General features: G+C 38.7%; 1 long non-coding RNA gene across 2 annotated transcripts; it reads right to left on the reverse strand.

Moving 5' to 3' along the window:
* Positions 1–22033: 22033 nt before the first annotated feature.
* On the reverse strand, positions 22034–57137 carry LOC119866903. Of its 2 annotated transcripts, XR_005381721.1 has the most exons (5): positions 56806–57137; positions 41675–41766; positions 33042–33162; positions 28462–28533; positions 22034–23403 (listed from the first exon to the last, which is right to left on the reverse strand). It is a non-coding gene; the product is annotated as an uncharacterized LOC119866903 (long non-coding RNA). The 2 variants fall into 2 exon arrangements; XR_005381722.1 differs by lacking the exons at positions 22034–23403; positions 28462–28533; positions 33042–33162 and adding an exon at positions 40678–41103.
* Between the last annotated feature and the right edge of the window lie 14952 nt (positions 57138–72089).

Raw genomic sequence — 72089 nt, forward strand, 5'->3', positions numbered from 1 at the left:
ATAACTAGAACATTAAAAAAGAGAAGAGTCTGGGAGAAGATACCAAATTTCACAATCTTCACATATGGTTCTGATTTTAGTATATGTGCTGAAGTGAGCACCAATCTTCACATAAGGCAATTACAGTTGGCTGCTACGAAAATAAAGCAAAATGAAAATAAACACTAGGAGCCACTTAAAGCAAACACAGTGAAGGTGGTAAGTTTCCTCTCAACAGCTAAGAAAGAATTAAAGAAATTAGTTATGTTAAATTAGAATTAGACATTCAAAAAAATTTCTCAAACGATTTTTAACAGGATTTGAGCTTGTAACTTTGGTCAGTTATAAGATGCCTTAAATTCTTTACCACACACACATAAATCATTTTTAGATGGAGAGATAGTAAAATTACTTGTTATGGAAATTTTGTTAGAAAATTATGAAGAAAAGACTAAAAGAAATTTTACAACAGTGAAACATTTCAATTAAGCCTCCCAGCAAGTACCTACAGATTGTAAAACCTTTCCAACAATGCCTATAAATTGATTCCAATTTTGAAAAATTGCATGCACTTTTTTTTCATCTTTAGATAGGTTACATGATGTAAGAGACACTACCCAGCTAAAACTTTGGGTACACTTGTCTCATAGAATTTTCAAATTTACTTAGAATTTGTCTATTCATGACCTAAAATAAATCATACTTAGTGTGTATGTAATTTTGGATATTTTATAAATGTCAAAGAAGAGTTTTAGCTAGTATGAAGAAATTAGTTTCTACCAAGACATATGATAAGCCAGCTATGTCAGGTCAAAAACTTAGATTTACTGGATTGTGTGATACACATACTGAAGATATTTGGAGTTTTCCTATGAAAAGTGTCAGAAGTACAGTTGTTAAAATCATTCAACATATATATACTATAAATTACTAATTCATGGAATTATTGAAATAGATAATGAATTAAATGACTGTGTGCTCTTTACCTATAGTCATTACTTGAGTTGTGAATGGGTTCTAAATAGAGTTAGAGTACTGGTAACTATAGTTCAAGATGTGTTTTTGAAACAAAAAGAATGCTTGCCACATTCAATAATTAAAGAAAAATATGGCAGTTTAATTTATGTATTTTCAAATGTATCATATAGCACATGAATAACCTTCATTCTTCAATTCAATAGAAAGCAAAAAGAATTTGCTGAAACTTCTCAAAAAGCAAATTAATGTTTTTGTACATTTTTAAAAACATGAATCATGATGCCTGCTTTAATTGTAATCACACTGTTAGGTAAATTGGCTGCAAAAACTGTAAAATAATGTGAACATTGCTTTGTTAATATTGATAAATTTAGAATTGCTTTTCAATTTATGCAATATTCCTTTGAATTCAATGTTAATACTAAGTTGATTAAGAGTTAGTGAATTTACTTAACTTAGATGGATATAGTTTTAAAATTGATAAGGTTTTGCTTCAAAGTCAAATCAATTCTTTGAAGCAAAAAGATGAACCGTTTCATAAATATGAATGTGAACATTAAAGGAAAGTAATTTTTTGGTACTCAACTGAGTTATTGGAAAATTTTCAAGTATGTTTGGGACAACTTGGGTATGTGAATCTATTTTTTCAACCGTAAATTTTAGAAACTCTAAACACAACTCATTTATTTCTGATACAAATTTAGTATCTGAATTAAGATATATCTAAGTATAAAATACACTGGATTTTAAAGACCTTGAAAAAAAAGAATGAAAATACCTCATAATAACTTTTATATTTATCATAAGGTCATAATAGAATATATTGGGTTAAACAAAACACATTATTAAAATTAATTTTTTGGGGGGGCGCCTCGGTGGCTTAGTAGGTTGAGCATCTGCCTTTGGCTCAGGTCATGATCCCAGGGTCCTTCCTGGGATCAAGCCCCACCACATCTGGCTCCCTGCTAAGTGGAGAGCTGCTTCTCCTTTTCCCTCTGCCGCTCTCTGGGTTTGTGCTGTTATATAAATAAAATCTTTTTAAAAAATTAATTTGGGGGAATCTGGGTGGCTCAGTGGTTGAGCATGTGCCTTTAGCTCAGGGCGTGATCCCGGGGTCCTAGAGTTGAGTCCCACATCAGGCTCCCCACAGGGAGCCTGCTTCTCCCTCTGCCTATGTCTCTGCCTCTCTTTCTGTCTCTCATAAATAAATAAATAAATAAAATCTTAGAAAAATTAACTTTGGGGCACCTGGGTGGCACAGTCAGTTAAGCATCTGACTCTTGGTTTCAGCTAAGGTAGCTGGGACCTCTCAGGGTCATGGGATCAAGCCCTCCTCCTTACTCAGCATGGAGTCTGCTTGAGATTTTCTTTCCCCCTGCCCCCACTCCCACTCACTCTCTCTCTAAAATAAAAAATAAATCTTAAATATTTAAAAATTTAAAAAAGATTTTATTTGACAGAGAGAGAGAGAGAGAGAGAGCATAAGCAGGGGAAGCAGCAGGCAGAGTGAGAGGGAGAAGCAGTCTCCCCACTGAGCAGAGAACCCAAAGTGGGGTTCGATCCCAGGACACTGAGATCACGACCTGAGCAAAGGCAGGTACTTAACTGACTGAGCCATCCAGGTGCCCCAATAAAGTTAATTTTATTATTTTCTTTTTACTGATTTTAGTGTGGCTTCCAAAAATTTAAATTACATATGTAGCTTGCATTAGATTTAAATTAGGCAATGGTAATCCTAGGTATAAAGGCTATGCCACATGTAGGATTAATTCCCCCACCCAAAGTCTCTTAGATTTCTCCATTACAGTGTTCTGAGTCCGCAACCCCTGTGTAAATTGGACAGGTCCTGTCTGCTCCATTCCCTATTTTCCCACCTGCTTTTTAAAAATGGGTATACCATAATTCTTTTGTCTCCAAATTTTGTTTTTATTTTCATCAAAATTAGATTTATACATAATTTGTAAATAACAAAATCTATAAAACTTACTGTAAAAAACCCTAGCACTCTTTTTTACTTCCACACCTCCACATCCTCTCTTCCTCAAAAGCAAACACTTTCAATTTTCGCTGTTTCTTTTGTTGTTCATCTCCATATATCTAAATAACATGCTTATATTTCCTACTTCTAGAACTTTCAAGTTTTCGTACCGTCTATAAAAGATGAGGATATAACTCTTACCATTTCTCATTTCTTCACCAAACATATACTACCACCCACATGCAGAAACTCTATGTCTGTGATCCTGTCAATATAATTAGAACATACTTTTGTTTAGATCAGTATCTGCATTACGATGACAATGGCAGGCTATTCACAGCTGAGCCACATACATATATATAGTATACTAGCCTTAATTTTCTCCATTCTTGCATAACTTTTTATTTTCCCTAAAATAATGGCTTTTCTTTTGCTTAGTTTTCTTTCTACTTATTACTAATTCAGCCCAATTTCTCCTTCAATAGTCTAAATCTTTTCTCTATAAATGGTTCTTTTTCCTTTAGTTGGATTGATCTTTCCAAGCATTTTCTTTTATCTTTTTATTTAATTGAGAGAGAGATGGAGACAAAAAGAGCAATCAGGAGAGCACGAGTCGGGGGCAGGGGATGGGAGGCAGAGGGTGAGGGAGAAGCAGACTGTCTGCTGAGCAGGGAGCGGGATGTAAGGTTTGATCCCAGGATTCCAGGGTCATGACCTGAGCTGAAGGCAGACCCTTAAGCGACTGAGCCACCCAGGCGTCCCTGTCCTGGCATTTTCTGATCTGCTCCATACTCTTCTTAGGATCTCATTTCATCAAACTCCAACAAAAACTCCTTTTACCTCTCTTTGTGGATCCTATATCTTTATGACCTTATTCTTGTGTAGAACACATTATCCAGTAGCTTCCTAAGAAAGGGTGCATTGGATGTAATTTTTTGAGCCCCTGAAAGGTCTGAAAATGTCCTTGGTTTACCTTCTTTATTGACAGTTTGGTTAGGTATAGAAATCTAGGAGCAAAAGTATGGACTCAATTCTGAAGATACCATTCTGTTCTCTTCCAGCTTTTGTTGGTGGTGTGAAGTCTGGTTCTTGATTTTTCACATGTCACTTGTTTCTATTTCTCTTTCTCTCTGAAAGCTTGTAGGATTTCTTTCTTTACCATTAATATTCTGAAATTTCATGTTATGCCACATTTTGGCCATTCTTTTCTGGAATTCCTGTTATTCCTATTCTTCATTATTATCTAATGGGGAAAGTCTCCTAGTTTTCTTAAAAGTTCATTTATTTCATAAACATTTTTTTGTTTTTGTTTTTTTCTTGGCTTATTTTAAGATTTATTTATTCATGAGGGACATAGAGAGAGGCATAGACACAGGCAGAGGGAGAAGCAGGCTCCTCACAGGAAGCCTGATATGGAACTCAATCCTGGATCCTGGGATCAGGCCCTGAGCTGAAGGCAGGTGCTCAACACTGAGCCACCCAGGAGTCCCTTTCTTGGTTTATTTTTTAAGAGATTTTTCTCAGCTTTATCTTCTAACTTTGTATTGAGTTTACACTTATATACTATACTTTTAGCTTCCAAGAGGTATTTTTTGTCCTCTAATCATTTTTAAAAATAACATAGTTTTCTTGTTTCATGAATCTTCTTATACCTCACAGGACAATAGGGTTTTTTTCATTTAGCTTTGGAACAGAAAAGGAAACCATCAAAAACGACAAAAAGCCAACCAACTAAATGGGAAAAGATATCTGCAAATGATATGTCTAATAAAGGGTCAATGTCTAAAATATATAAAGAACTTATACAACTCAACACCAAAAAAATAATCCACCTTAAAAATGGACAGAGGACCCGAATAGACATTTTCCCAAAGATAATATGCAGATGGCCAACAGACACATGAAAAGATGCTCAACATCACCAATCCAGGGAAATGCAAATCAAAACCACAATGAGATATTGACTAATATCTCTCACAATGGCTAAAATAAAAAAGACAAAAAATAGCAAATTCTGGCAAGGATGTGAAGAAAAAAGAACCCCTGTGCACTGTTGGTATAAATGTAAATTGGTAATAGTCACTCTAGAAAACAGCATGGAGGTTCTGCAAAAAAATAAAAACAGAAATGTCATCTGATCCAATAACTCTACTACTGGGTAGCTACTAAAAAATGCTAATTTGAAAAGATACACACACTCCTCTGTTTACTGCAGCATTATTTACAATAGCCAAGATATGTAACCAACTAAGTGTCCACCAACAGAAGAATGGAAGACATAGTATATGTGATTCCATACATACAATGGAATATTACACAGCCATAAAAAAGATGAGATCTTGCCATTTGACAACATGGGTGGGCATAGAAGATATTATGCTAAGTAAGCCTGAGAAAGACAAATATCATATGATTTCACTCATATGTGGAATCTAAAAAACAAGTGAATAAACAAACCAAAAAGCAGAATCAAACCTAGATGCAGAGAACAAACTGATGGTTGTTAGAGGGAAGGGGATTTGAGGGATGGGAAAAATGGGTGAAGGGAGTAGGAGATACAAGCTTCCAGTTACGATATGATTAAGTCATGTGAATAAAAGGTATAGCCTAGAGAATATGGTCAATGATATTGTAATAGCATTGTATGGTGATGGATCATGTGCTGAATCACTGTGCTATATACCTGTAACTAATGTAAAATTATGTATCAGCTATACTAAAAAAAATTAATCGTTTTTTTAAAGTTTTCATCTTCGCTGGCTGTGGTTTTTACTGCAAGAAAAATAATGGTATTCTGAATACCATAAATGGTATTCTGACTGGGCCATTTCTTTGGTGAAATCCTTGATACCAGTATCTTTAGGACTTTTCACTTAGGCTAGGTGGATCTATTAGAGCAGAATCTTCTAAACTCTTTTGTAAAGAATCTAAAGCTGGCTGACAGCATTCTAGATTAGTGAAAAGTGTTGAAGAGGGAGAAGAGAGGTTTTAAAATTCACCACATACATTTTCACCAAATCTCTACTCTCAGTTATGCCCAATTTCCCATAGTCCACAGTCCTCTTGCTACAAAGACCAAACCTCAAAACTTCTGCTGGGATAGCATTCTAATACAAGGAGTTGGTGAGATCTCAAATGTAACTGCTTTTTCAACAAACTTTCAGTAAGTCTTCCTGTTTTTAATCCTATCTTCATTCCCAGAGCAACTGAATGCATCAGTTTCTGAGCTCTTTACAGACTAGGCAAGTTGCCTTCTATTTCTAGTTTTAAGAACGTTTTGGGGTACCTGGGTGGCTCAGTTGGTTAAGTGGCTGCCTTCAGCTCAGGTCATAATCTTAGGGTCCTGAGATGGGGTCATGTTAGGCTCCCTGCTCAGCAGGGAGTCTGCTTCTCCCTCTGCCCCTCCCCCTGCCCATGCATAAATAAATTTTTTTTTTTTTTAAATAATGTTTTGTCATGAAGGAGTGAATTTTATCAGATTTTTTTCCTGCCTCTCTGGAGATCATGTATTTCTCCCTCATTGTGTTAACATCATAAATAACATTGATGGATTTTGAATCTTAAACCAACTTTTCATTACTGGGATAAACCCCAACTGGTCATGATATATTATTTCTAATATGCGGACAGATCTAATTTGTGAATTGTCACTTAGGGATGCCTGGGGTTGGCTCAGTCAATTAAATGTCCAACTTTTGATTTTGGGTCAGGTCCTGATCTCTGAGTTGTGAGATTGCACCTCTGGTAAGAGTTCCAGGATCAGCAAGGAGTCTCTTTGAGGATTCTCTCCCTCTCCTTCTAACCCTCCCTACTGCATTCTCTCTCTCTCTCTCTCTCTCTCTCTCTCTCTCGTTCTCTCAAATAAATAAATAAATCTTGAAAAAAAATTTAGTCACTTAGCCGACTGAGCCACCCAGGCACCCCACTTAAAAATAAAATCTGAAGTTAATAGAATTTTCCAGTGAGGTTATGTGGGCCAGGAATTTTCTTTGTGGGAGACATTTTGATTATGAATTCAATTATTAAATTGATATAGGGTTTTTTGTACTTTTTTATTCTATCAATTTTAGTAAACTGAATTTTCAAACAGAAATTTCCATTTCATCTAAGTTACTAAATTCACTGGCATAAAGTTGTGTAAAATAACTTTTATCATTTCAATGTCGGCAGGATCTATATATGTCCTTTTATGCTCAGTATTTGCACTGAATATCTTTTTCAACTCTTTTACTTCCACCTTCCTATATCTGCATTTTAACAGATTTTCTTTTTGTATAAATCAACTGTACTTTGGTCTTTGCTTTTTTTTTTTAAATCTATTTCTAAATTATTATCTTGGCTTTTTAATTAGAGTGTTTATCCCATTTTAATGCCATGTAATTGTTAATTTGATGGGGTTAAGTCTACCATGTTAATATTCATTTTCCATTTGTCTTCATTTTTGTTCTTTTTCCTCTCTCTTTTCCAGGTGTCTACTGGGTGAATTGTGAATTTTTAGCATAATTTTATCTCTTCTCTTTATTTATTTATTTTTATTATTATTATTTTTTTTAATCTCTTCTCTTTATAATAGATCTCTTTCAGGTTTTGTTTGGGGTTTTGTTGTTGTTGCTTTTGTTCCTGTTTTGTTTTTGTGATTAGTGTAGAAATTACAATATGTATCTTTAACTTATTACAGTTTTCCTTTAAATCATATTATACTACTTCATGAAAAATATTATCTTATAAAAGTTTCATTTTTCCTCTCTACTGTCTTTGTGCTCTTATGTATTTCACTTCTACTTATATAATAAAACCCTCTTTACATTGTTATTAAAAACACTCCATGTATATATTAATAAAGTTATTTTACATTTACCTACACATTCATTTCTTCCTGCAAAATTGGGCTTCCATCTGGTATTCTCTTCAATGTGAATAACTGCTTTTGGTATTTCTTTTAGTGAAGGTCTGCTAGAGATGAATTCTCTCTTCTTTTGTCTGCCTAAAATGTTTTTATTTTGCTTTCATTTTTGAAGCATGTTTTCACTGGTATATAATTCCAGATTCTGAAAAATAATTTTCAATTTTTTTGCCTACAACATTTAAAAAATGAATTTCCACTGTCTTTTGGCCCCAGTATTCCTATAAAATCACTTGTAACTTGTATAGTTCATTTCCTGTACATAATGTATCTTTTATATTTTTCTGGCTGCATTTAAGATTTTTTCTCTATCTTCAGTTTTCATCAGAATTTGACTTAGATATCTCTAGGTTTAGATTTTGTTGTATTTAACCTGTTTGGACTTTTTCTTGAAACCGTAGGTTGATGTCTTCCATAAATTTTGGAACAATCACTAAAACTATTTCTTCTGCTTCATTCTTTTCCTTCTTTTGGGACACAAATATGTGTCTGATAGACAATTTTATATGGCCCTATAGATCTTAGAGCCTCCTTTTATTTTCTTTATACTTTTTAAAAATTTTTTTATTTTCTTTCTACTTGAATTTGAATTACTATTTACCTATCTTCTGTTTACTGTGTCCAGTTTGCTGTTAAACACATTGACTAAATGCTTCATTTCCGTTATCTTTATGGTTTCATTTGTAAGATTTTTATTTGGTTGTTTCCAGCCTTCTGCTGATATTCTCCACCTATCCATGGAGATATCTACTTTCCCCATGCAATCCTTTAACATATTTTGTCCTGCTTGTTCTAAAGTCCCTTTCTAGTAATTCCAACATCTGGAGAATCTCTGAGTTTGCTTCTATCGACCTCTCTTAACCATACTTTGTATTTTCTTCCTTCTGCAAGTATCTCTTCAAGTTTTATTGTATGCTAGTAATTGGAGGCCAAGGTGAGTGAATGAAGCTAAAGCTGCAACAAAGTCCAGCTACAGATTAAATTGATTCAGCCCCCCCACCCCAATTTATGAATTGACACAAGAAGTGATATACCTTTTATTGCAGGTAAATATCAGCATATTATTATCGATTGTTCTTAACACACAATTTTGTTGCAATCATTTCCCTCCCCATAATTTCTTCCCTCGTAGTTTATTCTTTAAAATATACATTTTAATATCATTTTAAACGGGTTTTTAGAAGGAATACAATTAAATATGTATGTTCAATTCATTCTCTTTAGTCCAACATCTTTCTGTTTGCTTTTCTGAGTCTTCAGTTGCTCTTACTATTATTGTTAAGCTTTTGCATGTTTATTTATAATTTACCTTATTCCAAGGTATTTTACCTTATTCCAATTCTAATTCTTATCAATTCAGCTGTACAAAAATAAACCCAAACCTTTAGAGTAATTCCGTCAATGCAACTGAAATTTTATACCCATTTAAAAGAATATAGCTATTAAGTGCTCACCTTTTTTTTTAAAGATTTTATTTATTTATTCATAAGGGATAGAGAGAGAGAGAGAGAGAGAGGCAGAGATATAGGCAGAGGGAGAAGCAGGCTCCATATAGGGAGCCCAATGCAGGACTCGATCCTGGGACTCCAGGATCACTCTCTGAGCCGAAGGCTCAACTGCTGAGCCACCCAAGCGTCCCAAGTACTCTGCTCACCTTCAACAAAATATCCTGTTGACTGGAAAGATGGATGCATGCCTGTATTTAAGTCATCTCCTCAAGCAACAAGTTTATATTTCTCATCTTCCCTCTATTCCAACTTTATGTTTTTTAGAATTTCTTGTTCTTTTTTTTGAAGTAATCTCTATGCCTCACATGGGGCTTGACTCACAATCCCAAGATCAAGAGCTGCATGCTCTACCAACTGAATCTGCCAGGCAACCTCCCTCTATCCCAATTTTAAAACAAAAACACAAAACTACTTACAGTTGAGAAGAAACATGTGCATTATCAACTGTTTTTTTCTTTTTTTGGTAAAAACAAACAGACAAAACCAGACGAGCCCTCTTCTTAAGCAAATGGTAAGATCTAAGTGTCTTACCAAAGTCCAACAGTGAGTTGATCTGCTACTTATCCTGCAGCTAGCAAACACCATGGCAGGTTAGAGGTAAGGCCACTGGGAGGCTTATTTTGGATTTTAAGCCTCTATTCACAATTCTTAGGAGATAAGACTCCTTTCTGACCAGCTAATTAATAAAGCAATGTTCAGGTATACTTTCATTTATATCACTGAATATATTTCTCCCCATCTTTACTATACCCTGAACTTAGCATCCTGTATTTTATATATCAGGGTCTCCTGGTTCACTTATAAAATATGATCTGCGTGACAATCTACTTTTTGTCCCTTAGATGCCCCATCCTCATTCTCCCTCACTCCAATTCCACGTCAGCCTTAGACACTGAGGCCTCTTGGAGTGCTGAAAACTCAGAAGTAAGAGTGACAGACCAAGAGTATCTACACTCAATTTGTTAACAGAGACATACTTGGTTGACCCATTTTCCAAATGAAATTTGGTTCCACTTTAAAAGTCAAGGCTGTCATAAAAATGCCACAGAAACTGAGAATTTAGCTTAGATAGTAGAAACCCTTCTTTAAAGTTAGAATTTGGCTATGTGCAGCTTAAAAAGTAAAATAGGCCAAGGCACATCAAAGAGGTTACCCATGATTATCTTCTCCTACAATACATGGTGTTAACTCAGACTACATCCCATATTCAGCCAAGTCCAAAAAAGCAGCAGTCCATGTCTCACTATATTAAGTGTAGCATTTTAAACACATCCTTCATCTTGGCACAGCGCAGTGGAAGGCTTCAGTTACATTTTACAGTGTTCAATCAGATCTGTGAGTTGTTTGGTTGTAACAAATTATATAGCATTACTTATCTTCCCTCAAAATGTATCTCCCAAACCATGGCTCCAGGAAACTCCCTGAATCTTTTTAAGATTTTTTGTATTTATTCACGAGACACACACAGAGAGGGGCAGAGACATATGCAGAGGGAGAAGTAGGTACCCCACGGGAAGCCCAATTCAGGACTGGATTCCAGGACCCTGAGATCAAGTCCTAAGCCAAAAGCAGACGCTCACCACTGAGCCACCCAAGTCAAGTGCCCCCCTCAATCTTTTGATAAAGGATTCTACACCAATGTGGCAGCAGATGCCAAAGGGCTTATTATTCCTCTTTCTAGAGGATGAATATTGTGCCTTTTGCTGGGGCTTGCTAGAGATTTGATGCTTCAAATAGTGGCAGGTTATCAGTGGGGAAGAGATGGGTGTTAATCAGGCAAGCGTCTTTGTGACCCCTCATGTACCATGACAATCTTCTCAACTCAAACAATTCCAGCTAGTCCTTTGCCTCCTGCATTCAACAGAAAAGCAGAGTCAAAGAAACTATGGTGATTTTCTGGGGTTTTATGGGGTTCTTTGAGGGTTTCTCATGAGCTAAACATGAGATGCAGTCATTGAAAAGCTTGATTGGAGCTGAAGGATTTGCTTCCAAGATGATGCATTCACACTCCTGGCTTGGTGCTAGCTGTTGGCAGAAGGCCTCAGTTCTTTGCTTTGTGAACCTCTCACATGGCTGCCTGAGGGTCTTCAATGATTAGGCAGTTGCTTCCCCCCAAAAAGTGATCCAGAAGCTGAAATGTATAATTTGACTCAGAAGTCACACTCCAATTCTGCATGTCCTACTGGTTACACTGGTCAGCCCTATGTAATGTGGAAGTGAAGGGATTATACAAGAGTGTGAATACCAGGAGGTGAGGATCACTGCGGTCCATCTTAGAGGCTGCCTACCACAAATACATATAATTGATTCTTGAACAAGGTAGGGGTTAGGGATACTGACCCATGCATAGTAGCAAATCCATGTATAACTTTTGGGTCTCTAAAAACCTAACTGTTAAATAAATAATATTTATAAAATTTTAAAAAATTAAGAAATAAAAACATAGAAATCTGACTATTAATAGCCTATTATTGACTAGAAACCATAATAACATAAAATATATTTTAAAATATATCTTAAAATATATTTTAAGAATATACTGTATTCTTAAAGCTAAAATGTTAAGAAAATCATAAGGAAGAGAACATAAATTTACAGTATCCTATTTTATTAAGAAAAACCCACGTACCAAGTGGGCCTGGGCACTTCAAATCCATGTTGTTCAGGGTCAACTGTTATAAAACATTATACAATATTACGCATGCTGCTGGTAACAGTTTTTTTTTTTTAAAGATTTTATTTATTTATTCATGAGACAGAGAGAGAGAGAGGCAGAGACACAGGCAGAGGGAGAAGCGGGCTCCATGCAGGGAACCCGACATGGGACTTGATACCGGGTCTCCAGGATCACCCCCTAGGCTGAAGGCGGCGCTAAACCATTGAGCCACCCAGGCTGCCCTACTGGCAACAGTTTTTTTTTTTTTTTCACTGATTAGTTCATCATTGTCCCATGTCAGTATTGATTTATAGCATCATTTTTAGTGGCTTCTAATAGTCTGTCAAATAGGCACACTAAAATGTATTTAATTCCATAATTAAAATCACTCTCAGGGCTGATCCTGGGGGTCCTGGGATCGAATCCCACATCCGGCTCCCCACAGGGGGCCTGCTTCTCCCTCTGCTTGTGTCTCTGCCTCTCTCTCTGTGTCTCTCATGAATAAATAAATAAAATCTTTTAAAAAATGACTGCATATCTAGACACTTGGCCTTTATAAGAGTAGCATTTTATAAAAGCTCAAAGTAGGTTTTTTTTTTTTTTTTCCCAAACATCAGCTTCTGTGAGAGGTTTCAAATTAATTTTGGAATGTTAACAAGATCTTACAGCAGACTAACCTAAACATACAAAGCCTCTCATTTTCTGTTTAGGTGGGACAATTAATGAACAACGTTTTGTTAACTATTTATTTGGAGAAATTTCTACATCTAATTTGAAACTTTTTATTTTTATTTCAAATATACATCTGAGGGATTTTTCCAATGGTTTAGCTGGTGGCTATGACATTCTAATTCCTCATATACTGATTGAGAATATCCAAATAGAGAGATCAGTGTTCAAAGAAGGACTCCTTAGGGTGATTATCAGTTTATCTTACTGATCAGATGGCTAAGAGTAAGAGCTTTTGATTTAGATAAACTTCGAATTTATTATAAGCTGGTGAACTTATCTTCTTTCAATTCAAAGAAAGTATGTATACATATACAAGATCTCTAAACTTCAATCATCAAATACATTCTCAAAGAGATTTCTGTCACATGAGATCAGAAGAGAGCTTAAGCTTCCATCACTCTGCTACCATATTTACTCATGTATTTAACATTTGCCAAGTGGATGTGGGTCAATTTAAGAAACTGTAAATAAATATTGATACATCATAACAGAAGCTATTACTCACATTCTAAGTAAACCACTGATTCTAATTTATTCACAATTTTGCAGTGGCATCATTCCATGGAGAAAATTAGATTTTTACATATCAGAGCAAATCACAAAGCCAAAATGTCAACTTCATACATCAGGCAATTACTTGTTCTGTTTATTTTGGGGGAAATTTTCTACATATATTTACTTAGAAAGCTGCACGGGTCCTCCAAAATAAATAGGGGCTATAATTCTTGCCAAAATAGCCACAGTTCCAGAGAGCTACTCATCAATTTTCAGCAGCATTAATGAGGAAAGGCGCTGAGACAGTCATTCATACTGTCTTTATGATAAGAGTAACCTACAGGGCAAATCAAGATTAAGGACAAGGACAAGACAAATGGTTTGGAAGACTCCTCTTTTTTTGAATCAATCGTTTAAAATCTGCATTTACTACCTGAAGTGCCCATGGAGCACTAGAACCCTCAGAGAAGAGTGAGAACTGGTACTGAAGACATCACTGAAGTCCTTTTTAGGTGAGAATGGCCTCTTTATGGGTACAGAAGGACCTTACGTTCCCACCACTGGGGGGGTAAGACTCTCTTTGAGCTGGATAATTGTCTGTTGTAGGCACTGTTCTGTGCATTGTAGGACATTTAGCAGCATCCCTAGCAAAAAATGTCTTCAGATATTGCCAAATGTTCCCTGGAAGGTGGAAAAATTGCCCCTAGTTGAAAAACTAGATAGAAGGATATCTGCCGTGATAGAAGGATAATCTTCCCTCTTAAAGATACATTTCACTCTTAAGGGCTTTGCCAGGTATTCCATCTTTCAAATGGCATCAAGGCAAGGGTTATCCTTAAGTTGGAAAACATGCAAAGGACCCACCAGAGGAGTCTAGAATACTTTGATGCGATTTCCCTAGGGCATGCAGTTTTCAGTTTGGTGCTACCAAGTTCCACAGGTAGAGGATTTTAATATAGCCAGGTGGTAGGATTCTGCTTAGGCAAGGTGGATTCATTTGGATGGGTCCCTCTCAATTAGCCACATATTACGTGGCTATACCTCTTAGCTAATTTTTTTTCCTATGATCAGGCTTCATCTGAAAAACGTACATTTCAAAATGATAAACTAAGGGAGATAAAATTAACCTTAAGTAAAAAGAACTTCTGCTTTTCCAGTATGCAAGAAATGGCATTTACCTAGTCAGAATCTTTCAACGTGGCCACTAGTCATGACCTTGCGCAAGAGGAGTTAAAAGAATGTTAGCCAAAGGACCAAAGATCAGTTTTCTTCCTAAACAACAAAAACCAAAATTGAACTGAGGGGGGCACTTGATGGGATGAGCACTGGGTATTATACTATATGTTGGCAAATTGAACTCCAATAAAAAAAATATGCAAAAAAAATGAAAAGAGGCCAAGAAGCTTATTAAATTTCCTTTCTTGCGATATGGATTTCTGCCTCATTTACTTAGACTGTTCTCTCCCCTTTTCCTATCTGCAAGCACAGGAAAGATTCCTAAAAGATTAGGAAAAAAATTGGCACTAGGTCATCAAATGTAGCATTAAACCTTTTAGTTTCTGTTGACCTAGTCAGTAGGCCTACTATGCGTTTGACTCAACTGATATAACAATGATTTTAAAAGAGGGAAGTGAATTTAACAGGATTTAACTGGAATCCTCATGTCTCCTCACCCCTGATGTCTGAGATCAGATGTCTGAGAAGCCACATCTGTGCCACTGTGGCAGAGTATCTGAGATACTGCCTTGCAACAAACCGGTTTGGCAAAGCAGCAGATTGCCTGGACACATAAGCATCCCAAGTACAGACCTTCGTAACTGTCTGTTAACTATGCAAGTTGCCTTTGGGTGCTCACCTGCCACCTCACGGAAGGGCTGATTTCCTTCTACTGGATCTAGAGATTTTCATCCAGCCTCTGGCTTATTCCATCCTTCTGCCAGACTCTCATTAGCCAAAAGAAGAAGAAAAAATTTCCTTCCAGACTTCATCTTCTGATCTAGCCAGATGGTGGATAAATAAATAACAGAGCAAAAGAGGAAAAACATACTTGCTTTTGCTTAATGAAATACCGATAGTATATACTGTTGTCACAGGAAATATTCAAATGTCAACAGGACGAGTATTCACAGTAGGTGGAAGGAAGGCCTAGAGGGAGGCACTTTCACTCAGCCTCGGGTTTTCATGGCACAGAAGACTGGAGGCAGTTCTGAGAGTTTTGAGAACTCATGAGAAGTCAAGAAAATTCAAGGCATTAAACCAAAGCAGAAGTTCCATCGGCTTGAGAGGACATTGGTTTGGTATTCTCTAGAGAAGGGACCGCCTGCAAACAAAATTCAAAATGTGTAAAAGCTTTGCTTGAATGTAATGGCATCCTAACCCCTGCTGAAAGAAATTGTAAGCCACTGCTCAGAAATTTCTGCTTGGGTCTGTGCCAGGAAAATTTATATTTGCTGATGAATCTGAATGGTTTTCTTGGTCAGAAAGAGAAAACTGTGTGACAATACATGTTTCTCCTTCTGCCTGAGCTCTCAGGAAACATTAAGACCAAATCAGTACCCAACTGTTTAATATCATTATCCTACATGCCCAGGGGGAAAATTGCTGCGTATACCTCCTATAGATAAATCTCTGTTTTGATATTGTTCTTACAAGTATGAACAATAAGACTCATAAATTCCTGAAATAATTTTAGAAGAAACCAGGGCTAGAAATTCAACCTAAATTATAACAGGCAATGCTGTATCACCTCTCAGATGTCACTTACATATAGAGAAGCTCCATGATAGTCACAAATTGTTTTCACTGATTCATCCAGGCAAACCATCTGAGCTCTGCTTGGCAGTATCTTGTTACTCTAGTTCAAGTTATTGAAAACATTTGTATTTTGATTCCTCTCTTTATTCTTTCTCTGTTTTCTTCAATAAATATAGTATATCTTGTGTGCCCACAAAAGTGCCAGGCATTGTGCTGCATACTAGGGATATAGGAATTAACAAAATAAAGGTGGGCCTTGTCTAATGGAGCTTAGAGCCTAATTGGGTGAGAGATGATAATCAAATAATCTTACAAGTCAAACAGGAAAAGTACAATGCTATTACATTCTACAAGTAAGAGATATATGTTGCTATTAGAGTACATAACTGAAGATTTGTCATCAAGTAGGCAATCGAGGAAGGCCTCCCTGAGGAAGTGATGCTGAGCTATGCTGAAATGAAGAGAAGTTTGATGATAATAAAAAATACTTAGATAGCATTTATAGACCACAAAACATTCTACATGTATTATTTTACTTAATCCTCACTTGTTATTTAATATATCCGAGCTTTAATTACATGCCAGAGGAGGGGGCGGGTAGCCTTTGGATCTCCCTTTGAAAGAGAGACTAGTAGCACCGAAGGGTATGGTACCTGGCTGAGAATCACAGTAATTAGCAATTAGTAAGGACCTGAATTTTGAGATTTTTACAAATGTGTTAGTGGCACGCTAACTCTATACATTATGTCACAAATATGAAAAAATCAACCTTTCAGACATTTATCAATTTCTTCCACTCTTTTAGGGTACTTTGGGACAATGTTCATTCATTTATATTATATTCTCAGGACCACTGAGGATTACTACTAGGAGAATCATTCCAACTTCTTTACCTTACACTTCAGGAAACAAAATCTCTGCATCACTTTTTAAATATGCTACAATTTAGATTCATCATTAAGTCAGGCCTTTCTCCTAGTGTGTCTAAGTTTGACTTCTCATTGCATGTACCATGGATCAAAGTTCAAAGATCATCTTTAAGCAGATCTTAAAGGTAAAATTTAACAATATGATTAGTTTATGAAAAAAGTGGAACTTCTCTTCATCAAATCACCATCTTAAAGGAACTTGGCTGTGCTACTTTGCTATATAAGCAGAAGACTCCAAAGCAAAAAACATCTGGTTCTGTGGCTCCCCCTCTGGGATAAACAGGAACTGGTACTTGCATGGCAAGTAGACCAGATTCTTCTCTAACATAATCCCAACACATAGCGAGAAATACCTTGGCGTCAAAGAATTTAGAGAGGAGGTCGATTTTTCTCATTACTAATGGTGATCTCACTGATCACACTGCCTATTTGATCACACTACACTTGATCCCTAGATTATGTCCTGTCTTCCTCTCAACTTTTTCTGGCAGGCACCTGCATTCCTCTAGCTCACCTATCTGAGTCTGAGCTTAAGCATGCCATGCCAAGGAGGAATCATTCATATTTGGGGCACAGTTTTTGTTTTTCTGAATTTAAAAGGTTATCTTCTTCAGGCTAGGCCTCAAATGCAATCATGTAAAAAGATAAAAGATAATGCACGAAGGTAATCTAATCCCTGACAAGTGAGATTAATACCAGTTTCAGAATCAGTGCCTTGATTCCTTTTTTATGTGACCATATATGATCTAAAATTAAAAGCAATGTAAATGAATTCAAATTTATGATTAATTTTAGAAAAAAAGGAACACACAACAGGGTCACTTTTGAACGAAGAAAAAATAGAACCATCAAGGAATTAATTTAATTTAAGGCCCTCAAGAAATAAGGAAAAGGGAAGAAGAGGAAACTAACTATTGGAATATCTACAGTTCGATGAAAGAGTTACCACTCTCATTTTCAGTTGAAGAAACTGAAGTTCAGAGAAATTAAGTAATACAGTTATTAGACTCTGAATTTCTTAAGTGCAAGGGATTATATCCTATTTAACTATTTATCCATCATCCAGCACAATGTCTACCACATAGTAGTTGCTCATTAAATGTTTCATGATTGGCAGAATAAATCAGGAGATCTTAGATTTGGGCACAGATCTATCAGACTCAAAATCCCAGATTCTTGCAGGTCACCATGCCTCTTCCATTGCCATAGCAATGAGAAAACACTGTTGAATTTCAGGTAGACAAAACACTATTTCCAGATTTTCTCAATTGATTTTTAAAAGCATTTATTCAGCATCACTGTGCACTTAACCACACATGATGGAAAGCACAAAAAACACAGAAGGTATAGTGTTTATGTTGGAAGACTTTGCATTATAGCTGACAGAAAAGAAATCCAGATGGTTCATAGACAAGCAAGAGAAGCATTTGAAGGAAATGTCTGAGCATATATAAGGCAGCTAAACTATTTAAAGGAATGTTGGATTGAGTGAAAAAAAGGAAAAAAACTTGTGGAATTAGGTATGGGACAAGTATTGAAGAAGGAGGCAATGTCTTGAACCTGGACCTCCTGGGAAGTATAGGTTATAGAGAGGGTATGGAGGTATTGAGCAATGGTATATGAAGGAGATGGGGAGACTCTGGTCTAATGAGGTCAGATTCTTTTTTGGGACTAGAAATCCAAGAATAGAAAGGTTGAGAACACAAGAATTGCTGCCTTGATACAAGGCTTGAGATGTTTGAGTTCAATCTGGTAAACCCTTGTCCATTCTCAAGGGAGCATGCAGGCATTATTTTAACATGACTATGGCAGCACCACACCAGTAAGAAATTTGGAATACAGTTTTTGTTTTTTTAAAGACTTTTAAGTAATCTCTACACCCAATGTGGGGCCCAAATTTACAACCCCAAAATCAAGTCACAGGCTCCACCGACTGAGCCAGCCAGGTGCCACAGAAATAGAGTTTTAAATAACTAAAAGACAAAGGAAAACCATTTCAATGGTTGCCAGGGGAGAATCCATCAATAACAAATTCCTTCAGAGAATTTTGGCTATTGCCACTCACACAGATTAGTCTTATGGATATTTTTTATTGATTCTTAAGTCTTACAACTTGGAGAAAGTATTATAATTTGTTATGTCAGAAATGTGAGGGAAGCATCCTTCCCAGGCAATTAGTAAATTTCTTCTGTGTTTGGGAGTTCTTGGGAATACTGTTTAGCTAGTTCACATTCCTATAATTACAAAATATTAGTACTGGAAAGCACAGAAAACTTAGAAAGTATAGTCCATTTCCCTTATTTGAGAGATGACCTTGACCCAGAAAGGTCATGTATTTCTCCAAGATCACACAGCTAATTAGTAGCCATTAAGTTTTATTCCCTGGGGCCAGGGTAACAATTGCTTCATGTTCTTCTATAAACTGAGGTCAGTTTAGTAAAGAACATTTACCCTTAAACACATATAGAAGCCACTACACAGTAATTCTGTTGTCAGAGACTTTCTTCCTCCCCTTAAGTTTGATCTCCGTTTTCTCTTTTTATTTAATGGTTGAGGATTACATCTTACTTATTTCTGTGCACTTGGCACTTAGCATCATGGCTGGCACGTTAACAGGCACTCAGTATGTTTTTGTTGAGATGAGCCAAATTTAAATCACTGATTTTCATTCCCTTTCTTTTGGAGACTTTTGTGACATATTTTGTTTTTTAAGATAAAAGAATCATCAGATAATCAAACTGGAAGCAACCAGAGAGATTGATCGTTGTTCTACAAGTAAAGACACTAAAGACCATAAAAGGTAAATGATGAATCCCAAAGATAGCCCTCAAGGTGGGTCCCAAACCTATTTCTCCAGATTACATAATTTGCTCTTGGGTGAAAAATATTATAGTTCCTAATATTTCTTTATGAGACAGATTCCAGATTATCAACTCTTAAAGTGGGACAAAAGTATTCACAGTACTTTTGTGCTTCCACACAAAACTCAGGGCTAGCAGGCAGGATGATAAAAGCCTTTGATGGTGAAATGATTAAGTGACAATTTCTGGGAAGAATTTCCCACTGAGCATGAACTTGGGCTCATTTTGGAAAAATTTCACTAACAGGAAACACTGACCCTGAGAGAGGCAATAGAATCAAAGTTGGAAAAAAGGCAAAACAATTGGGCCACAGGCTTAGATACTTATACAAATCAACTGTTCTACTCTTTGCTTCAGCCAACAGAAACACTCTTACCCCTAACCTCCTGCCCATGCCTTACTAACTCACAACCTAGAAGAACCAAACATGAGCATGGGACTGCCTTAGTCTAACCTGTCACTGGGACTGGGAAACAGCACTCCCTCATGTCAGGCTGAGCGTGGTTGGAGCATCCTCTCCTAACACAAAGGGCTGGCTGTTAATCCTTCATGAGTGGGAGGTCAAACAGGGGCCGCCCCCGCAAGGCTCTGCTGCTTTCATTCAAGTTCTTGATGGCTATGGTCCTTAAACTCTCTTCACATTGACAATGTCTATTGGAGGAGCCACGAGCTCAGGTAGTCCTAGAAGCCAACTGATCAATGATAGAGCACTCACAGAAAGTTTGGCTCTTCATCCTTAAATGGGAGAGTATATTAGTTTACTCAGCTGCCATAACAAGATATTACAGACTGGGAGGCGTAAGCAACATAAATTAATTTCTGTACAGTTCTTGAGGCTAGAAATAAAAGACCAAGGGGTCAACAGGCTTGCTTTCTCCTGAGTCCTCTCTCCTTAGTTTGCAGATGGTTGCCTTCCTTTTGTGTCCCTGAATAGCCTTTTCTGTGTGTGTGAACCCCTGGTATTTCTTCATCTTCTTATAGGACACCAGTCCTATTACATTAGGGCCCTACCTTGCTGACCTAATTAATCTTAATTACCTCTTTAGAAGTCCTATTTCCAATATCATCACATTGGGGGTGAGCTTCAACATATGAATTTGAAGGCACATGATCTACTCCATGACAGAGGAAAACCAGCCTCTCTTCTTGCCAGCCATCACTGCACCTCCTCTGAATACTACTTACTCTTGGTGTCTTCTCAAAAAGACATTGGTGATTGATATAGAAACCAATGAGGAAAATCACCTGCTAATTGAGACATTAAGAAAAGTTCTGAAATTTGTGATTAAAAGGGGAGAAAATGCAAAGAAAATCACATTGCCAACAGGAGTGAAAGAGTATTTGTGCAACACTCTGCAAGGCAGGAGGTAAAAAACAAAAACAAACACACTAAGGAGAAGCAGCAAGGCTCAGCTCTCTCAACAGAAGAGAGCAACTTCGCTGGCAGGCTGTTGAGAGCGCGCCTTGTCTATCTGATTTACACAGGTAGAAAGAGAATGGTTTGGAGGCTGTAGGCCTGCTCAGCCAAACGCCCATGTGTGCATGAAATTAGAATGTCAACATTTGATTCATGCTGCCACGCTGTGACTGTGAAACAAATTATGTCAGTGGGTGGCAACTGCAATATTAGTCTAAGCAGATAACATTTAACTATAAAGAGGGGCCCCGTCTTAAAGAGGGGCCCCGTCTTCCAGCTTTCTCTCTATTATTATTTTAATATCAACATTGTCAGACCTAAATTTTTGAGGAAAAGGAGGATATTTTATGTGGAGGCATGGGTCCTTTAGGAAGAGACTCAACCATTCAAGTGAGGTTTGCTCCTAACTCTAAATTTTGAAATTTAGGCGTCAGGTGCCCAATGATGAATTTTACAAACCACCACCACCCACTCAACTGAGTTCAAAGTGCTGTGCCATTTGTAGGGTAATCTAAACCACAATTAAATAATCTCTTATAAAGGAAGCCTTTGATTCCTGGGCAGAAACACAGAACTTTATCCTTAAATGCATTTCAATGTAAAGGAAGCAGCAAGTACCTTGAAGAAGATGGAGAGCAAATTCTTCCAACATACTTCCTAGGTTCCATACGGAGTGATTCTGCTAAGGTGAGGTCTACGGGGATGGTGGAGTTAAAACCTGTCCCTTTCTATTCAATTGATTTACGCTTTGTGCATATTTAAAATCAATTTTAAATGAAACGTGATTAGAAATTTACTGAGGAATCTCACATAAAAAGTAGGGGTCTTGTTGGTGTACTTTTTCTTTAAGACTTTGTCAGTGAAGCTACAGCCATCTACATCTTAAACTTGGCCCATGAGATAACAATTTTCCCATGAAATGAGGCGCACATCTATCTCCATTTGAGGCCCACTTCTTTAACTACCAATATGGCAAAACATCAATTTGAAGTTTTATTCCATTACAAACACCCATGTAGTTAAAGTTAATGCTGTGAAAAATCCAACTTGTAGCAGTGAAATGTTTATAGAAGCAGCATTCACTTAGCAGTTGAACCAGGCCAAGATGGCTAGCCACAAGATTAACACACGGAGAATACTGAAAGACTTTGCGGGAAAGGGGTACAGGAGAATATGAGTGTCACTTAGAAGCTTATACATTAGTTTAAAATATTTTTTACTTCTAATCATGAGAATATCCTTGCATCTCCTCACAGTTAAACATGCATACCTGTGAGAGTCTCCATATTTTCCTGCTAGAGTTCTCATCTCCCGCTCATGTATATCTATGTCCCAAACTATAGGTTTGCATTTTCCTTTCTACCAAGGTATAAAGGCCTGAGGTCTTTATCAAAAGGGAAACATTAATAGAATTGATTCTTTAAGTAGATAGAGTTCCTATCTGATGAAGAGGGCTGTGGAGAATAAACTTTAAAATTTATCAAAGAACTTTTTTGGCACTATCATTTACATTACAGCTCTTTTACACACCAGACTGAAAGTAACACTAAGGCAATGTGGTTAGTAGGTTGACTTTGAAATTGCTTTGCTGTCCTGGCATATTTCTCATAGCATACTGATTGAACGGTCTCTTATTCTAGCTGGATATGGTACAAATATAAACTCACAAAGGAGCAAAACAGATTTCTTAAAACTAGAAGTTGTAGACCAGGTAACCACAAAATTTCTATTTTGTCTCTATCACATGGTTTGGTGGAAGGGAGTACTAAGCCCACCAATCTGGTCTTTGCCTACATGTAAAATTCCTCGCTGAAATGCTCTCATTGTCTGAGACATTTGTGAAAAGGCTGCCTGAGTGGAAGGTCTCTGAAACTGATCATTGTAAGAGGGAGAGGTCTGAGGTAAAATGCCTGTTTGACCCACCAGCCCGTTCTATTGCTTCAGCCATGGCTATTGACACAGAAATGTGTTCTACCCTTGCATCTCAAGGAAGAATTTCCACTTTGAAATTTCATTCATTCTGAAAACACCCATTGGGTAGGCCATATTTCCTCTTCATTCAGGTGATGTCAGAGCCCGCTATCCATTTGAAAGCCTTAACATCTTCAACAGCCATATATCATATCCTGCAGTTTATTTCAAAACCATTCACAGACCAAAGGGAATATTTTCTCTTCATGGAGGCAACTGCAGGCTTGTAACTTCTTCATCCTCTGAAAACCACAGAATAAAGTTGGCATTATCGTCTGCAGTTAGCTGTCAAATTCATCTAATGCTTTATCAGGAGAATTAGGGACAAAATTACTCTCAACACTCCATGTCAGGAAAGTAGATTTGGGTTCTCCACCATGTAAGGCATTAAAAGTAGTCCTTCTGTCAGAAATGTAAAAATCAGGAGACCAAAGAATGGAATAAACAATATTTTGACGTAAACAGATTACCAAAATGAGTGGAATGACCGTCTGGTCACCCAGGGGAGGGGGGTGGTTTATTCGGTTAACACTTCCACCCCTTAAAGACAATGGTGTGCAATCAATGCATATAGGGCCTTTCAGGCGCGTTGCTAGGTGACACGTACTATCAACAGAAAAATGCCGGATGTACAGAGGACAGCTCCAGGCCCAAGAAGGATCAACACCCTCTGATGATATTTTAAACTTAATTCAGTGCCCGATGAAGATTGTGACAGGTTCTGTGGCCAGAGCAGAAAAGATGTTTGCATTTCAAAATCCGACTTCGTAAAGTTGCTCTGCTGTGTGCAAAGAGTGTTTAATTTGGTAACAAGTGAATCATGGCCCAAAGAGTAGTTGGTTCAAATAGGAAAAGGCACCCAGCAGGGGCATCCTGAATATTCATTTCTTGCGAGGCACAGCAGTCATTTTACAATCTCCACATCAGTATCAGAGCTGATCATTTGTCTCAGATTGTCTATGCATTCTCTCATTTTTTCATCTCTAAAATCTATTTTAGGAACAGCCCTCGAAGCCATTTGCAACAGCTTCTTCAGAAATTCTAAAGAAAGGAAAGAAACTTGAATAGGATCACATCACCCCATACAACCATGAAAACCTATTTTGCGGGGCATTCTTGAAACCAGCCCAGAAGCTCTTAAGAGTTTTTGTATTTATTTACCCATTTCTTTCTCTCCCTTCTCCCTCCCCTTAATGGATTTTTATATTCAAATGCAAAAGATTTCCATGTGCACTAAAGATCCATTTATGTATTGGTTTAGAAGATCATGCCATGATGCTGAGAAATGCAACTTTTTCATAAACAGATGTTTACAAATTCAGTCTTTATACCAGGAAAAACACACTCATCACAAAGGGCCTATTTTCCATATTTGGAGGCAAAACCCTTTTGAAAAAACCTCATGTCTCGAAAGTCTAGGAAGTCAGATAAGATATATCAGTCCTCAAAGCCACCAAACCTGTAAAATGTTTTCCTAACTAGACGCTGGTGGATCCTGCATGCATGCCCTGGGTTGCTGCTGACAACAAACCCTTGCTTGCACAGGCCCTGAAAGTTGTGTAGATGAGAGAGTGGTGAGGGACACAATCAATGTATTCAGTTCAGGACTCTTTATTCACCTAGTGGAACACAAGCTTTTTAAGAGCCCGAGTCACATAATTTTCAGTGGGCAGGTTTGTCCTCTTTTGTCCTCAAGAGTTTGGTCTGTTTATTAAACCAATAAGAGCCCCAGAGCATTTTGTCTAGTGGGCTAAAAACTCCAAAGCAGAGTATATTAACACAGATTGAGAAGAGGATGGGGGAGGGGCTGGGGTCTTGACATTCTTTTTCCTGTCTCATCCACAAAGCTAATTTTATAGGGTTGTTCCTGTCATGTTTAAGCTACAGGTAGTAAGGGGGAGATGGAAGGCAGATAAAACCACACAATAGCATTCCCAGGCCTTGTTTCCTCGCCTCACTGAGGGTGGTTCTCTCTCACAGAGGCATAAAAGCATTGTGAAGTAATGAAGAAAGAGCATAGAAAAAAACCTAACAAGTTCCGACAATAATTACATTGAGACCACTTGGCCACCATCCTCCCACTATAGGTGACTCCTGATGCCGGGATTCTGCAATGAAATCCTGGCAGAATTTTCAGTAGTTTTAAAAGATGGAAAGATAGTCTTTTGAGCCCTGGGTTAGTAATGTGAAGGGACATCTTATGAGAGGGTTATATACAGGCCACAGATATTTTTGGATTAATGATCAGGCTAAACTCATGATTGAGTCTCTTTCTCATCATTGGAGCAAGAACAAGTGAATGCTAAGTGCTAGGCAAAAGGAACTGCATTCATCAGAATTAGCTGTGGGGCCACAAATACTTATTGAAAGGCATGACATGTTTAGGTATTAACTGAAATTGTTAACAAAAGAGTATCACAATTTCTCTACAAATATGAAAAAGTATAAAATGGAAAGGCATAAAATGTTCCTTAAACTCCTAAGAAAATTAGTTAGGGCCTCACTCTTTAAATTTATTCCAATAAGCAAATTGCTTTTCAGACTCTTCTGAACTTATCCAAACCATCACACACAAATCAATGACAATGCTTCAATTGTGTCTGGTCCCAGTACAACCACTGAGCACTGTACACTATTTGAGCAGGAATCTTAGTTTGGAGAATGCTCTAACTTGGGGACATATCCCAGACTCCCACATTTCTTTGTAGGTTAAAATATTTTCTTTACCATCTTTTATAAATGATCACAAAAATCCTAGTTACTGTAGTTTGTTTACCCTATATAACCACGCTGCTCCTCTCCCACCTCAGAAGGAAAAAGTGTTTTCTACTCCCCACCCTGGGGTGGGGAAGTGTTTGTATTAAGCCATTCCGTTTTTCTCCTTGTCCCTCTTGTGGCCAATAGGCACACTGATAAACAGTCTGGGAAAGCAAAGAAGTCCATAGCTACAGGGACAGAACAAATGTAACTAGGCCACACTGACAGGAGTCTAGGAGTTCAAAAGCTTTGCTGGCATGGGTGTTGCCTGGCAGAAACATTTGCTTAAATCCAGCAATTTCAGCAGGTAAAACACTAGAGCATGCCATGAAACAACATAGCCCAAAAGAAAACTGCCATGAAACAAGCCAAAAAAGGACTATTCAAGGTTTTCTATTAAATGTAAAGCCATGAGGACATATTAACTTTTTAAACTGGAAACTAAGCTAGATTATCTATTTCCAAAATTTCCCACTAGTATACTTAACATATATATTTTACTTTTATTTACATTTATTTTATACAGAATTTACCTTCAGGCCTAAGATTTGTTTCTTCAGTTTCTTCTGGGATATCTATCTTTTTCTTCTATGCGATCTCTTCTAGTTTAGGGACAATCTTCTCTTTACAGTAAGGATCATCTCAGATGTCTAGGCCCCACCCCCAGAATTTGTTTTAATTGGTTAGGGGAAGAGCTCAGGTCATGATAGTGTTGATGTTCCCCAGGTAAGTCCAGAGGTTAACATTCCCCTGGTGAGCTAGGGTTGAGGGATATATAGTCACAGATAATTGAAGATAGATGCAGATGGAATAAGCAGAGGTTATAGGAGGAAAACCTAAAATTAAGGACAACCATCCATTAATTTTTCTTTTTTTCTCTAAAGCAGCAAGTTATTATAAAGGTTTGAATAGTGAGTGGTCTTGCCTAAGAAATCCAGACAAAGAACATCTAGCAAGTATTTTAAGAATTCCCCAGAGAATGGGTATGGTATAAGACAGTAGAAATCAAGTTTTTCTTCTTTTCACTAAAACCAGTTAATTGAATAGATACTTACTGAACACAAACCATGCATAGAGTTTCTAAGTAAGAAGAGAACATCACTACAGATGTTACCAAAACAAAAGGCAAAATGAGAAGTATCACAGGGAAAGTCAACAAAATGCTGTGCCCATTTGGAGGAAGAGGAGAGGGAAACAGGGATCCTATATGGCTTCCTGGAGGAGGTGGTGCTTATTATAGGGCCCTGAACCTGAAGGATGTCAACAGAAGTTCTGGGAGGAATAAAGGGCAGTGAATTCTGTTGAGAGGAGAGATCTGAAATTGCTCCTGGTTGCAAGTCTTAAAGTAGAGGGCCCTCAGGCTGCATGCGAAGCCCAAGAAGAACAAAGGAAATGTTTGCTGCCAACTTCCAAACTTGCACAGGCGGCAGAGTCGGGGGCAGGGAAGCTCTAAGGTCGTTCATACAAAGTAGCCAATTTACAGTTATGGTTACACTGGAGTCAATTAAAGTGTTTTATTAGCAGGAATTTGAATCTCTTACCTTCATTAACATTTAACAGTAAATGGGAGAAAAAAGGTAAATAAAATATTATCTGGCTTTTTAAAGGTCATTTCAGACTGAGCATTATAAAATGTGAGCTGGGGAAGGGTGGGGATGGCCCTTTGTGTGGATTTAGTACATGGGGCCCGCTATACCTATAGATCTCTGGAGATATCTCATAGCATCAGCAGCAGGAGGACACCACTTGGCAGGTGAGGTGCTTAAAGGTACATTCATTATAGGTAGCACATTTGGGGCAGGAGGAGGGAAGAAGGAGACCTGACACGTGCTTCAGACTCAGATTATAAATGATTTGGGGTATGCAGCTCTTAATTATTACTCCCATGATCAACATCTGCTTTTTAACAACCTTAGGCTAGCAACCCAAATTGATTAAATGACATACCTAATCATTCCCCCAAAGGAAAGAAGTGCAAAGGAAGCCCTGTACCAAGGTCTTGAAGAGTCCACAAGAGGACCTTGGGGAAGCCCCCATCACAGGAGGCATGCCCCAGGTACTCTGTGGACCTTTTATAGTAAGGCCTGCTCTTATTGGAAGCCAGAAGCAGCAATATACTTTGGCAAGAACACAAATGTTCAACCTGAAAAGAAACTCCTTTTATATTTTAATTTTCCAAAATACAAAGCCATGAGCAATTAGAAAGCAATCCAAAAGCTGTCCAGTGAATATTCTAACCCAACTTAGCATCCTTGGAGCTGGTAAGACCCATGTGTCTTATCATCAAGCATCAGTTGACCCTGGGAAGGTCCCAGGGAGCCAAGATGTTCCCACTGTTGGAAAAGAACTTCTTAAAAATCCTTTATCAGAATGGGTGGACTAAAAGAAGACCCACTCCTTCCACAATGGGGTTTCTGAAGATTTCAAGGTTTTAGTGATGGCTGTCCTTCTTAACCTAGGTGAAGGAATGGGTGGGGAGAAATACAAACCCTTACAGGTGAGACATTTCCCTTTTGAGGCAGTAACAGAAAGTATGGTCTTACTCAAATGAGTCAGCTACTGGGTTAAATCTCCTTTCGCTGCCTTCATCATTAGGGCATTTGACTTTACTGCATCTGAAAATAGGGGAGAAATGAAATCACAGCAAAATAAATATTTCCTAATTTTAAATAAATATTGCTAATCATAGTGATTGTGTTCAGAGCACAATGCAAATATATAAATACAAAGAATAAAATTGGAAGGAAAAAGGATATTTACATACATAAATACAAATCAAAAATCTGATTTTAATGTGCTAAAAGCATCTGGTCTAGTTCTCTAAATGTCAAAGGCTACTGCTTGCTGTTCCTCCAGCACTACTCCAATTAACAGCTGAGGAGATGGCCTTTCATTTCTCCAAATCTGAAGGTAAATATCATGGACTTCAGTGCAAAAATGATGAGGACCTTTTCCTGTTCCATTTAACAACTTTATTTTGCATTTGATCTAGCAAAGCTATATAAAAAGGCTTCTGGAAGGAAGTGGCAAATCAGAGCTCTAAGTAGCCTCCCCTGTAGACTCTCCCCACTTCATTCCATTTCCTTTTCTGTTGTACAGGATACATAAGCAACTTCTCATCCATCCTAAGAAGTCTGGGGAGGTCATTAAGCCTGAAAGATCTTCAGCACCGAGGTGTACAAGGCCACAGTAAGAGGCAAGGTGGAGGCTGGGACCATTTTCTAGGTCATGAAGAGAAGCCAACATTCTTTATGACACATGTAGATATAGGCACTATTATTCAAAAAAGCTGTCATATTGGGCTTCTAAGAACCACTAAAACAATCTCCTTTTAAAAAAAATTATATTGAGGGGCACCTGGGTGGCTGAGTGGTTGAGCATCTGCCTTTGGCTAATGTCATGATCCTAGGGTCCTGGGATCAAGTCTCACATCAGGCTCTCATAGGGAGCCTACTTCTCCCTCTGCCTATGTCTCTGCTTCTCTATGTCTCTCATGAGTAAATAAATAAAATCTTTAAAAAAATTAATTGAAAACACAGAAGTTAGGCACAATGTTTGTGCCTTAGTGAATGCCATCCCATGTCAGTCCTACAGGAATGGTGTGTGGCAAGTGGTTTTCTCTCAAATGCAGAAGATGAAGTTGGGCTCAGAGACAGAATGCAGTCTGCTCCGATCACCGTTATACCAGCCTACAGCTTCTTCCACTCAATCTGTTCATTCATGAAGGTAATTTAGAACTAAGTAAGTGAAATGACCGTTCCTACCAATACTACAATGCTTTGTTACCCACTCTGGGTAAGTAACATGGACTCCCTGAAAGCCAGCTCCAGAAGGGACCCTGGAGATGTGGCAACTTCCCTCAAGGAGCATGTTGAACAGTGAAAGAGGCTGGGGTAACAATGGCCCTGGGTACTGTTGTTCTGCAGTCCTGGGTCTGTCGCATGCAGTGAAGAATTGCATTGCCCCACTGAGAAATGCTGACCCTTCCACTTTCTGACTGGTAAAGAAACGAAGGCTCATAGCTGAATCTTAGGAATCAAGCTTTCAACTCCCATTTCAGAGACAGCCACTGTGTTCACAGTTGAGAAATAGAGAAGCAATATATTAAAAGGATATAGGTATCTTAATGTTGTTTCTGCCTTCCTGCACAACTCTTCTTTGTTAAGTAACTCTGCAAAGGCCAATGGCTATTCCCTGCACTTATGCCTTCATTTTTAGGCAAATATAATGAGCCCCTTGCAGCAATTCAAACATTTCTTTTCCTGTCATCTCAGGTAAGGGCTTCTTCCCTACTATCCAAATTCGGCATGAAACTTCAAATTATCCATAAGAGATCTTTTGATCCAACCAACACCCTCTGGATGCTTCGTATATACCAGGCATTGAGTTTGGTGCTTGTCAATATATTATTTCATTTAACTGTAACTCAACACTATAACACAGATACTAAATCCATTTTCCAGATTAGAAAACTGAGGCTTTGGTGGTTTATGTAAATTTCTCAAGGGTTCATGCCTAGTGGCTAACCTAATGTCAGACCTAGGTATCTCACCTACCACCCGTCTGCCAGTATTTGGTTCCCTCTACCTCTCAGTTCCATCACATCTTGGCATCAATCCCCTCCTCCTCAAAGATGAGATAATCATCTCATTGTACTTGTACTCAAAAGTACAAGAAGTACTTTTCAAAGGTTAAGATTCTATCAGGTAGGTGACTTCTCAAGAGATGTGAGTAAAAGAAAGACTCATTGCAACAGAATTTATAAGAACTCTGGCTACGTTTCTAAGTGAAAATGGTAGATTTATGTGTATACACGTTATTCACTTGCCAAAAAAACAGAAACACATCCATGGTGACCTGAAAGCTCCCAAGATAGTTGGGTACAGAGGGGAAAAAAAATCAGTGATGAAAGCTCATAGCCATTTACAAAAACACAATCTCATACACACATGCGTACACATGGTATAGACACATTGAAATGGTTAACATTGAAAGCATGCTAGGGAATCAGAATGGGGAATAAAAGAATAAATATAATAAGGGAACTATGATTAACTTAATGATCTACCCTTAAGGTTAATATCTTTTTAAGTCCATGGCAGTTTAAAAATAGTCTACAAAACAGATTGCCAATAAACATAAAATTCCCAACCCCACTGGGATGTGATTGTAGGTATGAAATTGGCAAGAAGAGGGAGAGAAGATGAACTTGCTAAAAGGGGGATCCTCCTTAGGAATTTTATAATTATTGGCTCTTACTATTTAGTAATTGTAAGGAAACCAGCCTGGCTCTAGTCCCCTTGCCTGCTGGGAGGACAAAATTATGGACTCACATGAAAGATGGACACTGGTGGATGGCACCCATCAGAGTACATGATAATAGGCCATCCAGGTCAGAGCCCCAATTTAGGCTGCATGTAATTAAGAGGTGTGTATGGAGTAGAAACTGACCCTCATCATCTTGAGCCTGTCACTGGCTGCTTATTCAAAGCAAAATTCTTAACTGTTTTTCCTTTGTTCTTTTGGTTTTAAAAAAATATATAGAAATCATGTAACATGGCAAAATAAAAAATAAATATCCTATCATCTGGCCAATGTTTAAAGTGCAAAGGTTTCAGTGACTGTGAGTGAGAGCACATACACACAGGGCAGAACAAATACTCTGATGAATTAAAATATGAATTTGAGGGCAAATGAGGCATGAAACATACTGCCCAATAAACAACACAGAAGATGGTCATATTACATTCTTAAAAAATCTAACCAGACTGGGAAGCATTTGAGTCAGAATACCCACCAAGACAATACTTTCAAGGAAGTTGCGTTTTCTAACAAGTACAGAGGATTGGTATTCTTTTATTTGTTGTAACTCAGACATAAAGAAGCCTAGGATCTTACTGGACTGTGATTTTGAAGGTGAGACTGTGAAGGTTTCACATATCTAAAAACATATCAGTGACCTATCATGAAAATATAAAATATGCCAAAAAAATTTCTGTACTCACAGCTCTATTTTGAAAATGCCTCATCCAGGTGGCCCTTATGGTCATAAGGTCGTTTTTAGTCCACAAAGCTCCTTCAAAACCATTTTTGCAAAGTGGAAAATATAGGTATTATTTGCTGGATGAGGAAATCAGTACAGAAAGCTCAGGTGATTTCCTCAAGCTCTCATGGTCAGGGATAGTATAGTACAAATAGGATCTGACATGTTGGACTCCTAACATAGTACAGCCCTGCCAATCTGCTAGTCCTGAGGTTTCAAACAGCTACTGTGAAATGTGCACTGTGAAATGTGCACATTCCTGCTGCTCCTTTATGCAAAGCTGATTTCAGGAGGCTGCTTTGTATCAACACAACCCATATTAACCATCCTTTTCACAAAAGAGGCAGGATGGTGTGGTGGCTAAGAGCTAGACAGGCCTGGGTGCAAATCCTAACTCTATGAGATATCTGCTATGGGGCTTTAGAATGTTGCTGGCCTCTATAAAACTGAGTTTTCTCTTCATTAGTGATGATAATTACTGTCTTCCAAAGCCCTGAGCATAAAAAAGGCCTTGGCCCACAGTAAGCATTATTACAATTTCTCCTCTACAGTATGCAAAGGTAAAGAAGGAGAAACATAAACTTTCAGGGCATGATCAAAAGAGGTCATGCACAGGGCAGCCTGGGGCTTCCTAGTCAGGTCTCAAATAGAACCTCAAACAGAAGGACCTAGGAATGCAGACTTTTCTGTGCATGGGATTTATCACAACCAAAAGAACAATGAGAATAAATGTCTTAGAGAATCTTTCACCCCACCCCCCCAACCCACTACATGCACACCCAGAAGCACTGTGGGTCAGAAGAAAATGGATTCTTTCAAGATTCCCAGACCAGTCTGTGCAAAGTGAAAAGGTTTCCAGCCCCTGTCGGTTCTGAGAAATACCGGAGCCTTGCAAGGCTGAGGTCACCTGAAACTCCTCGGGGGGCTCTCTGTCTGCACTAATTAGAGAAAGCAATATTGTTTGAAAGTATTCCCTTCATCTGTCTTCCAACCTCTCTTTGCTCCAGGATTTGGGTGTTCGCAGGCCCAGGCCACACAGCCTGCCAGCCCTTCAAAGGCAGGGAATAAACACAAGCTCACCAAACAGGTGGTGATGAGAGACGTGCCCAGACTGCCTTGGCCGTTCCGCTCTGCACCTTCACTTTCATTATCTTCATCATTTGTCAAGCAGAGGCAGGCTGGTGAGCCAGAGCTTCCATGCCTTCAAAAGGAAATATTGACGAAATGACCATGCTGCTGCTTCCATGACCTCCTCTTTACCTGCTAGATACCCACAGGGACTCACATTCTCAAAAGACGAGTCATTGTTAGACTTTTCTCACTGACATCCAGAGGCCCAAAGGAGAGCAAGAAAAATGAAGGGCCAGTCTTAGGAGGAGTTTTGAACGGCACCAAGAAACTAGAAAATGCAAAATTAACTTTCAAGAGTAAGAACATACAGATAGGACCAATTCACTCAGAACCTGAGAGAAACATACTCTTTATGTTAATGAAGAAGCCCCAAATTCCCCAAGAACTTGGCCACTGAGCCTATTAGTTCATAACTTCACTTCTTTGGAGAGCTCAGGTTTTCCCTATGTACCCACAAAACTACCCTCCTTAGAATTTTAGGAAAAGAGTCCCTAAGCTGAGAGGACCAAAATGAAGTTTTTACAGTGTTGGTTCAGCTAATGGGCTTAGTGAAGTAGAAAATAGTTTTTGAGTGGAGCAAAGAGGAAAAAAAAAGGGAGAAAAGAAGTTGGGGTGGGGAGGGAAGGCGATGTTTTGTTTTTCTCCTTCTGTGGTAGGAGAGGGCTGACAAGAAGTTGAAAGGTACATGTTCTGGTGCCATGGAAAATAAATTTTGCAGCCCTGGGTGTTCCCATAAAGTGCCCATAAACCTGAGCTCACATCTTAAGGTGGATCACAAACCAGAAGACTAAGACCTGAGCAGAGCTTAGGCCTCAAATCCCTGTCTGCTTTTCTTCCCAGTGTTCTCTAACCCTCTTCCAGAAGTTTCTTGGAGAAGCTCTCCCAGCCACTCTCTTAACCACACCACTCCCATCCCCAAGTCACCGCAACAATTGCCCCTTCTTGAGGGTCAGAACTATAACTGGCTCCAAAACTGTTTCTGTCCCCAGATAAGATATGACTGGAGGCAGAATATGAGCTTTTCCTACATGTAGTGATATTGCAGCACAGTGATTGTATTTAAGGCTTTTTTTCTGCTAACAGTAAAAGTTTCATTTATCTTTAAAGGTAACCTTGATAGGTCTGCTCAAATAAATGAGTATTTCCCTCTTGACAAATGCATTTCCCCATAATGCATCTGCATGGCCATCTCATCTGAAAAATGCAGAGGCTAACATGATTTTGATGCTAACCATCACAGAGAAACTTTCAAGGCTTTTTTTTTAGGGGTGTGGATAGGCATTTTCTAGTTCCTCACAAACTGGTCTTTAGCCTGAATGAGAAATACAGGAAAGCACTGAGGTGTAAAGGCCTGAGCTGTTCCTCTTCAGCTGGAGCTCAGAGAAGGGCCAAGGGGAACAGAACATGATGATGTCAGAAAGGTAAGCAAAGTTCATTATCAGGAGGGTCTCCACACATTTTCTTTCCTACAATGGGGTATCCTCTAAGATATTTAAGTAGGTAATACATGGGACTGGTATTTCAGCTCTGTGACAGTGTGTGGAGATCCTAGAAAAAGGAGAACCTAAAGACAGAAGGCGGAGACAATCCTTCATTCATGAAGCAAACACCAAGTGCCTGCAATATGCCAGGTGCTATGCCAGGCACTGTGAGCATGGTGATGAGTGACGTCAACTCCATGATTGTCCTGGAGCTTGCAGTCTAATGGCATGTGGGGATGGCAATGGATGGCTCTGATGGTCCCAGATGCATTTATGAGGTACATGCGCAATGTTCTCAACACAGTGAATTTGAAATATTTGTGACACAGCCACATGGATAGGTATGAGGAGGCTTAGAGTTGATACGCATTCCTACAAGTTCAAACAGGGATAGAATTTCTAAAACTCATTTGCTTTCCTAATCATCATCTGTGGGTTTCTACTCAGAAGAGAACATTTCCCTTGAAGTTTTTCTTGTCAACCTGAGAGGTGAGTAACTTGCCCAAGTAATAGTACAATTAAGTGGGGCTGGGGTCTGCTCTCAAAAGGCTGGTGAATAAAAGGTTTGGAGAATAGCCCAGGCCTGGACTCCTCCACCTGCAGGACTCAGCCACTACTCCTCTTTCTTTCTTTTTTTTCTTTTCTTTTCTTTTCTTTCTTTCTTTTCTCTTTTCTTTCTTTTCTTTTCTTTTTTTTTTAAGATTTTATTTATTTATTCATGAGAGACACAGAGAGAGGCAGAGACACAGGCAGGGGGAGAAGCAGGCTCCATGCAGGAGCCCGATGTGGGACTCGATCCCGTGTCTCCAGGATCAGGCCCTGGGCTGAAGGCTGCCAAACCACTGAGCTACCCGGGCTGCCCAACTCCCCTTTTCTATACAGAAGCTGATTATTATTTTATTGTTATCCAACTTTGTACAAAAGTCAAGGGAGATCAGACATAAAACAGACCTGAAACAAACTCTCAGTGGGTCTTCCTCTTCTAAGAAAGAAACTTTGACCATCAAACCACCAGCCATTTTTTCTATATCCTTCTAGAGGCCAAAAACCCCTCACCTACAGAAATTAGCTCTGCTTCATTAACATTTCTTTCAGTGACATTTACACATTTTATTCCACCCTCTCTAATTCAGCAAACTTTCCTCTCACCTCATTCTGTTCTCAGAGTTTGCTAGTTCTTAGCAAAAATAACAGATTTACTGCTTCAGTTCCCACAATGAGCACATATTTATTAGGTTCTGCCTTAAAGCAAATTCAAACATCTTCTATGATCATTTTTTCCAAGTGTCAGAGATCTGGCAATCCAACTCTGGTATGACTCTTAACATACAGTCTACCATCTGGAGCTGGCTACCCGTAAATTGTAATATTTCAGTGCCTTCCAGGTACTCTATATGACCTGCTAATTATCTGTCAAAATGTAGGCATCAGACACAAATCAAATAGGTGAAAAGAACTTGATCTAATCTCTGTTTTTTCCAGTTTCTGAGTCTCTGAATACCACATACATCAAGCCTATGTCTTGCTCTGGGACAGCACATACTTGAATGCATTCCCCAAAGCTCACAATCCTCTGCAGAGAACTGTTTCCTTTGCTGCTGAGATTAATAAGCTGATTCTCTTTCCTTGCCTGAAAATGTCTGAACAATGTAGAGCTGACCCAGCCCTCTCCTTTCCAGAGGGCATGTTGCAATGCCAAGATATGAAGGTCTCTAGTACTTGAGCATAGCACTCTGTCCATGACAAGAAAACTCAGGCTTAGAGGCAACTCTTGACAAGGCTATCTGATTTAATTTGTCTTCTCCTTTGTGGACAAATGTCTAAGGAGACAAGAGCCACTATAACATTTAGCTTTTGTTTCCCTTCCAGAATCCCAGGAAGAAATCCTAACTTTTGATAAGCAAACCCAACTTCAATTATGTGGGAGACACTTACTTATAAATTCGTTCAACCAATATTTACTGAGCTCTTACTATGTACCAGGTCCTGTGCTAGATGGAGTATAAACAAAAAACATGATATTCTATGATGACTAACATTAATTCCTAAGATTTAATATACTATCAGTGGGCCTTTGTTTGAGGGGTGTTTGGTATATGCAACCCAAGTCCTCAATTTTAAAAGGAATTCAGCAACTTTTAAAAAGTGTACTGACACTCCCACAGAGCCTCAGGAGGACTGATTTTTGTCTGGACTACTCAGGCTGTATCCACAGCATCCGGAACAGTGTCTGAAACATAGTAAGTACTCAATAAATATTTGCTGAACAAATGAATGAATGATGCTCTTGACCCACAGAGAAGAAGGCAATTATCTTTCACATCCTTTAACCAACTAAGTACCTGGGGAATACTTAGCACTATCTTCTAACCAACAAACTTAGGAGGAGGTCTACTTTGTAGTCATTGGAAAAGATGTTGTACATACATTGTCAATGACATAAGCAAATGACTATGATATCTAGCTGTGTGGAAAAATAGGTTAAAAAGAAGTAAGTTCAGTGTAAGCCCATTTTTAAGCCAAAATGTAAATAACAGCTTTATTATTAGCTGGCTGATGGGCTGTGGGGTAGTTCTTATTTTTCTTCTGTGTATTTTCAATATTCCCTATTTTCTAAATTCCAGTGCAATGCACATTTAAAAATACTACTCTAAAAGAAAGTTCACAATCCAAATTTTGATCTGATTTTATCTTTAGTTTGCATTTTGAATCTACTCAAGGTCTTCCAACTAACTAGAAATTGCAAAAACTCTATTGGAGGAGGTAAGAGAGGATGATGAGTTCCTAACAGAGGCTGATATTTCATGCCAGGTCTGAAGAGTAGAAAAGTGACCCTAAGAATCATCAGATAATGACCAATCAGTGCCCTTTGTCAAAGAGCTAATTATGCCAGTTATAACTGTGAGGAGGTCACCTAGACAGATAGGAAAGGTATGAGCACCAAAAAGCCAATGTTCCAAAAATGAAAAGGAATCTTCTTGAGATCCAGGAAAAAAAAAATGCCACCAAAGTCTTTTTAACAGTAATTAGCTATATTTCATTGGCTTCCCAAAACAGACTTTTCCTAAACAAGATCAGGAATGTAAAGTCAATTTTTTTAAAATTGCTATTCTCTTTCTTTTTTCTCCTCTTTCTCACCTAGGAGAAAGGTTAACTAAGATTTCAAAGCCTAGCCTAGCTGTAGTGTCTCTGGAGTTTGGCAGCTGTTGGGTTTTGGTGTTTGAGTGCCAGTTATTTGCTCTGCCAGCAATGTGTTAGGATAATCACCCACTGAAGGATTTCAACACATTACATTTCCCCAGAAGCCTTTGTCTAACAAGGTAATTTATGACCTGTTCAGGAATCTGGTCTTTACAAAACAATAAATTCACACTCTCGCTGGACTTCAAAGCTGCCATTATTGAGCCTTGGTAGCAGAAAGCATCCTGTAGCTGTGAGCCAGATCAACAGATAAGTGAGTCTGTATCGCTCTCTTTCAGGCAGGCTGCAAAGGGGACAAAGCTGACAGCTACTGCAGCAGCATTTGGCTATTGCAAAATCTGACCTTAAAATTGGGTCCTCTTGGCAATGTTAAAATCACTTCACCTGCTCTGTAGAAATGTGGGATCTATAGGATTTAGGAGGTTGAGAAGGAACCAGATGCTCCCCATGGGACAGGCAGCTACTCTTGCCCTTGGTAAGATCTTGCTGGAATGCTAACAGAAGCCCAATCCTCCAATCCTGTAGCCAGTCTAAGCCCCAAAAGCCACTTTCTGGAAAGCAGGGGCATAAGCTTCTCATAGCCTGCAACTGTTTCAACAAGTTCTTGAAACCAAGGACATTTTTCTTTTTTTGAAGTATAGTTAACATACAGTGTTATATTAGTTTCAGGTGTATAATACAGTGATTCAACAATTCTATTACTCAGTGCTCATCAAGATAAGTGTATTCTTAATCCCCTTCACCTATTTCACCCATTCCCACACCCACCTCTCCTCTGGCAACAACCAGTTTGTTCTCTGCATTTAAGAGTCTGGTTTGATTTTATTTCTTTTCTTTTCTCTTTTTTCTTTTCTTTTCTTCTTTCTTTCTTTTCTTTCTTTCTTTCTTTCTTTCTTTCTTTCTTTCTTTCTTTCTTTCTTTCTTTCTTTCTTTCTGTCTTTCTGTCTTTCTGTCTTTCTGTCTTTCTTTCGTTCTTTCTCTTAGTTCTTTTCTTTTGTTTCTTAAATTCCACATATGAGTGAAATCATATGGTATTTTTCTTTCTCTGACTTATTTCACTTAGCATTATACCCTCTAGGTCCATCCATGTTGTTGAAAATGGCAAAATTTTATTCTTTTCATGGCTGAGTAATATTCACACATTGTATACACACATTATATATATATAATATATCTTCTTCATCATCAATATCTATCTATCTATATATATATCATCTTCTTTATCCATTCATCTACATGGACACTTGGGTTGCTTCCATAGCTTGGCTATTATAAATAATGCTGCAAAAAACATAGGGGTAAAGCCAAGGACATCTCGCCCTTGCCACAAATCCTGCATAAAACATATGTTAGGTTTTTCAGAGTGTGGTCTGTATTCTGCTTACATGAGGATCACCTCAGATACTGGTTTAAAAAATATAGGTGCCTGGACCTTGCTCTGGACCTCTTGTATCAATTCCCAGCTGCTGGGCCTAGGAATTGGCATCTTTAACAGTCCAGGTGTTCGTACACACACTGAAGTTTACGAAAACTGAGGATGATGAAAACAGATCAAACTAGGAGTTTAAGTCTGGGGGCCTTGGGATGAGTAAGATCCTGATTCAAATCTAGAAGCCACAATTTATTAGCTGTGTCACTTTGGATAAGCGTCTGAGCCTTTCTGAACTTTGGTTTACTCATACATGAAAAGGAAAGAATGTCTCCTAGTTTTGTAGTAAGGAGTAGCTTCTGGCTTTGAAGATATGCATTGCCTTCCCTTTCAGACTTCTTACGGTTCTCTTTTTTGTTTCTGGGCCTCCTCCTATAGCTTCCCTGTTGCAGTTTGCCCAGACACAGTAAGCTATCAAGTTTACCATTCCTAGCAGCTCCGCAGATTACAGTTCCCATGAAAATATAGGTCTTCTGTTTAAGACACAGGATGTGTAATGCAGCTATACTATTTTCACTTCTTTTTCCATTCTTTAAGCAGAACCCATTTTTCCAATGCTATCTTTCATAAAACTTTAATTTATTAATCAGATATTTTTTAAAAGCAGTAGTTCTACAGGACAGTAGGGAAGGCTTCAAGTTGGCATCCACTTGTCTCCTCCACCCTATTCAGAGCTCACTTAGGGCTCAGATGGGAGAAGTATCTGTCTGGGGGTGAGGGAGAGAGGCGGGAAGAAGAGAGTGCTGAGATGACAGAGAAGCTGGTAGCACCAGAATCCATGCTGGGTGCATGGACAGGGAACAAGTGTGTAGAGATAATGGAATGAGCTCTGTTTCTGATATATTTGGTTTGAGGTACGTGGCAACCAGATGAGGGCACTTAGCAAGGCACTTGGAAATACATGCCCAGAATTACAGGCAGAGATCCAAGCACAGATAGAGGTGTTTCTGACTTTCTAACTCAACCATTCCCAAATATGGCTACATTTTTTAATCATCTGGGAGCTTAAAAAAGAACTTATGCCTGGGTCCAACCTCCAGAGATTCTGATGTAATTGGTCTGGGTGGTGGCTGGATAATTAGGAATTTTAATCTCCCCAGGTGATTCCAGTGTTCAGCTAAGTTTGGGAACCACCATTCTTAGTTGACAAAGAAAAGTTCTTAGTGGCCCTCATTTAAGCACAACTGCGCAGTTGTAGGAAATTTTATTCAACATCTGCACCCTTGGAATTATATTTAAATAGGCAGAGATCCAAATATTACTTAGCATTTGTTCAGCTGACCCTTGAATAATGTGGAGGTTCAGGGGCACCAACACTCCCCTTCCCCCATGCAGTCAAAAAAATCTGAGGACAACTTTTGAAGCCCCCAAAACTTTACTAATAGCCTATTGTTGACCAGAAATCTTACTGATAACATAAACAGCCGATTACCATATTTTGTATGTTATATGTATTATATACTGTATTCTCACAATAAAATAATCTGGAAAAAAAGTTAAGATAACAAAGAGAAAAGACATTTGTTGTATTATACGTGTATTTAATGAAAAAAAATTGCATATAAGTGGATCTGTGCAGTTCAAAGCCCTGTTGTTCAAGGGTCAGCTGTATTAGTTTCCTGAGGCTGCTGAAACAAATTATCAAAAATTTGGTGTCTCAAACAACAGAAATTTATTCTCACACTTCAAAAGTCTGAAATCAGTATTACTGGGTGGAAATCAGGTGACACCAAGGCCACACTCTCTTGAACGGCTCAGGAGGTGAATCTTTTCCTTGCCCCTTCCAGCTTCTGGTGGCTGCCAGTATTCTTGGCTTTCTTGTGATCACATCCCTTCAATCTCCACCGCTGTGATCACATTGCCTTCTCTTCTTTTTCTGTGTGCAAATCTTCCTCTGCCTCTTATAAGGAGACATAGGGTTGCATTTAGAACCCACTTGGAAAATTCGGGATAATCTCCTGATCTCAAGATCCTTAATTTAATCATACCTTTGATGTCCTCTTTAACCATATGCAGTAATGTTCACAGGGTGCAGGGATTAGGACCCTGTATCTTTGAGGGACTATTTAATCTACCATAGCCCTCAAGAATTTGAATTCCTCCCACATATAAAATAAAACTACTCCCATCTTACTATCCTCTAAAGTCTCAACCCATTATGGTATCAGCTCATATCCAAAATCACTTCTGGGTGTGAGCCCCAGCTCTTTCATTTACTACCTGGTGAACCTGGCATCATATTTAGCTTGCCTGAGCCTCAGTTTCCTCCCATGTAGAATGGAGATAATGACAGCACCAATTTCACTGAGGTTTACATAGTTTAAAGGAGATAATATCAGTAAAATATTTATTTAGTATTGGGCCCATTGTTTGTAGATCAAAAATACTGGCAACTGTCTTAGTCTATTCAGACTACCACAACAAAGTACCAAAGACTCAGTGGTTTATAAATGACAGAAATTATTACTCACAGTTCTAGAGGCTCGAAGAGCAAGATCAGGATACCAACATAGTTAGGTTCTGGTGAGAGCCCTCTTCCATTCTGTAGGTGGCCTGCAGTGTCCTAACATGGCAGAAAGAGAGCTCCCTGGAGTTCCTTTCATAAGGGTACTATTCCCATTGAAGAGGGCTTTACCCTTAAGACCTAATCACTTCCCAAAGACCCCACCTCCCAAAACCATCACTGTGGGGGTTCAGATTTCAACATATCAATTTTGAGGGGCCATAAACATTGAGTCTGTTGCAGTAATGATGATCAGTAATGGCAAGTCTAATGAATGTTATCCCAAGAACTGAGGCTGCATCAAGTTATTTGATGAGCTACTGGGTTTGTAATTAATACTACTAATATCAACTAAAGATTATGTAGCTCTGTCAGACACTAAGTGCTTTATAGATATTGACTTACTTGGTTTTTGGAGATAACCCTCTGAGGTAGATACTATTATTATTTCTATGTTATAGATGGAAAAACTGAGAGACAAGTTAATCCCAGGTCACACAGCTAATAAGTGGGGGAGCCAAGAATTAAACCCAGGCAGACTAGTTCCACTCTCCTTGCTTATAGACACTACATCATCACAGTTTTCACTCTAAAAGGGGTAATTTGTGACATAGCAACCTGTCCAGTCTTAAAGGTAACTTCTGTGATTCTGGCTAGCTGGTTTCTAAAGCCCATCCCAGCTTTAGCACCTTAAGTACAGACAAGGAGATATTTCTGTTTTCCCAGTCTGTCCCGAGATAGGAGAAATTCAGACTTAGGTGGTTCTAGGTATCAACTTCCTGCAGCCTTTGGGCAAAGGAACACCCTCACAAGTCCATGCAGTTAACATTGGCACTAACCACCTGGTTGCCAGATTAGTGAGAGCCTGTGAACAGAGATCAGAAGTATGGGGTTCCCACCCAGGCCATCTCTTTGAACAGGCTGCAGCTGCCTCTAAGGTTGTTCTTTGGCCAGGACATGGTTGCAAAGTTCACACTTAAAAGTCCATTTAAGAGGATTTAAAAGAAACAACAACAGAAGCAGGTGGAGTAGACGTGACCTAGTCACCTTTTGCCCTTAGTGCTGCATCAACAGCTGGGAAGAACAGGGCAAGCCAGCAGTGCTGGATCATAAAGCTCTGTAACTCCCAGCTGGCGGTGGCTTTGAACAGAGTGCCTATCAGGGATTCTGCTCTGTAGCAAAGTGATCCACAACGAGGGAGAAAACTGCAGCTGGGACTCAGAACCGACATGGATAGGAGCAGTTAATATGAGTAGTTGGAAATCACCAGCAAAGGTGATTTGACCACTTTGTTGCCAAATTGAGGAGGTGGCTTCAGAGCCCAGTCTACGCTTGTTACTTTCAGGGGTCTCAGGTTTGATGAGGGACAGCAAATTTCACAGAGAATTAGACTAGTTGCTCACAACATTGGTTTTCTTCTTCCATGAACAAAGTAGATCAATTGCCCATCTTAGTTGCTTTATTAAGTTTATATCCTGAGATGCCTTTCATGAGAAAATGAGATCATAAGAACAAATAGGAGTGGCAAGGGAAAGAGACTTGTAGGGGCAGATAATCTACTGTTTCCTCTGATTCAAAATCAGGAATATTTAGGGGTACCTGGGTGGCTCAGTCACTTAAGTGTCTGCCTTCGGCTCAGGTCATGATCCTAGAGTCCCAGAATCGAGCCCCGCATCGGGATCCAGCCTGGCAATGAGCCCCAGGCCCCTGCATTGGACTCCTCGCTCAGCAGGGAAGCTGCTTTTCCCTCTCCCTTTGGGCTTCTTGCCCCCCATTTGTGTTCTGCCGCTCACTCTCTCTCAAATAAATGAAAATATTTTTAAAAATCAGGAATATAGGGGATATCTGGCTGGCTCAGCGGTTTAGTGCCTGCCTTTGGCCCAGGGCGTGATCCTGGAGTCCTGGGATAGAGTCCCGCTTTGGGCTCCTGGCATGGAGCCTGCTTCTCCCTCCTCCTGTGTCTCTGCCTCTCTCTCTCTCTCTCTCTCTCTGTCTATCATGAATAAATAAATAAACAAATCTTTAAAAAAATAAAAATAAAAATCAGGAATATTTAGATTTGAAAAGAAAATATTATGCCATCTATTTTGATAGTGCCAAATTCAAATGACATATTCTTTAGTAACCCTGCCCCTCCCCTCACACCAAAGGAAAAACTATTGCATATAATCCTGCCTTTTTCCAAAAAATTTTGGATAATATCCTATATGTTTTTTAAAAGCCATGGACTACTTTAAATCCAGGATTATAGTTAGGGTGATTAGTCCTTGCTATTTGCCTGGGACTGAGGTAAACTTTCAGTGCTAAAACCAGGAAAGTCCCAAGCCAGTCAGGGCAGTAGGCCACCCTAATTACAGAGGAAGTAAACAATAGTCATATGTAGGCAGTGACATCACATACTGGTGTCATATTGCATATTGACTTTTCTGTTTACTACTCAAATTACAACTACTTAATATCACAAATAAAGTTAAATTTTATTGGCCATTTTTTTTAAAGATTTTATTTATTTATTCACGAGAGACACAGAGAGAGAGAGAGAGGCAGAGACATAGGCAGAGAGAGAGGCAGGCTCCATGCAGGGAGCCTGATGTGGGACTCGATCCTGGGACTCCGGGACCACGCCCTGGGCGAAGGCTGGCACTAAACCTCTAAGCCATCCAGGGATCCTCTTTATTGGCCATTTCTGATACCACTTCCAAAACTGCCATAATAAAGTTACCAGCTTTTGTTATAGAAAGTCTTTCACCAATCCTCATCTACCTTCCTATATCAGGATCATGTCAGTTCACAAAATGGTAACCACAGTGTTATGTGACTAACAAGAGTGAGAAACTTAGGCCATTTATCCCATTTCAAACCAAGAATGTCTTTTCATAGAAATTATAGTCTTAGATTTACTTTTAGAACTTAATATTTTGAAAAACACTATCCATTTTCCTTAAATTTACTGAATTTAATCTGTTCATAAAAAGAATGGTTTTGATACCTCGGCCTGTCACACCACTGCTCACGTTCATATGTACACACATGTGCAGATTTCTGAAATCTCTTTTAAAGAGAACAAGTTTAAACAGATTTAACCTGTGATATATGAGAAAGACCACAAGCTTAGGAATCAAACTAAACTGACAGAGGGAATGCCTAATTCTGCCTGAAATTCCTCCTCCAAAAAAATAGGCTTAGATTTCTTACCACAACGTAAAGTATTGGTTATATGCTCCAAAATGCTTATTTATATAACATTTCAGTGAAAATAGTAGAGTTCTAACTATCTTTGTTTGTTTTAAAAAATATAATGGCGTCATTTTGCTGCATCTAATATTCAATTTTACTCTCATCCTAGGAATTTTGCTTGTAAAAACTTCACATACAAACTGCTGACTTCTTTGTGACTATGGATTAAAACAGGAGCTGGCAATTGAGGAGTAATAACTGGTAAATGTTCATAACCTTTTAAATTAAAAGATTTGAAGTTTTTAAAAAGACATTTGCTCTTCTCTTCCTGCTAGGAACATGTATCTTCCACAAAGTTACATACCCTTGTGATAGAAATAACATTAGAAATGATGTCCCCAAATAAAAATAGCAGCAAAGTAAATTTGCCTTCTAATTTTAACAATGAAAAATGTTCAGGAGTCCTGAGGCACTGTGACAAATTATTTTTCTGGGTAATTGAGAGATAACTGAATTACTTTCCATTTTAATTCTTCCTATTGAAATTCCTGTACAACATTCATCTTTATTTTAGTATTCTAATTTGCCCTAAATATTAGCGAATTGGTCCTTTGACTCTATTAATTACCTTGTCTTTGGTCAATACATTATTATAAACAATCTTTGTTGTGTAATTGAGGAAATGGAATTTTGGTTGACAGAGTGTATACTGACTACAGATCAGCCTGTAGGAGTTAAGCGGTTCTTAAAACATATTAAGTATTTGTGTTGTAACTGAAAAAAAAGGTATTTGTGCTGTGATTTAAGATTATGAAGGAAACCCTCTTGCACTGTTGCTGGGAACGTGAACTGGTGCAGCCACTCTGGAAAACTGTGGAGGTTCCTCAAAGAGTTAAAAATAGATCTGCCCTATGACCCAGCAATTGCACTGCTGGGGATTTACCCCAAAGATACAGATGCAGTGAAACGCCAGGACACCTGCACCCCGATGTTTCTAGCAGCAATGGCCACAATAGCCAAGCTGTGGAAGGAGCTCGGTGTCCACTGAAAGATGAATGGATAAAGAAGATGTGGTCTACGTATACAATGGAATATTACTCAGCCGTTAGAAACGACAAATACCCACTATTTGCTTCGACGTGGAGGGACCTGGAGGGTATTATGCTGAGTGAAATAAGTCAATCGGAGAAGGACAAGCATTATATGGTCTCATTCATTTGGGGAATATAAAAAATAGTGAAAGGGAATAAAGGGGAAAGGAGAAAAAATAAGTGGGAAATGTCAGAAAGGGAGACAGAACACAAGAGACTCCTAACTGGGAAATGAACAAGGGGCGCTAGAAAGGGTGGTAGGCGGGGGGTGGGGGTGACTGGGTGACAGGCACTGAGGGGGGCACTTGATGAGATGAGCACTGGGTGTTATTCTATGTTGGCAAACTGAACACCAATAAAAAATAAATTAAAAAAAAAAAATAAAAACAAAACAAAACAAAAAGATTATGAAGGAAAGAAATTAACATTTATTGAGCAAATAAACGTGCAGACATGTATACTGTAGGTATCCTACTGCAAGGGCTTATATCCTTGCACATCCTGAGGGACAGCAACCAGTTTCACTCTTTAGTGAGGAATCTGAGTTGGAATTAGCCATCCGTCTTCTATCAGGTCTTATTCCTAAAGTCCATGCTCTTTTAATATTCTACAGAGTAAACCTGTTTCAAGTTGTTCTGTTCAAAACAGGTTGCAAAAATATATGAAGTAGAAAAAAAATCATGACTTCTCTAAGAAAAATCTCTTAAGCTGGAGAAGTTTACAATGTTGTAGGACCTAGTTTCAGCTTTAAAACTGAATTGTATATTCAAAATGTAAGATGTCTGAATGTTAAAGTGTGCAAAACCAAATTCTCTGTCTTCCCTCACTAAATCTACTTTTACTCTTTTAGCCAGGGCCTGATTACCTTTTTAGATTATATTTTAAATTTACATTAAAAGTTTACGGTTTTTTTTTTTTAATTTTTTTAGGTAAGTTTAAAGTGGAACTGAAATTGGTGGGGGGCCTGGTGCGGGGAGGATGGGAGGGACATACTAACTTAAGTGTTGAAACAGCCATTTCATATTATACCAACCCCAAAAGGTAGATATTAAAATTTTTATTTTGCAGATGGGAATACAAAGGCTAATGTCACATCCTAGCTGTCTGATGCCAAATCTTATCTTTTGATTACAATGAATTTTCCCCCCAGTATCCACCATATAAGCTAGAAACTTAGAAATCAACATAAGCTTTTTCTTCTTCCATAAGCTTTTTCTTCTTCCTTCTCACATCTACTTGTTCACCTAATCCCATTAATTCTACCTCTCAAACAAATTGCTCTATCCCCACTGCTATTACCTTGGTTTGGGTCTTAATTCCTTAATTGGTCTCTAGCAAAATTTTCCTAACTCAACTCTTGGATGCCTGTTTTTCTCCATACCCACATTTATATGTACCCAATACACTAAACTGTACCTTAATGAACTTTTGTAAACTCCAAATTGATCATATCCCTTGTTCAAAATCTTTCAATGGTTCACCATTCTCTGCTATATAAGGTCCAAACTCCTTATAGCGGAAAAGGCTCTTCGTTATCTTGTTCTCTATAATCTTTTCATTTATCTCCAATCCTTCCTTCACACAACCCCACTAAATCCCTTATAGTTTCCAATTCAACTACAAGTTTCTTGAGCTCATACTATGTGCCAGACCCTGTATTAGCCACAGGGACATAGCAATGAACAAGGCAGAGATAGTCCTTGGCCTCGTAGAGCTAAGAGTCTGAAACAGACACTGAACAAGTAGCAGGTAGCGGGATGAATACTATAAAACCGTAAGTACAAGAGCACATGGCACCAAATCACATGAAGGAAAATCTGATGTTTAACCTGAGACATAGAGAATGGCATGAGTTAGTCCAGAAAAGATGAGAGGGAAAACCCATGTAGATAAACAGTACTTCTGTGCATACACAATGCCTTTGACATACTTCCATACAAGTTGCTCCATTGCATTGGACTGGGCATCTCTGTCATCTGCACTACACTGGAGTTCTTGAGCACAGGGTCAGTGTGCTAGTCACAGTTTATAACCTAGTCAGCTACAGTGCCTGGCAGGCCTGAATGTTCAAATGTTTGTTGGTGCTGAGGGTGATGACTCAGGCATCTTATAAGTAATACTACTGTGACATGTTGGTAAATTACAGATAAACTATATATATATAATCACTACTTACTTTTACAGACACAGAAACTGAGCTAAACTAGTCTATAAAATTAGATACTAGCCAATAAGATGGAGTCAGATTCAAGCCTAGTTCTATTTTATTTTACAGCCTTTCCATTTCACTCCAACATATAGCAGCTGATACTTAGAGGGATACTGTGACCATATGCAAGCTTTGCTGGGTGTTAAATATCAGGAAAGAAAGAATTTTTTTCTTATAATTGTCAATAACTTGGCCCTCCACACCACCTGGGAGTTTCATGAGTATCAACTTATGCCCAAAGATATTTTCATCTCTGGGTACATAGAAAAAGTCCAGTTTCTGGTATAAGACCGAGGACCAGATCACCAAAAAAAACCAACTCTTTGCCAACTAGCAGTTTTTTCCTACCAACAACTCTTCTTTAACCATCAGTATCTCCTTCTGTCAAACTTCACCTGGCACTAAATTTTATAGAGAGGAGTTGAGGATAGTAAGTTGTTATCTGTTTTTGTTCTTTTGTTGGTGTTGTTTTAGGCCACTGTACTGGGTCCCTGATAATCTGGAGAGGAATAGTCAGGAGGACAGTAGGAGTGTGAGCCAGACAGCAAAGGGCCAAGGAGTGAGAAGGTGCTGGCCAAGTCGAAGTAGGAGGTAATGTGTGTGGCAATATTAGCAGGAGCTAACAGAGAAGGTATTTGTTAGGTCTGGGAGACACCCAAATGTGTTGAGGAGCAGAGGAAAGGATCTAGCAGAGGGCAGATTAGAGATGCAATTTAAGGGTGGGTGGGTGTGGGCCCAAAGGACAGGGAGGGATTAGCTTTGGCATGATGAACGACACATATCATCAATAGAGGAGACAAAAGGAGGAAAGGGAAGAATTACCATGGAAAGACTTTGAGATCAGAAGGAACTAGAATCCCCCATATTAAAACAAAATTCTAGTTTTCCTTAATTTCTTTACTGAAGTTGCATGAGACACTTCAGTAGCCATAAATTTTCAAGCTCCCAGATGTGAGTTTTGAGGAATGTTTGGGTGTAACTTTGAACAAGAGCTAAAGTAGTAAATTTTAAGAAGCTGCCTGTAGCCATGGCTAGAAGGCTAGACTATAACCACGTAATATGGAAAAAAGAACAGGAATTGGGTATTCTGGGGATTGGGGGCATCTGAAAGGAGAAGTAGAGAGGTTTATTCTATCTCATGAATAAATAAATAAAATCTTTTAAAAATATTTCAAATAGGTCTCCTGATTGGAAGACTATCTGCTACATCATTAAGGAGATGAGGAGAAAGGCAAGTGATCTTTTCTCTGATTTTTCAGGTATGGCCAATGTCAGGAAAGATAGAGAATGGCAAGAAGTTTTATCCAAATGTGTTTATTTAGTAAGAGCTAAGAAGAAAAAAAACACATGATAAACATTTTTTACAGTGTAGGCAGTGTGAAGATGTTGGGTATTGGTTTGTTATAATTTCAAATCCACTTGTTTATGATTTAAATGAAGTTCTTTTGATCTAAGGTAAATTTGTTCACAGTGAGGAAGCTGTGTCAGGATGTTGTCATTGACATCAGTTGTCAATGTTATCGAAGCACTCAGTAGTTCAACTGTTGGCAGGTACCACTGGGGATGTATCAATAAGAAAATATGGAAGAGCAGCTGTGACATAATGGACATTTAAACTTTAAATGCCAAGAATCAGCACACCTGGGTGGCTCAGTCAGTTGTCTGCCTTTGGCTCAGATCATGATCTCAGGGTCCTGGGATTGAGCTCCATGTCATGCTCCCTGCTCAGTGGGGAGTCTGCTTCTCCCTTTCCCTCAGCTCTTCCCCCGGCTCATGCTCTCTCTCAGATACATAAATAAAATCTTTTAAAAAATTAAAAACAAACACCCAAGAATCTGTGAGGACTTACTGAGAGTGTTTGGTCTGGTCAAGGCTATTATTTGTTGAACCAATAATCTTGAGACACTCGCTCCAGCTGTGGCGTGGCCAAGACACTCTTGGTCAGCAGTGATGTTAAACTGTAGCAGTTGCAGGAAGAGAAGAAACAACGTGTTCCTGCCTCGGTGAGGCTACTCCTCATAGGCAGTGTCACAAGCCATGTAATGGTCCCTGGAGTAATAACCTTCCGAGCAGCCCACCTTGCCTGCCAACACCAGTGCCATCTCCAGTTAACTACTTGCCCCAATAGTGAGGGACCTATGCCAGCAGCTGATTCTTTTACTCAGAAATACTGACTGCTAAGAACCAACCTGTAGAAAGGTCTATCTCAATTAAATTTATCTTTTATTTCTTTCATCTCCTCTTTGCTTGGAACAATAATATAATCAATCTATCATTGGTTTGGAATAGGTTATTTCTTTAACGGCTTATTAAGAGACATTATTCTGTATCCTATTAGCTTGTGAAATATTGTTATTTCAAATTATAATTCCTGCAGTGAACCAGTGTTAAATAAATTATTCACAAAAATAATCTCAATCTCTGAGTATTTCCCTTGAACAATATAAGTAAAGAACCAAAGATTTTTTTTGGCTGAGATAGCCATGGCCACAGGAAGCCATGGAGAGGAAAATGGGTGCAAAAATCATGAGCAACAAAGATGAGAGGATGTAAAGACTCTTCATGAAGCAAATGGACAACCGAAATTTAGGTTATCAGGAACAGATATTAAGTTGAGATCAGAGAGATGAAACTAAGTGTATCTGAGTTTAGAGTTTTAAATTCTTGCTCCATATGTTATGAACTTAAGTTTGTAATGGATTTGTAGATAATAATTACATATTTGTCTTACTTTGTTTTACTTTTTAAATTTATATTTCTAATTTGATGGAGAATTTATGTCATTTTCTAAGAAATGTATTTATTTATTTTTAAAGATTTTATTTATTTATTCATGAGAATCAGAGAGAGAGAGAGGTAGAGACACAGGCAGAGGGAGAAGCAGGCTCCATGCAGGGAGCCCGACGTGGGACTCGATCTAGGGTCTCTAGGATCAGGCCCTGGGCCAAAGGCAGCACTAACCACCGAGGCACCCAGGCTGCCCATTTTCTAAGAAATTTAAACTTAAGTGTGACTGCTTAAAGTATTTCTCATCTATTAGCTACACTAGGAAAATTGCATTTAGAAGAGCAAAATCATTCTTGTTTAGAATAATTAGGGGAAAAAAAGAGAAGGCACAGGCTTCCAGTTATAGAATAAATAAGTCAGGGAGATAAAAGGTACATAGGAAATATAGTCAATGGTATTGTAATAGTGTTGTCCGGTGACAGATGGTAGCTACACTTGTGGAGAGCACAGTATACTGTACGGAGTTGTTGAATCACTATGTTGTTCATGTGAAAGTAATGTAACATTGCATGTCAACTATACTTAATAAAAAATAATTAATTTGAAAAAAAAAAAGAGGGTACCTGTGTGGCTCAGTCGGTTAAGCCTCTGATTCCTGATCTCAGCTCAGCTCTTGATCTCAGGGTCATGAGTTCAAGCCCCAGGTTTTAAAAAGAGAGACAGAAGGTAGGAACATGGGGGGTAATTTGTGATATATATATATATATATTTAGTAGTCTCCACACCCAATGTAGGGCTCAAACTTACAACCCCAAGATCAAGAGTTACATGCTCTATTAAGTCATGCCCTGGAAAAGACATTTTTAAAATAAAGTTGTACAAAATATCTATATGCCTATAATTCCTGAATTTATAGTGATAGCTTACCTTGTACCTCAGTTTGGACCCAAATATCCAGTTGCCTCTCTTGGCTGCCTTACACATTTAATTAGCAGATCCAGGATGTAGCTCCTGATCTACTCTTCCAAACCTAATCCTGTAGCTGCCCCCATCATTATCAATGTCCATTTTAGTCTTCTAATTGTTCAAGCCAAAAAATTGTGAAGCAATTCTTGACTTCACATTCCTCATCTGATCCATCAATAATAAATCTGTCCTCTTTTTTCAAAATATATATGTAAATCTGACTTTATCCCAACAGGCTCCTCACTGGTCTCCCTGTTTCCACTCATGCCCTTCTTTGACCTACTCTGAACCCAGCTAAAGTAATACTTTTGGAGCAAAAATCATACCATGTCACTTGTCTCATAACTTTCCCATAGTTGCCTATTTTCCCCAGATTAAAAAAGCCTTACCATCATGGTCTACAAGGACTCATGACCTGGCATTTACACTTGTTCCCTCTGCCTGGAATGTTCTCTGCCCCAGACTCCCCATATGCACATGCTCCTCCTTTATTCTCCCTAGGCTTTTACTTGAATGTCACCTTCTCAGTGAGGTCTTCCCTCAGTTACATCATCTAAATTGCAAACGTATTTCAGCCCCATCTTTCACTTCTTGGCATTCCCACCCCCTTTACTGATTTATGTTTCTCCATAGCACTCACCATTATCTGAAATATATATTTTATTTATCTCATTCTTGCTTGCTTACTCCCACTAAATTTGTAAGCTACCTAAGAGCTGGAATTTTTCTGTTGTGTTCACAGCTATATCCCCAGTCCATTCGACAATGCCTAGATAGTAAATAGTAAGCACTCAGTAGATGTTTGTGGGAGAAAGGAAAAGAGGAACAAAGGAATAAATCAACCAAGAACTTACAAATATGTTCTAACAATGTCTGTGGAGTGGTAAATAAAAAAAAAAAAAAACAATTGTTGGAGGCGAACTCAATAATTCCTGAACAATATATTCAGAAAAGATCACACGTTAAGAGAAATATAAGATCCAAGCAAAAAGGTTGCTTAATGGGATGCCTCGGTGGCTCAGCAGTTGGGTGGTTGCCTTCAGCTCAGGTCATGATCCTGGGTTTCGAGACTGAGTCCCACATCAGGCTCCTGTGAAGAGCCTGCTTCTCCCTCTGCCTGTGTCTCTGTCTGTGTGTATGTGTGTGTGTGTCTCATGAATAAATAAATCTTTTTAAAAATGGTTGCTTAATATGCATATCTGTAAATACACACACATGCAAACATGCACACATATACAGAATGAATTTACAAGTCTTCTACTGAAACCGCAAAGAAACAATTTTCTGTAGAACAAGAGATAGTCACTGGAAACCAATGATAACAATTTCATTACTAGTTGAACAAAGTATGTAAAACATCATTGAGATTGCCTTTATTTTTTTTAAGATTTTTTTAAAAGATTTATTTTTATTTATGATAGACAGAAAGAGAGAGAGAGGCAGAGGGAGAAGCAGGCTCCATGCCAGGAGCCCGACGGGGAACTTGATCCCAGGACTCCAGGATCGCGCCCTGGGCCAAAAGCAGCGCGAAACCGCTGAGCCACCCAGGGATCCCTCTAAGATTTTATTTATTTATTCATGACAGACACAGAGAGAGAGAGAGGCAGCGACACAGGCAGAGGGAGAAGCACCCTCCCCGCAGAGAGCCTGACACGGGACTCGATCCCAGGTCTCCAGGATCACACCCCAGGCTGAAGGGGTGCTAAACCACTGGGCCACTGGGGCTGCCTGAGATTGCCTTTAATTGAAGGTGTTGTCTCTATCGTTTTAGCTTCTTAAATACATTACCATTTAGGGGGCTTTTACTCTTGGCTTCCCAATCATATTTTCCCCCTACAGTCCCAAGTTTCTTAATTTCAAAATTTTTTTTCAATAGTAATTATCAGGAACTAAACTTCTAAGCTGTAGAGACTTCTGTGTTCCATCCTAAGCCTTAAAATAAATGACAGTTCAATTTATTCTCACCTACTCTTTTTTTTAATTCTCACCTATTCTTAAAACAAATATCTGAATGAGCATCTTCAATGTTGGAACTCATGATTGTTTGTACAACTTGCACTGAGAGTTGATGCTAGGCAAGATTTCATTTCTCCTCAATCCCATGAGACAGTAGATAATGTCACTAATATGTCCTTTTACCAAGTGAGCATTAAATTGGATAAATAATAGCCATAAAAACAAATTTAAGGAAGTAGCAAAATAAATTCAAAGAAAGGAATGGGAGAGGGCTTAGTCATTTGGGCATCCAACTCTAGATTTTGGCTCAAGTCATGATCTCAGGGTCCTGGGACTGAGCCTAGCCTTGGGCTTTGTGCTCAGCAGAAGAGTCTGCTTGTCTACTCATGTGCTTGCTCTCGGTCTCTCTCAGAAACAAACAAACAAACAAACAAACAAACAATCTTTTTTTTTTAAATGAAGAAAAAAGAGAAAAAGGAGGGAATTTAAAAAGGGACAAAATAGAAAAGAAATATACCATAGAGAAGATCAACAAACAAGAGCTGGTCTTCTGAAAAAGTTAACAAAATTGACACGTTGCAGCTGATATTTATCAGGAAAGAAAAAAGGCACAAATAAGCAATATGAGGATGAAAATTGAGACAATAGTACATATTATTCTTCAGATAATTGGGAGAGAATGAGAATATTATAAACTACTTTCTGCCTATATAGTTGATGATTTATATTAAATGGACACACTCCTGAAAAAGTTTGACTCAAGAAGAGGCAGAAAACCTGTTCCACCAGACATAATATTAAGATATAATTATACCTTTCTGCAAGCCATCAGAGAATAGAAAAAAAGGCATATCCCCAGCTCACATGAAACCAGTATACCTTTGATTTCAAAACTTCACAAGGACCAAGGATGAGACACAAGGATGAGAAAGGTAAATCACAGGCCAATATCACTCATGAAAATCAATACCAAGATTTTTTAATTATTTGTAAGCAAAATCCAATAATATTTGATTTATATCAGTATGCAAGTCTCACATTTGATCAAAGTAATTCTCAACAAATCAGAGTTAGGAGGAAACTTCTTTATCTGGTAAGGGATAAATTTAATACCATTAAATATTCAAATATTAAGAGCTTTCTCTCTGAGTTTTAGAACTAGATGAGGTTGCTTGCTATGACTATTCCCAATAAACCTAGGACCTTGTACTGGAGGTCCTAGACAACACAGCAAGAAAAATAAAAGTTATAATTTTGGAAAGGTAGGAATAATGCGAATTATTTGTGAATAATGTGATTACATAGGTAGAATTTTTTAATCTACAGTTGAATTATTAGAATTAACATGAATCTGAACTTTCTAGATATAAAATCATATGCTAAAATCAACTTCATGAATTGGAGAACTCAATGATGTTTTCAATTCTCCCTCCATTTAACTAACAGATTTAATAATGTCCCAGTTCAAATCTCAATAGGTTATTCCGGAAAAATTCAAGATGATCATGAAATTCACATGGAAATGCAAAGAGATACAAAAATCCAAGATACTTGTGAAAAAGAATTCTTGGGAAGTCTTCCTGTATCAGACACAATGTGTCTTAAAAAGCTATGTGAGGGGTGCCTGGGTGGTTGAGTCTGTTAAGCATCTGCCTTTAACTTAGGTCATGATCTGGGGGTCCTGAGATCGACCCCCTCTCATGCTCTCACTCTCAGATAAACACTCTCAGATAAACAAAAAAACTATGTTGTAGAATTGGTGGAGTTAAACAGACCGTTGGAATAAATGAGAAAGCCCCAAAGTAAACCCTTAAAGGGGTGCCTAGCTGGCTCAGGCAGTAGAGCATGAGACTATTGATCTCAGAGTTGTACATTTGAGCCCATATTGGGTGCAGAGATTACTTAAAAAAATTTTTTAAAAGAATTAAGACCTTACATATATGGACACAATATATGACAGAAGTGGCAAAGCAGAGCAGTGAAGAAAGGATACATTTTTCAATTAATGATTCTGGAACAACTGGGTACGCATAAGGGAAAAAATGAAATTGAACTCCTATCTCATACAATATGCAAACAATAACTACAGATGAATTAAAAAATTAAATGTAAAAGACAAAGCTACAAAGATCTGTAAGATAACATAGGAGAATATATTTATGACCTCAGGATAGAGAAGGATTTCCTAATCAAGACACTTAAAAAATACTAACCATAGAGGGCAAGATCACAAATTCTACTACATTAAAACTATATTTACCAGAGACAGTTTTTGTCATTAAATGTGTAAAGATAATTGCAACACATAAAATTAATGAAGATCTGGTAACCAGAATATATAAAGAAATCTTACATACCACAGGAAAAAAGGTACCCAAGATAAAAATTTGGAGAAGGACCTCTTAGAGGAAATCCAAGTGACCAATTAAACACATGACAATATGAGCAATCTCAGTTAAGGAAATGAATATTCTAAGCCACGGTGAAAACTGTTACACTCCCTTCAGTTTGGCTGGAGGTAAAAATTCTGATCAAACCAAGTAATGGCAAGGATGTGGAGCATAGTAACTCGCATACACTGCTGATAGTGTGTAAACTAGCCATTCATTTTGGAAGTAGTTTGTCATTATCTCATCAAGTTGGAGACAGGTATAGTCTTTGGCCCAGCAGCTCCACTCCCAAGTATATACCCTGCAGAAATACAGATTATATATACACTGAGATACATGTTCAAATTGTTCATAATTGTCAAAATTGGAAACTATATTAGTTAAGGGGAAGCTGGCTGCTGTTGAAATAGCCCATAAAATCTCAGAGGCTTAAAACAGTAAAAGTTTCTTTCTTACTCCCATAATAGCCCAGTGTGGATGCTCCTAAATAGGGGGCTCTCCTGGGAAGCTCCCATCCTAATGGTGATTCAGGAACCCAGGGTTTCTCTAACTTGTGGCTTGCACACACAGCTTCCAAGGTTACCTGGAGGTCATCTTCAGTCTAGATGAAAAAAATCACAGAGGATCACACATGGGAGATTCCTATGGGCCAGGCTCGAACCCACGTCCATACCTTACTGGAAGGGAAGCTGGTAAATGCAGTTCAGAAGTCCCCAGGAGGAAGAGGAACCCAGGAAAAAACAGAGGTGATGATTTGCTATTAACCTCTACCACGAACTATTCATAAACAATAGAATAAATTGTGATACATTCATTCAATGGGATGTGCTTTGGCAATGTAAGTGAACAAACTACACCCATACACAACAAAGTGAATGAAACTAACAAAAATAATGAGGAACAAAGGAATGCAGGCCCAATAGATACTTAGAAAATGGGGATCCCTGGGTGGCGCAGCGGTTTGGCGCCTGCCTTTGGCCCAGGGCACGATCCTGGAGACCCGGGATCGAATCCCACGTCGGGCTCCCGGTGCATGGAGCCTGCTTCTCCCTCTGCCTGTGTCTCTGCCTCTCTCTCTCTCTGTCTGTGTGTGTGACTATCATAAATAAAGAAAAAAAATTAAAAAAAAGAAAATTATTTCATTTCTATCTGTATCTATATAAATATATACATTTCAAAAGTAGACAAACATAAACTATGTTGTTTAGGTGGTATACTGGAGTAATAAAATTAAACTGAAAAGCAAGAGAATTGTTACAATAAAAGTTGAAATAGAACCTCTGGGGGAAGGAGCGATTTATGGTTGGAAAGGATATACTGAGGGGCTGTCAGTGTTTTATTTCTTAACATGAATAGTGGTTATATAGGCGTTCATGCATTTTTCCTCACATGTATCACATTTTACATCCACACACAAAGTTCAAAAAGCCAGATGTGTTTTCCACCTTAACATAAGAGAAACACACTATTTGGTACAAAGAAAAGCAGTTTCCTTGAGGCTGGAGCACCATTGCCCTCTAGCAAACCAAGCTTCACTGTTTCAGACCTAATTTTTTCTGATTTACCATTTTGAAGGGAAAGAAAAATTTGTGCTACCAGTTGACATAATTGCCAAACACCCAATTTTGTCCCTTAGGTCACTCTGTAAATGTTATTATCTGCTGTTGTCCTCTATAATTACTACCCCTTTCCTGAGCTGATGAACAGTTTCTGCCAGCACCTAGGTTTGCAGTTAACAAAATGCCACTTTGCTACCAGTGTTACTACTTCTCTCATGATCTCTTTATCTTTGTTTCCTATAGTAACTTGTAAATTCCAGTGACTCATATCTCTCTTGTTCCAGACACTTAACTTTCAAATCTGTATTTTCCACCCTCCAGTGCACAATTTGTTTTATATTCTGTTGCATCTCCTTTCATCATCCTTGAATTCTACAGCTGGGAAAAACCTTCGTCCCGTTACCCAGTCTGAACACCTTTGTTTTTCCATTTCACAGACTCAGGAATCCATTCTCGGGTAGCGACTCAAACACTCAGCTTTTCAAGGTAGATAATTTGAAGTATTCCCATGTCCCCCTGCATAAAAGGCATTTGTACTGGTGTCCTTCAGCAGAAACTTCTCTCTGCCTCCTACTGAGATATCCAAAGGGCTGGTTGGCTTCCAGCCCTGGGTTCCAGAGATGGTGGCATTTTAGTGGCAAGATTCCCATTACCTCTTGAAATGGATTGGAATGAAACGTTCGATGTAAATGGGAGTAATACAGGGAGAGCAAAGTCTCTCCCTCCTGAAAAGGTCTCAGTTGCATTTCTAGCTTACCTATCACACCCAAGGTTCAACCAAGTTGTAGAAAAGCAGGGCTTGGAAGGTTTTTTTGCGCTCTCTTATTTATAGTAGCAACTGCTTTTCTCTTTAACTCATTCCTCAGAAGGAATAGTATTTTGACAGTAGCTGAGGGGGAAACATTTTGGAGGATATTTCTTTTCTGTTTTCCCTCCATGAGTCAAATTAAGGAGACCTGAAAGCTGGTTTTTAAGCTATTAAAAGTTTAAAGCTGGCTGTAGGGATCCCTGGGTAGCGCAGCGGTTTGGCGCCTGCCTTTGGCCCAGGGCATGATCCTGGAGACCCAGGATCGAATCCCACATCAGGCTTCCGATGCATGGAGCCTGCTTCTCCCTCTGCCTATGTCTCTGCCTGTCTCTCTCTCTCTGATGACTGTCATAAATAAATAAAAATTAAAAAAAAAATAAAGCTGGCTGTACTGGTACCACTTTCGGATACACTCTCTGCATGACTTACCTCTTCAGAGATAAAGAGCCAGCTATAGAACTAACATTCATAAACCTATTACGTATATAAATGAACAGGCCCAAAAGTTGTGAATCAATCACACAGAAATCATCAGATCTAATTTATTATTTGTCATTTCCCAATAATTTAACATATGATTTGGCTATCATTTATTTCAGTGGGTTTCACCTTTAGATTCAAGTTTCCCTTTTAGGCAGACGTTGTAAGGGCATTTGGGGAGGAGAATCATATTGCACCTAAGTGTGATTTTATGCAGGGCTTCCCACTGCACCTCCCTCTGTTCTATTGTAAATTACCTGAGATAAGCCTAAGGTAAAGAATCTGTATCTATTTTGATTTCAAAGTAAAAGTCTTTTTTTTTTTTTTTTTAATGGCACTTACTACTTTAAAAAACAGACTGGCAAAAATCCAATCAATCTAAATGATTCAGTTTATCACTTTGGGCATTTCAAAAGATAATGTAAAATGTCAGAGCTGGCTGTGAAGAAAAAAAAAGCGCAGATTTGAAACTGTGCCAACTAAAAAAACGAAGCATAGTATTTTCTTATGTCTACAGATCTCAACCATTAAAATGACATTTTATTTTCTTTTCTGTGTAGAAAGCATCTTTTTAAAAAAAATTCAGTCAACTTATAGTACATCATTAAAATGACACGATTTTAATATTATCATGTTTGCATCTTTACTTATGTCATAGCCTAGTTGCAAAAACAACTTATTTTTACAAAGACCTACATAATAGAAGTATTTACCATGGAAAAACAAAATTTTCCTACTAATAGAATGAATTGATCGTATAAAGGCTCATCAAACCTATCACCTGGTATTTAATAGTGCTCTGAGTCCTCAATGATTGCTTGGAGGTAAAGTAATTAAAAAAGAATTGCCTAAGTAAAATTCAAAATACCCATGTAGAAGGTGGGTTGCTATTTTTTTTTAAGAACTTCAATCAACCAAACTGCACTTTTTTAAAAAGTGTTTTCTTTATAAAGAAGGATAAATAAGATTATTTAAATGATGTTTCATAATTCAGTTACTCAGGAAATGAGAAATTAAGACTACTACCTACTAGATTTCAAATTAGCCATGCACACATTCATACACACATATAACTGACATGCTGGCAACTGTCACCTTAAATTGTCTAGATTTTCCTGGTAATCTCACATGTCAACTAATAATATAAAGTGTGATCTCTTACTTTGTACTAATGGTTGATTCCTTGCACACATAATACATTTTAGAAAGTCTTACTATCTATAGGGAAGAAGGCTAAAGGAAGAACATCCTTTTTATCCCCCTGTGTTGGGTATGTCCTCCTCCCCTAAAAGTGTGCTAATAACCCCCCCCCCAAAAAAAAACCTAAAGGTGTCCTAAGGAACAATAAATCATAAAATAAAATTTAAATATCAGTAGGTGTTTGTGGGTTGGCAAAGTGAATATGTTGGGGAGGGAGAGGGAGTTTAGCCACTGGTCTTCCTATATAGCAGGTTAGTGCATTTTCATGCTTCCCCAGAGCCTCCAGCTTCTGCTCATCAGCAACCCCAAAAGACATACACTTTCCTCGCTGATCCCAACCCTGTCCAGTGTACTCCTATTCTGTGTATCAACGCAACCAGCCCGGGGTTGTGTCCTAAATAGTGGAAAGCCACAAATCACTGGTTCAAATAGACCCGCTTCTTCAAAGGACAGAGTGGGGAGTAGTGAGGGAAGAGGGAGGAGAGATGCTTAAAGTGATTTACGACCCCCCTAGGAGAGGGGTTTTGGCACCTGGGCCATTGTGCTAGGGACAAGGATCTGGCAAGTAACAAGAGACATTGAAATGTACGAGGGGCCGATTAGGATGGTTCAATCTTCCCTGGATTAGTCGGGCATTTGATATAAATAAGTAAACACCAAAATCACCTCTACCACAGCCTAAACATCTCTTTCTCTTTTCACTCTCTTTTTTCCCCCAAAGAGTGAAAGGGACTAGAGATTAGAAAAAGAGGTCTTGTGTATTCAAAGTGCTAATTCAGAACTTCTTTCTCTAATGTACTCATGAAACATTTTAATTGTCTGACTTTGCATTCAAAAGCCTTGTTTGCAACTCCTAATTGCAGACTGCTTTGAACAAATAATTGAAATGCATGACTTGTGGGGCCTGCTTAAACAATTATAATGTGCTTTGCCGCTAGGTGCCGGTCCCCCCTCCCACTCCTGTCCCTTTTTGCATAATGACAAGCAGCCAGCTTGATATTTGCAGCCAAGTTAAAACCTTGCTAATTTGCTGCACTGCAATCTGGGGCTGTGGCAGTGTCTGTACCTGCATTAGTGCTTGCAACAGCAAAAACAGCTCTAATAGTTCAACTGAATGTTAAGAAGACCTTTTCATTTTCTGCTGAGAGAATCCCACTGGGGTTTTGTTTTCAAAATACAAATCTTTCATGTGCCTGTTAGTTTTGCATCTACACACAATTTATGGAGCTATTTCCCTGAAAATTCTCACCAACCTGATTTTACAGAGTTTTCAACAAATAGGTTCCTTCCTTTCAGAGGACTCAGGTTTAGAAATGGAAAAACAAAAAACGAAAAAAAAATATGTCCAGATCTTAAGACTGGCCATAGCCAGCTGCTGAGGACCACACACAGGGTTACTACTTTCTGAAAAGGGGCTGTTGACTCTCACTTTTCGAATCTAGAACACAGTGCCAGATGTGCCTCTTTCTAGTCTCCTTGTCAGAATTCAGAGGCTTAAGGGAATGAAGGTTGTGTTCACTCATGATTTGAGTGTTAATATTTTTATTTAATTGTGGCAAAATATAGATAAAATTTACCATTATAACTATCTTAAGTGTCCAGTTCAGTGGCATTAAATGCATTCACATTGTTCTGCGACCATCACCATCATCCATCCACAGAACTCTTTTCATCTTGTAAAACTGAAACTCTGTACATTAAACAATAACTCCTTATCCCTTTCTCCTCAGTCCCTGACAGCTACCTTTCTCCTGTCTCTATGAATTTGCTTACTTTAGCTTGAGCCTTTAAAAAAAAAAATCCCAACCTTATATATTGTAAGGTCACTCTTTACAAATAAGCTATACCTGAAGCACCTGGCTGGCTCAGGCAGTGGAGCTCACAACTCCTGATCTCTAGGTTGTGAGTTTAAGCCCCATGTTGGATATAGAGATTACTTAAAAATACAGGAATCTTAAAAAAAAAAAAAAAAGCTATGCCTTTATTGGAATCATCTGGTTCAGTAATTATCAATTCTCATATTACCTTATTTCTGTTTAGGATGTTGGATGGAAGGAACACTTGGCAGACTGAAAAAAGTAAATTAAAAAAATTCACTATTTTAAGATCTCAACTCTGCTTGTTAAAAATAGCACTAAAGCTACCTTTCTCAGTCCCAAGTGCCTCCCAGATGCAGTCACTGATCTTTTAGCAGGTGGTTACAGTCAGAAGAGGGAGCCTCCAGAGGTCCAGGAACCGTGTTTTTTAGTAGTTCCAAATTCTCATGATGACCCATGAGATAGGAATTGTCTTTTTTACAGTTGGGAAGATGGAACTCAGAAAAGCTGGGTAAGTGGCCCTAAGTCACAGTGACTCTGTGGGGAAACTGGGATTCAAGCCAGGGCAGTGAGACTCAAAGCTCTTTTCAAGTCACTAAGCAACACAGCAGGAAGGATCCATAGGAAGTGGTGCTTCAAAGACACTGGCTGTTTGGTAGGGGGAGTGGGGATTAACACAGCTTGTCCCAGGACACAGGTGTAACACGTGTGCGGGGCTAAGGGAGGGGAATTCCCCACCATTGTTATGAATATCCCGCATCCTGCCTGAAGTAGGTTGCACCCAGCAGGTAGTATTAGAACCCTCTTTGAGAATCTCTGAACTAGTGTTTCTTGGTCTTAATCTCCAGAGAAGAGCCCGAAGATTCTCTTCATAACCCACTCTTGAGCTAAAAATGCCATTCATCTGAGAAACAATAGTTGGCCTTCAGTGAGTGATTACCATGCACCAAACTTTGTGTATGTCTCTTGCAAACTCGGGCAGCCTTGCCCTCAAGTTCAGACATTTAACACTATCCAAGACAAGATCTTCTAACAGAATACATAAGAGGCAGAGCCCCATTCAATCCCAAATCTGTGGAGAGCCTGTGCATGTAACCACTGGCCTCAACTGCCCTGAGTAAGATGCTCTTCTCTACCAAGACCAAGCTAACTGAAGTACGTATTTGGGTCTTCCAAATTATATATAGCTAATAACTGAAAGCATCAGCTTTGCTTTTCTAGGCAGGTAAAGTCCCTCTAGATATCCATTACATAGGTGACTCTAGGACAAAAAAAAAAAAAAAAAAAAGATATGAACAGCCTCAATCATGGATGGAGAAATTTGTTTTAGTCATCTTGTTGGTTAAAGCATCACCACCAATGTTCTTCTGCTCCTTAGAAGCCCAAATTAAAATTTCTAATCTGTGTTATGGAAACTAAATGATGCAGACATATGTTCCAGATTTCTCCAGAAAATAGTCACTCATAGCAGAGTAGTTATGAGCTCTGACTTTGGAAACTCAGGTTCAAATTCTGTCTGTAATTTACTGGCTGTGTGATCTTGGGCAAATTACTTAACTTTCCTGTTCCTGGGCAGCCCCGGTGGCGCAGCAGTTTAGCGCCGCCTGCAGCCTGGGGTGTGATCCTGGAGATCCAGGATCGAGTCCCACATCGGGCTCCTTGCATGGAGCCTGCTTCTCCCTCTGCCTGTCTGTGTGTGTGTGTGTGTGTGTGTGTGTGTGTGTCTCATGAATAAATAAATAAAATCTTTAAAAAAAATCCTTTCCTTTTCCTCAGTTTTGTCATTTGTAAAATGGGAATAACAGTATCTACATCAAAGTAATTGAAAGGGTTACATAAGTTAAGCACTGAATAAATGGTACCTACTGTTCTTATTTTGAGAGGTAATTTGGCCTCTAAAATGTTATCAAAAACATTTCAAGCTTTTGATTCTACTTGTAGATTTTTAAAAAATATTTTATTTATTTATTCATGAGAGACACAGACTGAGAGAGAGAGAGGCAGAGTCACAGGCAGAGGGAGAAGCAGGCTCCATGCAGGGAGCCTGATGTGGGACTCGATCCCGGGATTCCAGGATCACACCCTGGATGGAAGGCAGGCGCTAAACCGCTGAGCCACCCAGGGATCCCCTACTTGTAGGCTTTAGAACACAAGGGATAGAAGAACAAGATAAATGATACTACAAGGGAAAAATATCAGACGCCTCCAGAATTGTGATATATTCTATAGGCCAAGTGGTCAGGAGACCCCTACCGATTATTAACCAACAATGAGTCTTCCAGTTAGTCTAACGCTTCCATGTCTGCCCTATGGCCACTGGTCATCATCAAAAGCCTCACACAGCAGGCCTCAGGCCCATATTGTCACCAGGGAATCTGTACCATGTCCAGTGCAGATAGCTGGTTGTTTTGCTTTAGCCATATACAGCTAGTAAGTACTGAAGGAAGATTAAAGTATCCTTTCCCCAACACCTGTTTTTCTCACTCCCCTTGCCCTCCACCCCACCCAAACTACTATGCCTCAAATGCTGAGATCATTTTGATCTAGCTTTTGTAACTGCACTTAGCACAAGAGATGAAAAAGAACAAACACAGAAAAACTGAAACCTACCCCACATCTCGGTTCTGATTTACCTTTTTGTACATTTGAGTCACTGGCTACCATCTGCTGAACTAGCTACCTGACTGCAACCTCAGTGGCCACAGCTGACTCAATTTGCCCCAGGTGCTTGGTGCAAGAGTGCATATTCAAAGGTAAGCCAGCTCACTCTGCGGTTTGCTCTTGATTATTCACTAAGACTTTCAGGACTTATCGATGAAGTGTTAATGGAAGAACCCAAGTCTGTGAACATGATCCTCTTTGCCTAGCATTTGGCCCAAACAGATATAGGCAAGTTCTTAGATGTGCTTTCTGCAGAGGATCTCTTTTCATCATTCATCTTCAAATACTGACCTGACTTGAGGGGATACCCACAAAGCTGGAACCACTTGAGCATCAGATGAACAGCAGATTGTAATAGACTGAAGCACTTTTAATATCTAAATATCCACAAGTCCACAATGATACTTGAAAAAGAGATAGCAAGTCAACAAACAAATCCTCACTTGTTATCATTGGAGTTGGCCATTATACCAACTCCTTACTCTGATAATTGGTAAAGAACTGGGGTGTCTGGGTGGCTCAGTAGGTTAAGCATCTGACTCTTGATTTCGGCTAGGATTGCGATCTCAGGGTCATGAGATCAAACCCTGCCTTGGGTCCTGTGTTGGGTATGAAGCCTGCTTGGGATTCTCTCTCTCTCCCTCTCCCTCTGCCCTTACCTCCCCTATCTCAAAGAAGAAAAGAAAAGAGAAAAAAAAATTGGTAAAAAACTATTTTAGGATAACCATTAAGCCCCAGTTCATGAGGTAAGATCTTCTTTATGAATAAATACTGGGTTATATAGAAGAAATGATAAAATTAGAAAATCACCATTTTGCAATCCATAAGAAAATAACAGATTTAGGGGCACCTGGGTGGCTCATTGGTGGGTGTCTGCCTTTGGCTCATCTCATGACTCTGGTCCTGAGATCAAACCTTGCATTAGGCTCCCCATGGGGAGCCTGCTTCTCCTTATGCCTCTGCCTCTCTCTGTGTCTCTCATGAATAAGTAAATAAAATCTTTTTTAAAAAAATTAACAGATTTAAGCAAAGATCATCTATAGATATTATGGGAAAGCCTGATAGGGAATTAGATTTTCCTAGTGTCAAAGTATTACCTCCCCCCAACCAGATTTCTTACCAATCACAGGGGTAAACCATGTGGAGTATCAGGCTATGTGACATAAACCCAAGATCAGTCTTAGCACTACAAAACTAGGACAGCCAGACATTAAATACCTCCTGATGAGATTCATATAAAGTACACAGCACCACCTATAAAATCTTCTCATCAAAAATATTTCATCCAAACCTAGTCAAGCCTTAGGTACTACTTCCAAATTACAGGAATAGAGGAGACAGTAAAACAAGATAAATGACATCACAGAAAGAAAGAAGATGCAAGCAATTCAAGAATGTGATATATTTCTACAGGACAACTGGTTTTGTATCCTCAATAAATCAATGTCATGAAAATGGAGAGGAAACAAAGAGATAGATAATCCACAAGAATTGAAATTATGGAATTCTATCATTTTTTGGGAAGCTGACTTTCTAGAACAGTGCCTAGGGCAAGAACTAGGCCCTACTGAGCACCTCAATACACATTTGTTAAATGAAGGAATGAAGAGAGTTAAGTGAATGAATAGACAAAATCAAAGAGGCTCAGAGGGCTAAGTGCTGTGCTCAGTGACAGGCAGCTATTTGGTGGCAAAGCCAGAACTAAAATTGGACCTACTGATTCTTAACCTGGTGTTTGTTCCATAAGTCTCTAGAGTTTTGCTTTTTCCTATATAATTTAGTTCTAGATTTAAAAAGCCTTAAGAGATATAGCAATCAAATGTGTGGTTTCTGGTCGGGTCCTGTTTGAACAAGCATCTGTAAAAGACATTTTAAGGACAATTGAGAAACTGATCAGGGACTGGCTAATAGATGACACAGGCATTTCTGATAATTCTGTCAGGTGAGATGACAGTATTGTGGTTACACAGGAAGTGGTCTGTCCTTATTTCTAGAGAACTACAATTTTTAGAGGTCAAATTCATGACATTGGTAATTTTCTTTAAAATACTCAGCACAGGGACACCTGGCTGGTTCAGTTGGTAGAGCATGCAGTGCTGTGAGTTTGAGCTCCACGTAGGTTGTAGAGAGTATTTTTTTCTCCAGCACAAAAAATCTGCTGAACCACTTATGGTACATGTTGATAATAATCTGGGAAATGGGTATGTGTATTTATTAGCTATTCTTTGTTTAAAAAAATGTTCATAATAGGGGCACCTGGGGTGGCTCAGTCAGTTAAGGTTCTGACTCTTGATTTCAGCCTCAGGTCTTAATCTCAGGGTCATGAGTTCAAGCCCTGCATTGGCCCACACTGTGCATGGAGCCTACTTTAAAAAAATATATACTTATTTATTTTAGAGAGAAAGAATGTCTGTGCACACGCAGGACAGAGGAAGTGGGAGAGGGAAAGGGAGAGAATCTCAAGCAAACTCTGTGCTAAGCATGGAGTGAGATGCAGGGCTCAATCCCACAACCCTGAGGTCATGATGCAAGCTAAAACCCAGAGTCCAATGCTCCAACAACTGAGCCACCCAGGCACCCTGCATGGAGACCACTTTAAAAAAATGTTCATAATAATAACATAGATAACTAGATAGGAAGAAAAGAAACAAAGGCAACATAGATGGACAGAGAAACAGAGACTATAGCCAGCAAAATCCTGGAATTGTTTCATTTCTCAATGTTCCTACTGAGGAAAGCATAATATAAAAGAACATTTTCTCATACAGCTGTTTTTTAAGAACCTTAACAGTAATAATTGACTTATTTCTTAGTAATATTCTTTAAAATCTTCAATGCATTTGCACAGTCCATTGTGTTGAAATAAATAGCTCAGAAACCACTCAAGTGTCCCAAAACATTTAGAATGTGTTTCTCAAAGAGTGTGCAGGAAATATTATTTCTCATGATGTTCCATTAAGAAAAAAAAAGTCCTGTAGGGGGGGAATGCCAAGGACAAGTGAATTTTATAAATCCTGGGCTAGGACAGCCTTTAGCTGTCTGCTGATGATAAATCTGAGAAGCATCTGGTCCTTAAAGTATTTTGCATCACATTTGAATGGTAATTCTAAGAGGGTGCCACAGAGAGGGCTAGCAACTTGGCTTCTACTTAATACTTTGCTGATCCCAAAAAAAGTCAGCTCTTTGACAACTTGATGGGTTAGGGGTTAGAGCACTTTTTTCCATCCTACCTCATCTACTCTAGGTACATGTCCTTATTTACCTCCGAAAGAGAAATGTCTGTGTGGCTGCAGCCATCACACTCCTCCTTAGTGCTGGGGCATCTCCCTAAACTCTAAGAAGAGACCACACTTTTGAGCATGAGAAAGCATGTAGGAAACTACTGGTTCACAGTTGCATGATTTTAAGGCACCAAATTGTACACAAGCAGAGCAAAACACAACAGGGAGAGTGCAGAATGAGCACTGTTTAGAATTGGCAAACCTGTATTTGTCTCAGTTTTACCTCCAACTGGCCACTTGTCACCAACACAAGACTTTACCTTATATCATCTATTAAATATCTAACTATCTATTCATCCTCTCATTCCACAAGTATTTTTTGAGTGCCCAATATATCCCAGATACTACACTGGGAAGACATGTCTGCTTCCAGACACTGAGGGAATTCTAAAAGTGATACATTACTCATGAATGATTTTTGCCAGTTTCCATAACCTGGGTCACCTGGGGTGACCCTTCTTTTTTGCACGAGTGAGAATGATTGTAGATACTTTTTGAACCAGATCCCAGCTAAACCAGAAGGAAACTTCTGGGTGAACATAAATGATCAGCATAAAAACAATAAAACAGTTCTCTCAAGATTTTAAAACTGGCATTGCATCAACTGGTTGATGTAGGATGCACAACCTCCAGAGCTAAGGAAGCAAACTGGTAGGCCCATGGCTAGTCCAGCTCACCACTATGCGCCATGTAACTTGTATAATGCATCTCTTCTTTTAATAGGGAAATATTTCTCTAAATCACTATCTTTACTGAAAATGGAAAAATTATGCAGGGGATTAGGAGCAACTGATGCTTTCAGGAAAATGGTACTGAGCATACATTGGGCCCTAACCTCTTTTTGTTTTTGTTTTTTTTTTTTAAATATCTACCTATTTGATACAGCCACTGAATTTGTTATACTTCATTCTAGACTAAAGGACAAGTCTGTCTGCACCCTACCTCTCAAAAAAAAAAAAAAAAAAAAAAAAGTTGTTCCTTAATGTGACGGGTTAGAAGGAAAAGAGAAAAAAGGGAAACAAGCAGAGGCTGCCCTCTTTCTCCAACTTTGCAGCCACCCCAGAGAAAGACCAAACTCACATTCAGTGCTGAGACACACTGACGATTTTCAGGCTCAGTCCTTTTATTTAATATATGAAGAAATCAAGCCTTAAAGAACTCAAGAGCTTGATCCAAGCCAGAGAGCCATGCTGAACAGGCTGAACTCTTGTGTTTTTCCTCTTTTAAAATAACTCCACCTCAAGTGAAAAGTGAAACTGCAACTTCTGTTAAATCATGTTTTTATCATCTCTGAACACCACAACTTTTTACATACTATTTCCACTCCAAGCTGATTGAGATCTCTCATTCTATCCTTGCAGTAGGAGACCAGAGAAGTGAGCTCCAAGAGTAGGCCCATTACCAGTGCACTTTGCAAAGCTTCTCCAGTTTCCTAAGAAGCACTTCAGAGCCCTGAGTTCATCTCTCTAGTGTCACAATTGAGCGGCTGCTTTTGTGGGAGTGTCACAAGTGCAAAACAAAGGAACTTGGGTTGAGCAGTAGAGGTCAGTGTTAAGAACATGGACTTCAGAGTCAAACCAGGCCTTAGTGAATGTCTGCTTGACTCAGGCTCCTCTCCTGAAATACCAAGTGAACTACAGCACCTATTTCAGATTGTTATTGAATTAAATGAGATAATACATAAGAGAATGCCTGGCATAGTAAGTGTCAAAAAGACATTAGCTACTATAGTTTATACCTAGACAAATGAATGTATTACATGCTTGGACTGCTTTTTATTGTTTTTGTTATGGAGATCAGATATTGTAATTTCCTTTCATGAGTGGTTTAGAAATTGAAGTTCTAAAAGAAGTTTTGAACAAAGATTATAATGAAAGCAGCAAATTTCCTGACATGAATCTTTTTCTAAAATTTTATTTATTTGAGAGGGAGAAAGAACAAGAGCACAGAGGGGAGAGGGAGGGAGAAACAGCAGGGAGCCTGATGTGGGGCTCTGGGGCTCCATTGCAGGAGCCTGGGATCATGACCTGAGCCAGAGGCAGACGCTTAACTGACTGAGCCACCCAGGCACCTCTTTTTTTTTTTTTTTTTTTTAATCTTAATGTGACCTCAAGCCAAGTTCGACCTGGTTAGGCACCTCAGAAGGACTGTTATTCTATTCTCCCCCTAGTATACCAAACTGGCTTTGCTTATCAATATTGCATTACCTCTCTGCTTTAATCAGCCAGCACAGACGCTGTGAGAAAAATGTAGCAATCACCTCCTTCCCCAACAGGTATACTAATGGCATCATTTCCATAACAAACTCATCCTTCACCAGCATGAGCCCTTTGCCTCTAGTCCCTTTTACAGCAGCTCTCCTCTCTGATAGGTCTGTGCTAGAAGTTTAGCGCATAATGGTCCCAGAATGTTGGGGAGGGGGGTACAAACTAAGGGGGAGGGATGTTGAGGAGTTTGGAAGCACTTACTATTTGAGTAGGAAAGCAAAGCCATCTAATCTGAGCATGTTTACAGTGTAGTAGTGTTGTGAACCACCTTCAAAAGGAGAAACAACTCAATTGTAGCTCACAGAGTTTAGCCCCACGCTTTAACATTAGCATATAGTTACCATATCATTAAAGTCTGAATTCATCTTTACTAATCTATAAATTGATGAAGAATATATTATTTCCAAAATACTGAGCTCCTGTCAACTACAGCTGAAGTTGGTTTTCTGCTTGAGGGGACTGCAATTTCTGTTTTCGCAAACTGCAAAGAAAGGAAGCGGAAAAGCCTAAGTGACTCCTTCCTATGCAGCTTTGCAAAAATGCTCCTCAACCCCAGCAGTCCCTTTCACAGAGGCAGCTACTTGCATGGAACCGCAATAGGGGCCTGTTGTTAGTGTCTAGGTTAACAAACTCTCCTAAGAGGGATTGTGAACTGTGGACTATTAGGATAAATAATCTCCTCAAATGATTTTTTAGGAGACTTGGCTTCTTCGAAGGCCTAAGGTTTATTCTAAAAGTAACTCATTGCTGAATGTTAGGAAAAAGAAACTACTATAAAAAATTGATAATCAATAGTATGAGATGAGTAAGATTACAAGTTCGTTATCTATATCCCTATGTATATAAAGTTATATACCACAAAATACCGCTGTTAGTATTTCCTAGGTAGTGAGACAAAGGCTAATTTTTATTTCACTTTCTTTTATGAATCTGTATTTGCTGTTTCTGTCTACAATAAATACGCATAGTATCCTTTGTTTAAAAAAAAGAACCAAATCAACTAAAGAAAAATAAACAAAATGAAGCATTCTGGGGGGTCACAAGCAGGGAAGAAGCTGGACTAATATGAGTAGAATTACTGTTGCTTTCAGTGATGGCCAGCTAATGTCCCCTTCTCTTAGTTATTAATCTGTTAAAGAAAACCCCATTAGGACCCCGGGGCCTAATATATTCAACAGTGATATTTATATGTTACACTTACCCATGTCTGCCATATTACAAATTTCATACTCTCACCCTCCTACATTTACAAACTCTGAATCTATGTCTACTACATTTGCTCTTTTCTTTGGCAAAGAGAATTCCCAGAAGAAGTAGAAACACTAAATTTTTAACAGTTAATTCTTTATAATTGGAATAGAGACATATTCTCATTAGTGCTTTGCTGTGTGAAATTCTCGGAGTTCTGTGATCTTTCCTGGAGCCACACTTTCAGATTCTTTTTTAAGGCAGTGGCAACCAATATGCTCCACCAATTGGCAAAGGAGTGAGAGGATAAACCCACCAGAATGTCAAGTTCTGGTTAGTGAAAAAGAATAAGCAACAAGGAAGGTAGAAGAACATCTAGTTTCATAAAACTTGGAAAGTAGGTTTTCTTTTTTGTTTGTTTGTTTTTTAAACTACCATTTATTTTTATTTTATTTATTTATGATTTATTTTATTTTATTTCTTTTAAGTAATCCCTACACCCAATGGGGGGCTCAACCTCACAACCCTAAAATCAAGAGTCACATGCTCTACACCAACTGAACCAGCCAGGTGCCCCTGGAAAGTAGGTTTTCAATGCTTCTTTAT

Source organism: Canis lupus, chromosome 30, assembly GCF_011100685.1.
Source record: "Canis lupus familiaris isolate Mischka breed German Shepherd chromosome 30, alternate assembly UU_Cfam_GSD_1.0, whole genome shotgun sequence".
Taxonomy (NCBI): Eukaryota; Metazoa; Chordata; class Mammalia; order Carnivora; family Canidae; genus Canis; species Canis lupus.